At 45.3% G+C, this 71036-nt stretch overlaps 2 protein-coding genes and 1 long non-coding RNA gene across 4 annotated transcripts in view; 2 read left to right on the plus strand and 1 right to left on the minus strand.

Moving 5' to 3' along the window:
* Positions 1-7609, plus strand: part of LOC106631157 (uncharacterized) — a 20519-nt gene extending 12910 nt beyond the window's left edge. The window contains exons 2-4 of the long non-coding RNA XR_001334668.3: positions 1-1440; positions 1939-2031; positions 5144-7609. The exon at positions 1-1440 is cut by the window's left edge and continues 10627 nt beyond it. This is a non-coding gene — a long non-coding RNA (uncharacterized LOC106631157). The remainder of the gene's footprint in view (positions 1441-1938; positions 2032-5143) is intronic.
* A 5534-nt stretch (positions 7610-13143) lies between these two features.
* On the plus strand, positions 13144-41517 carry ASB2 (ankyrin repeat and SOCS box containing 2). Of its 2 annotated transcripts, XM_014279721.3 has the most exons (9): positions 13145-13869; positions 15467-15571; positions 20765-20931; positions 21606-21761; positions 23703-23948; positions 26222-26393; positions 31236-31797; positions 35582-35735; positions 36481-41517. In XM_014279721.3, the coding sequence occupies exons 1-9, from the start codon at positions 13625-13627 to the stop codon at positions 36615-36617; spliced, it is 1944 nt and encodes a 647-aa protein (XP_014135196.2). In that variant the 5' UTR covers positions 13145-13624; the 3' UTR covers positions 36618-41517. The 2 variants fall into 2 exon arrangements, with proteins under 2 accessions (XP_027660784.2, XP_014135196.2); XM_027804983.2 differs by lacking the exon at positions 15467-15571 and having other exon boundaries at positions 13144-13869.
* Positions 41518-42913: 1396 nt separating this feature from the next.
* On the minus strand, positions 42914-43783 carry FAM181A (family with sequence similarity 181 member A). Its single transcript, XM_005438872.1, has one exon. It carries the CDS (start codon positions 43781-43783, stop codon positions 42914-42916), a length of 870 nt encoding a protein of 289 aa, XP_005438929.1.
* Between the last annotated feature and the right edge of the window lie 27253 nt (positions 43784-71036).

Here is a 71036-nt window from a genome sequence, read left to right on the forward strand (position 1 = left end):
ATAAATAATCAGAATAGTATTTGGTTAGGTTGCAAAGTGCCAAGTTTTGAAGATTTAAACCAGTCTTCATGAGCTTGCAGGATGTCTCTGCGTGGAACTATTTATCCTGACAGAAGTTTCTTGCAAATGCTCCTAAACCACCACTGTCGGAGTCAGCCTATGTGGTCTGCTTAAGCTGACCACTGGCCCGATTGATTTTTAGGTACTAAACAACAGAAACTAAGGTTGTTATCAGAGATTAACCAATGATACAAAACTGTGACCACAATGAATGTGACAGACAGGATGTGCAATTGCAGCAGAGAAAGCAAAACCACTTTCATGAAAAATAAAATGTGCCAACCAAGAAATGACTCAATCTTTGCAGCATTTCAATAAAAATATCTTTGACACTCTGCATGCACCCACCTACATTCATATATACTGTGAGTAGCTTAAGAAGTTTAAACTTGTCTCACAATCTCAGGTCAATAGGAAATCACTCATTAAAGGAAAAAATGCTAAACATGATTTCAGCACTTTTGAAGGGTGTTGTGCTGGCATGCCCTCATAGCAAAGTGCTTTGGTATCTGGAGAGCAAGCACAAAGTGGATGCATAGATGTCCCTACACTGACATGGTAATGTGCCTCACTCAGGTCCCAGAAGACTGTCCCACCTAAGGGTGAGATTTTTTTTGCTGAGAGGACCAGGCAGTACCCACTGTAGCCCATGATGTGACAGATCACCCTCCCCCACACCCAGGCTGAGCTTGCATGTGCTCCCATCAGATACTGGGCAACTGTCAGGTATCAGCCCCCTCCACTTGGGCTGGATCATCTTTATCTTAGGGACCCAGGGAGCTGTTTGCATCCCATTTCTAATGCCTTGAAAAAAAACCTTCTCTTTGCATAGCTGCCACAGCAATGTCAGTTCCCCACACTCCCCCAGGGCTTGCTCGGCAGCACTGCATGCTGCCTTGGTGCTCTCAGTGCGCCCTGATACCAAGCTGATTCACACATTGCAGCTGTTGGCCCCTCCATCTGATGGCCAGCAGCATTCACCATTGTCTGTCTCATCCCAGTGACGTTCCCTCTGCCAGGCTGTAGCTCCAGGAACACAGGCGGACAGGGACTCTGCACCAGCTGGGGACCTACAAGGATGTTTCTGCAGCAAAGAGCCACAGAGGCTGCCAGCTCCTGGCAGCAGAGGAGAGCTTGGCATTGATGGCCATCACCCAGCCGTGGCCAGAGTGCCTACAGCCTCACCATCCAAGGCCTGGTGAAAACACTCCACAAGTGGGTCTAGATGAATGCCAAAGGACAGAAGCATTGCAGAAGCTCAAATGGAGAAAACACATCCTGTTTATTATCACAGCTCTCAGTAACATCAAGAGCTGAATTTCAGCTTTTTACTCCAGCCTTCATCTCTGCTGTCGTGCTTGTTCTCATCTTACCGTAAAGGTGTTAAACAGATTTTCCATCTCACTTTGTGGTTTTGACACTTGTGTAACAGTTGTTTTTTTCCTGTACTCAGGTTTTCCCTGGAGCTATGATCTCCAAACACAGCTCAGGAAGCTAACGATGCTTAGTTTGGAGGTGTGGGTCTCCCTGCCTCAGCCACACTGACTGCTTTCATCTAGCCCTGTTGTGGCTGAAGGAGTCATGTATTTAGCAAGCTACTTCTTCAGTGTGAAAGAATCTGTCCTCTTCCAGGCTGAGGGTGGGAGTTTTGACAGCCATTTAACTCTGGTCTTGAGGAATCAGACATCTCTCACTTCGGTGGGAAAAAAATTCTACAATTCTTTTCGCAATTCCACTTTATCTATTCCTGTCCATTTTTAAGATAATCTAGACTGTAATACATGTATTTCTATGGGACAGTAATTACTACTTGATTAGGAAAAAAAAGAGAGAAAAAATGCGGAAAAAGATTATTTTTTTCTGTCTTCTTGCTTTCAGTTGTGTTTCTTCCCTCAGTATACTTGTGACTCTTATTATTGCACTGCCTGCTTACCAGCTCAGTAGATAGAGTCCAGAAGCCTGCTGAATTAGGTAAGTGTACTGTTATTTATAACTGAGTTGAACATTACATATTCGTATGGCATGTTGTGCAACAGATACACACTGGTGTCATGACATTCTGTCCAGACACTTGTCCTAAATTTAGCTCTAAATTTAACCTGAGAGATGTAGGGCAAATAATTAAATGTCAGTCCTGTAAAACAAACCTGTTGCATTGTGATTTGAACTTAAAGGGGGCATAAACCTCTGGTCCTCTCTCATGCATGCTCAAAGCAGTCAGTGCAGAACAACAAAGCTTTCTCAGGGCAGTATGAAGGACAGTTCATTTGATCAGGGGGTCAGATATTGTATTTATTACATATGAATTTGACCACACAGCAAAACCAGCATTGGGTAAACAGAGATAATGGTGCAGTGCCCTTTAGTACAGTCTATTCTGGTTCTTCTGCTGCTCTTGTCAGCACAGCAGCTGACGATGTCTCAGGTCTGACCAGCTCACTAGGGGAGTAGGCCAGTGTAGCATGGCAGGAGTCAATGTGCATGACAGCTCGTCCCCCTGCTTTGAGTTTCTGAGCCCCATGGCAGCAAACCCAGTTCCAGTGGGGGTGGCCAGAGGCTGCCTTTGGCATTCATCCCAAGCCAGGCTGGAGCCCATCTCTCAAAAACCAAAAAACCCCACTTCTCCCTTGGGCTGTCCACAGGAGGGTCCTGTGCTGCTTTGCTGCTCTGGTGGCACCTGATAGCCTTAGTATAACTCCAAGCATAAAGAAAGTTGTAATTCCTTGCACTTCATTGTACTCAAAGTCAATGACATTTCTGCAACCTTCTGAATTTAGGTAGGGGCATCTTTTGTTTTTTTTGAGGTCTGTTTATCTGTGGCAATAATAAAGCAAAGTCAGATTTTTATCTAGAAAGCCTGTTCTCATGTCATTGAGGGAAGGGAAGGAGAGCAATGCAGCAGGTCTGATTGCATACAGCAGGCACCACAGTTACAAACAAATCAGTCTTAAAGGAATTAGGGAGTACCAGAGAACTGCATCAAAAGGGACTCTGTTTATAAACTAGCCTAAGGGATTGAATGGAGAGGAAAACGGCCGCTGTATGTTTCCAAAGACTGCTTTGAAAAAACTCTGGAAAGGTTGTTCTGCATCAAAATTGATGTCACTTTTCCATCACTGCTTTTTCTCAGGACTTTTGCTATTCACAGCAGCCTGTGTCTCTTGCCATTCTCATTCTCCTTCTCCCTTGCAAGAGCCTTGGAGCAATGGGCTTGCAGCAACATCTCTGAATTTTGTGGGTTTTGTAAAGGTCAAGAAAAAGACAAGTCTTTCATTAGAATTCTTACCAACATATATTATAACATAATATAAATGATATTTGCACAGCAAAGAGTAACTAAATGATAATGTTCATGCTTCCCCTGTTCCTCCAAGGAACACGTATTTGTTTATATAGTCTTTGGGTTGTGTTCACTTCGTATTAGCATTTCACATTCCCTCTGACTGATTCCTCTTTCAGTTTGAGTCAGTGGATGTGACCTTATGATGACATTTGCAGAGAGGCAGTGACGGCAGTAGCTATACGCTCTTCCAGAGCTCACTGGCAGGGCAGATCTGGGCTGAGTCATCAGATACCTGAAACAGGGCTTGGGACCCTGGATACTGGGTGTTTCCCTTTGTGCTCATGTTATATTTCCAGAGGAGTGAGGATTGCATTTTGACTGTATCTGAAAGGTAAAAATTTTCAGTGGGGAGCCACTGTGCAGAGGTGGAAGTCATACACTGAGCCGAAGTCCACCCTGACTCGGGGGTGTGGGTCAGCAGCTATTAGGGTGGGTTAAATTCCTCCTGAAAGGGGGATTATGTTCTTAGCAGAGTGATCTCAAAACACCTATATCTTTCCAGCACTGAAGTATTCCGGCAGCAGAGTCAGCAAGAAATAATGTATACTCTAGTCCTTACCCCTGGGCACATGTGACATCCTCCACCTTTTCCCACACAAGTGCCTCTGGCTCCTTGCCTTTCTCAGGGTACTGTGGCCAAAGCAATCATTAGTTCTCGCAAAGGAAATGGAAACCATCTTCCCCTGTGGGAGTTTCTATCGTCTTGTTTTTTGAACATCAGTTATGTAGCAGGAGGCACAGGAGAGTTGCTTTTGGTTCTGGTGTTTGCACTTAGTTTTTGGGAGTGTCTGATGGAAGCGCAGCACGGCAACACTGAACACCAAGCTCTGCTCACTGCAATATGATCACAAAAAGTACAGAGATGTGTGTCCTAGGTCTATTTCAGTGAAATATGCCACACAAAGCATGTTGTTGTCTTTCTGCAGGAAAAAAAAATTGTTCAAACAAGATATAAGTAACAAGAGAACAGTTCCAGGTAATTGGTGCACAAAGCAGTATGCTGTTCTGTAGCAAAGTATTATAAGGACTTTCTGTCCAGGTACTGTTGCTGCCACAACTAACCAGTATTTCCCTCCTTTCAGAACACCCACCCATGAGCCAAGCATTTGGATGCAGTAGAGTTAGTCATTGTTGGTTGTCATAGGCTATGAAAAATAATAGTTTGTGCTAATGTCCATTTTCACTTGCATTTCATCATGTGATGGCACATCTGTGGCAGCTCTGCACAAAATGAGCCTGTAACAAGCTCATCAGTGTCCTGGAATGCACAAATGAACTTTGTTTTTTTTCACCAGCCTCAGTTGCCTGATTCAGTTGTGTAGCTTAGTAGAACTGAAAGGCTTAGTAAGGGCTGAAGGGTTACTTAATGGAAATAGAGACTCTGAACAAATCCAACAATCATGGAAATGTTACATGTGCTTTCCTAGCCTGACTTCTGCTGGCTATTTTGAGGAAACACGAAGATTAAAGTGAATCTTTCTGCTCATTTTGCATGAACAGCGATAATAAAAGCAACATAAACATGTTATTTTCATACAGTCATCCTTCTTTGTCTTCTCTCAGATTCAAATCTCTTTATTGCACCTTGTTTATGAGATCCTAGCTGATTCCCCCATCATCATGAGTTGGCTATTTCCATAATTTTCTATTTAAAGAAAAAGCAAAGAGATCTAATATGCAGCGTCTGAGTTTGGTATCTGTCCCAGAAAATAGTGTAAATTTATCTATTTATTTTTGCAGGTGACATTTGTAATCTCTTGGAATGTCTTGGGGTTAAGCTGAAAATGCTGATCTATAACTGTGCGTGCTCCAGGGGAAATATTAGCAAATCTGATGCAATGCTAATAAAACATAATGATTGTTATTATTATGCTTTGGGTGTGTTGTAATAAAGCCACAACATTGTTTTATTGGGAAAAAAATTCAACCCCCAAATGTATGATTTCATTCCTGTATAGTAACATTTCTGTAATTAATATTTCAAACTTCTATGAGGTCTTCCTCTGAGGATACAAAGTATTTCACAGATACTAATTAAACAAGGTCTTATTCAGCAATCTCTATCCATATAAGTACTCTTGTTGGCTTTCCATCTGCAAGGAATTTTGCACTTTTCTCTGAACTTAATGCATTTGATTATTCCCACTTTACTAATGTAAAAAATGAGACACACAGGAGTTACATGATTTACTCAAGACAAAAGGAAGAACTAGTGATATCTGAAAATAGGTATTCTGAAGCAGAGTCCTGTGCTTTTATTAGAAAATGGTGTGGCAACATTCATAGGATCTCCAAATGTATCAAAGGGGTGCACAGGGCTTTGCAAGGAAACCCAGGAATGTGGGAGGGAAGGGAATTGCAGTGTGCTTGGTGTGAATGGATGGGGAACCACCTGCAATGTTCATAGCTGCTGGGACCTTGAGCCCCAACATCTTTTTTCTAATCAAGTGGTCCATCCTGGGAGACATAGGCACCCTTGCCTTTGCCAAGTGTGACTCTGCATCACAGTATTGGCATTTTTCCTTGAGTTCAGTGGGACATTAAGCAGGCTGTAAGGGTGCCAAGGGTGTGGATCGAATAAGAGACTGCCACAAAGGCAAGCAAAAGGGTTAAATATGTGAGATATTCACTCCTGTGTTTAAGCCAAGGCTGGTTACAATCTTTAAGTAATATAGGGGAAAAAAGTGCTGGGTGTTGTTTAAAAGTTGTGGAGGGTTGGCTGACGTGTTGTCAAGGGCATAAGAGTTTCACACCCTCTTGGTGATGACATCCAAGGCTCCTTTACCTGCCACAGTAACTGCTGAATGTCCTTAACTTTGGACAAAACAATAGCCCTAGCACTAGTTATGAGGGGCAGATGGGTTTGTGGGCAGCAGGGAAGGGGGACGTGTCACGTACTGGCCATCCTGTTGTGCCGAAGTAAGTTGGATGGAGAAGCAAGCATGGAAAGGGAATGACGCTGGTCCTGAAAGACACTACAAGCAAAGCAGGTGAGTTGCAAGGGATCACACATTAGTGGATGATGCGGTCTTGTTAAATTGGTTCCTTTCAAGATTGTTCTTGCTAAGCCCACTTAGATGGGAGTGTTTATGCACTGACAGGGTGGGTACAGCTAGCCTGAGGATCAACAAGGTACTCAAAAGGTAAACCAGACCCATTGCAATCTAGGTTTTATTCTTTTTACATGCAATGTTTTGCCATGGCAAATAGTGAAGCAGGAACTGAAGGAAAAAGCATAGGCATCATTGTGATGGTGTATTATAGCTTCCCTTCATTCGTCATACTAGCTGGACAAGTACACAGAAACCTTCCCAAACTATTATCCCCACGTTCCAGTTAATCCAAGTGTCAGTTCTCCTGTATGTGCCTGACTGTTTTCTTCTAGCTCACCCCTGGATCAGTGCTATCTCTGCCTTGGCCAGCTTGCCCTCTGCCACATGTGGGGAAGGTGGCTACCATTTCACGTTTATGGCCTTGAGGAGTCTGTCGTTCACATTTACATGGTGTAAGAGCAGCTTTTTTTCCACTAGTAAGCTCTTACAAATACTACTTGGAACAAGTTCACAGCTGCTTTTGTCATCTTTTGGAATCCTGAAGTCTCAAACTTGCAGCCTTAAAAACACACGAACCACTCTAAAACACCAGTAACTACCCATGTAATGTTTGGTCACGTTGTTTAACAAGCAGAAGCTAAAAGAAAAGAAAATGGACCTCCCTTCTCCTTGAGTAAATAAAACTCTCCAGGACAACGTATTTTACTTCAAAATTATATGGCAAGGGTTTTTTTTCTTCTTTAGGTTCCAGAAACATGTCCATATATGGTCTACTTGTCAGGGACAATAAATAATGATGTAATAGAAAGGTCAGCTTTGTGTCATTTAGCTACAGGATGCTTGATGAAGTGAAGTTCTTCAGATAATGCAACAAAGAAGAACTTTAGGATGGGTAAAAGTTTCTGCCGTTCATCTTCAAACAGGAAATCTGAGATTCAGAACAACTTATATTTTGGCTTGTATTCGCTGATCATGGGGTGATCCAGAAATAAACTCCGGGCTTCAAAGCGAGAGTGTTTCAAAGCTGTCCTGCAGTTGATCGAAACATCCAGGCAAAGCAGGGAGACGAATACCAGCACGGATTTTCTGAATTAAGACTTAATCAAGGAGATAACCCATTTCAGCAGTATTATTGCCCTTTTATTTCAGAACAAAAAGGTAATGCAAATATGCATGTTTTGAACATATTTAATATTTTCAATCTGTCAGTGTGCTATGTCTGTTAAAGAAAATATTTTTCCTTCAACAATGTCTATGCAAATATTTATTCCTATAGCAGTTTGTAACCTAACACCCTGACACAGTCTTGGGAATTTTTGTGGTTTGCTTTTGGGTTGGTGGTTTTTTTTTCAAATAAGCCATAAAACACTCACTAGTGTTAAGCAGAACTGTAGCTCTGTCATTTCCTTATTTTTCTTTTAATTGCAGGTGATACTTGTATCTTTGTCCCTAGAATAGCTTGCTCAGAAATGGTTGTTGTAGTTACGACATGCTAAGGCACAATGTAGTGTGTAAGGCACAGAGTGAAGACAAAAAATGACATCAGCAAGTTATTTCTTTCATTTATAAATTTCTAGCTGGTATGACATGAAGCTAATATTGCACTGATTGCTGCGTGAATTATTGCTTTCTGAGAAGAAATAAAAGCTTGCAGATGTATGCATTTCCAGTAAAGAATTTGCATAGAACCATGATTTCATGGCATCATAACACATGCCACACTGATAGGTGACCTGTTTTGACAGCTGGGGCTGGACAGGGGGATTTGTTTGCTTGGAGGATTCCTTTGGGAAGCCTGGCTTTGCTCCTTCAGCACAGGGCTAGAACTTGAGCAGTTTGCATAAGCTGTCATTAAAAAGTGTTTGCCTGTTGCTGCAGCTGGACAGCATGAGGTGTCATTCTTCTGATGCCTTAGTGCTGGCAGGTCTGATGGGCACTGAAATCATTACGTTTTTAAAAAATCACTTGCTTCCTAGCAGTAGTTACCCAATGTAATATCCTTGGAGAACTGCAAACGTTTATCTGGAAACTGATCTAAACTACAGCAAAAATGTGAATACTTCAAGTGCTGCAAATTGGTCCAGTTTCCATTGCCAGCAGAGGATCTGGCCTGAAAGGTGCTGCAGTAAGAGCTGAAGCAGAGGCTTCGTTTACTGTGAAGACTTCCAGCCGTGTTTACCTTCCCCCTGTGCGTGCTCCTGCTGCTTTCAGAAGTAAAGGCAAACACATGGAAAGGCAAACACATGGAAAGGCAAACATGTATCTGCAGAAGCTGGGGCTCAGTTGTTCCTTGCAAAAGGCAGAATGAGCAAGCCGCTCCTCTCTTTTGCAGCCTCAAAAGACTTGGTTTTGTTTTTAGAAATGTTTTGTTGCACCCTGAGCCATAAATACTGAGGTCCTGTATTGAGTTACAAACTGACCAGGGTAAACTCACTGCAAAGGCAGGCAAAGTCCCTGGCTCTGCTCCCTTAATGACCTTGTCACTCACCTGCCACCCTCCTCTGACAGCACTAAGTAATTCTGCTAATTCTGCTGCCTGGGATCTATTGAAGGAGGACAGGCAGCCTTGCTAAGCTTTTCTTTGAGGAAGCGCTATCAATGGGCACCAGTTGTTTCAGATGCTAATGGTATTGAATAGCACGGTTCTGCATGTTCAAAGCCAGCTGTAATCCCTGTTGTTTATTTATGTTGCATCAGGGATCAGAGGCCCATTCTCCTAAACACTATATGTTGACAGAGCTTGTAGTCCAAATATAATAGCAACCTAATTGTGTTTGTCTGTGGCTTTTGCCACAGTGTCAGTGGTTACTAGTAGTCACCCTGGTGAATAGCACCTTTGGCATCGGAGCTGTGCCAGGTACAGCTGCTCACTGATGCAGGGCAGAGCATCACAGTCTGGCATTTCAACCCTCACCTCCTGGCCCCTGGGTGCAGCTACATTACCTGACACAGGTCTGATTTCCACATCTAAATCAACAAACTCTCACTGAAATCGAGATGGCAAAATTAAGAATCGGGATCAGGACCTATGTGGAAATGATGCTCAGTTTAGATCCAGTAGATCTTGCCAGACCGAGCTATGAAATGGCAGCACAGGCAGCAGTATCCTAAGGGGTATCTCTGCCAAGAGAGATCACTAGTGAAGCCGTTCAGACCTGAACGGAAAGCAATCTCTAGGGAATGATATGGGCACTACACCCACAGCTTTAAAAACCAGGTTCTGCTTTTACAGTAGATGCAATGCTGTGTGCTGCCTGCATGTGAGGATGGGCTTTTAGGCTGCCAGGGAATTGCAGGGAACAGCCGAACATTAAAACTTCCTCCATAAACCTGAATTTAGGGTGAACAGTAAGCACAGCAATTATAAATCTGATTCCAATACTTTAAACCTACGGTAAACAGGCTTAGAGCAAGCAAATAGATCCAAGCTGCATCTAGAAAGGCCACTGGCCAGATCTTACTTATCCAAACCGGTTCAACCATACCTAGCAACAATGACTGATTTTTTTTTCACACCTTCATTACAGAAGCTGGAAAATATTTAGCTTATAGTGCATTAGTCTAGTGGGCTTTCATAAGGCCGTGGTTGGTAGTTCACCACTGGCCTTAGATGGGGTAACCTTAGCCCTGCTGTGTCAGCGGAGCCAGGGTAGGTCTGTGGGCTGCAGCAGTGCCAGGCGATGCCGCCAAGCTCAGCCACAGTGGGAGAAGGTTAAACTGAATCAGGCTGCATTTCATTAGCCTCCAGCAGAGGACATGCACCCAGCTGGCTCACCGTGGCTTGTTACAGAAACAACTTCATCCAGGGCCTGAGCCCTGTGGTTCTGCAGCTTCCAACAGAAGCATCTCCAGGTGGAAGGGGAGGGTGGTGGCTCGGCTCTGCTCCACCGGGGGCCATCACACAGGGAGCTGTAGGGAGGAGGCACACTTCATGACTCCAGCCAAACTCAGTTACACCACACAGTCAGTCTGAGCAAGGGGAGACAGGCAAGGGGATGCAGTAACAGCTCTGCAATAAAACAGTCTCCGCAAGGGTTCAGGACACAAGGCTGTCCCTGGCTGTAAGAACAGACCCAAAAGCCCAAAAGCTCCTGCAGCCCCAGGACGTGACCCTTTACACCTTCATTGCTGTTCTGCCAGTTAGATGAGCAGAACTGAAAGCTTTCTCTATTTTAAGCCCTACAAAGTTTCTTCTACAGGATGAGTCAGTGATGGGAGCTGCAGCCAGAGCTGTTGTTTCTGTACTCCATGGGACGCCGGTCAAAATATTTAGATTAGTGAGGATCACCAACATGCAGGGGAGGTTATCCCATTTCTCTGTGAGTAGGTGGGACCCAGTTAACCCATAAAAAGAATAAGAGGGTGAAGTATGAATGATCCCGTCTTCCTTTGCCCTCCCTGTGCCTTAACAAGGTGTAAAGCAAAAGAAAGAGGGAGGGGAGGATGCCCAGAAATGGCCTTTATATCTAGATCCATTGGGGATTTAGGGAGGCAGCTAAATCAGTTGGCTTCTCTGTGCCAGAGCATGGAGTCACATTGGCAGTGGTCTCCTGTATACTCCTCAAAGCCCTGGCTGCCCACAAAGGGACCCACTGCCTGGTTGCCTCCCATCGGAATGCCAACAGTGGGGCTGGGGAGGATAACAAGGAGGGATCTGTATCTCAGGCTCCACTGGTTCCGGTTGCCCTCAGAGAGGAGCAGTTAAATTTCCACTCTTGCCTCCTCCAAAGAGTCACTGTGCATCACCTCCATTAGGAGCTTACGATCAGATCCTGCCTTCACTGACTGCTTAGTTGAGGTCTCTGAGTCACCACTGGGGCCGTGCCCCTATATTTAGGCATTGCAGTGCTGGTTGCTGCAGACAAGCCCTCTGACTCCAGCCCGTGGATTTCACACATCTGCAGTGCACCAGTTACGAAGTGAGTACCCAGGCTGACCGACTATGAAAGTGCTGCCCAGCATGCCAGGAGTTGAACAAGCCAAGCAGCAGCAGAAGCTGCTGGGAAAACAAAGCTGTGTCATGGTTCTTGGCCAGCCGCTGGCTGGAGCACAGCCAAGGACAGGTACTGGAGCGGCTGGGGCATGGGGCAGGCAGCGGCTCCGCACCAGAGCTGCCAGCAGTTTGATGCCTGGGCTTGCTTCCCTGGGACAGCAGAGGGTCATAGCAGAGCTGAGGCGCTGCAGCTCTCTCTGGAGAAGGTAACCAACAACAGCTGTGAGAAATCTAGCTGAAAATACAAAAAAGAAAAAACAACAAAACTCGGTTGCACTATTTACAGCAACAGAAGGTTTTATTTTGGCAGTTTGCATTGCTGTAAAATACATCCTTTGTTGTTAAAAGTCATAATGTCAATCTGAAATCTGCTGGGCTTCCCTTTACCCCAACCTCTTCCCACTTCTTCTGGGGTGTGCTTGGAGCCTGAGGTGGCTCTTGATGTCAGAGATACCAAGATTGCTGAAGTGAAAAACTTAAATCCTAGATTTTAAGTTAGTTATGGCTTGGTTTAAGCTCTTGAAATTTCTTGACACTGTATTAGTCTAGTTTTTTAAAAAAGATGATGGCTAAAGAAATAAACATGAGTGTCTTGATATGGATAGATACGGCTCTGTTGCCATTTGGGGAGCTACCATTTCCTCCTGGTCAGGACTGTTTCCTGGCAGGAGGCTTGTGGTGTGCTGGACCCTGCTTCCATCGACTACGTGGGTGTGAGTCCCTGGGAAGCCAGGCTGCCCCAGGCACTCGGAGAGCCGGAGCAGAGCCCCAGCCTGCTGGCGAGAGCAGCTGTGCAGGGAAAAGGGGCTGAAGGCTTCACTCTGTCAGCAGTGCTGGTTTGGTGGGAGGCAGGTCCTGAGAAAGGGGGGCCTGGGTGGCTCTGCCATCCTCATGCCTGTGGCTCTGCTGGGTGGTCCAGCTCACCAGGACCCATGGTTGGGCAGGGCAGGGCTGTGTGGAGCTGGAGACCAGCCCAGCTGTGGTGTTGCTGGGACAGGGACTGACAGCACCCAGGCTGGGGGCTGGCAGCTTTGTCGGCAACCCTACTGGTGGACTCCTGCTGCTGGCTCTCCATCCTCCCCTGTCCTGGCCATGTCCTCCGCTGCCCCTCATCGCCATTATTTTACACAGTTCTTACTCAGTCCTTGGCTGTCATCTTCTTTAAAAAGGCAAGCTTTTCCATCTCCTCTCATGAAATAAGCCCTTGGCCCTTGAACACTGGTGGCCAGAGTGGCATCAAATGAGATCCTGCTAGAGCATTGTACAATTCAACACATTAGTACTTCCCTATCACTGCTGGAAATACCACAGTATTTTGGATTGTCTTTGGTTTTTTTGAGTCCATGCTGCAGTGAGGGTTCACAGTCATTCTGTGACTGCTGAGTGCGCTTTGATGTTTTCCCCCTCTCTCATTTCCAGTTCTCAACCACCAGTTTTTAGAAGAGAGCCTGACTATAAGTCTTAAAGCTTATGACCTTGAACTTTGTTCTGTGAAAAGCAAAAAATCAGAAGTGAAACTGAGCAGTCTCATGTTGCTCTCCTAGCTGAGTGAAACAAAGAAAGTCACTTCAAAGAACAGCTTTGCATGTTGCTCAAGAGATCTTCAGATAAGGTAGAAAAAATTACTCCACAAAGTTCTATACACTTTGTGGCAGAGAACTTACAACCATATAAAAAAAAGAACCAGCAAACATACAAACCTCTTCCCTTAATTTTCTGCAATTAGAGCAAGAAATAAAACAACCCTCCCAAAACCCAACAATAGATGCCCATTGGCATTCTCCTAAACAAATTCATTTCAAAGCTGTAGCTCTTCAATTTTATGGGTATTTCCTTTACTTATTTTTCTTTTGAGTGGTGGTAACCAGAATAAGTAGATAAAAACCTGCCTTGCTTGCAGCAGCTCACTTCCCTTTCTTAAACACCAGCTAAGTCAATTACTTCTCTGTGACAGAAAGGAGTTAGTTCATTACATTTACATGCAGATTTTAGCTGATAATCTTCTCTCCCCGGGAGGAGGTTTTCTGAAGGGTTTTCTGGTCAGTCTAATGAAGAGGCAAAGCCGAACAAAAGCACAAGATAATTGAGTTTGTTTCATTTTCCAAATTTTGATGATCACAATTTCCTTTTACAGGAAAGCCAAAAAAAAAAAAAAAAAAGAAAAAAAATATAAAAATGGCTACAACAGCAGCAAATACTCAAAGACAAACTATAGGCTGCGAGGAATACAGTCTGTACGGTAGCTTGAGTGAAGATGAGCTGATAAAGATGGCCATCCAGCAGAGCTTGGAAGAGGACCCCGTGGGTCAGCCAGCTGCCCAGAGCCACCAGAAGTCAATGGTGGCAGGTCCCAGCGAGGCAGCCGCCCCCAGCCACGCCAGCAGCCACAACCCGCCCTACCGCATCTACCCTTGGCAAAGGTGAGTGAGCCCCTGCCTGAGCTGCCTGGCCCAGACAAACACCCTGCCCGGGAAGAGAAAAACAGCTTCCCCTGTCAAAACACATGCTTTTTAATTAGCTTTACCAAGCGGCTGCTCTGTGAGTCTGTCATTAGTTTGAAAGCCAGTCTGCTATAAATCCAATGAGGTCAACAATTTACGCCCTCACAGCAAAATGAGAATTTGCTTGATGTTATCTGCTGTAAGCAACAGATAAAACAAGAAAAGGGGCACTGCTACATGCTTTCCTGAACAACAGCAGCCCTGCTGAAGCCAGTGGCTCCTTTCCCCACGGGGGCATGCTGTATGCTGAGCCTAGATTTTGCCAGAGACGGAGCACAGCATTTGTTATGGGAAAACAGAGGAGAGAGGCCAAAAATAGGTACATAAAACAGTGTGAGCTGGCTACCTTCTAAATACTGCAGTCTTTAAAGGATGTAGTTATTTCAGATCGGAGACTGGCCTCAGGCACACTGCTCTCAGCCAAGAGCAGCTCCAGACACCAAAGCGTGGCAGCATCCCCCTCCCCTGTGGTGCTGGGCTGTGGGTTACAGACACCTGCTGACAGTTTCAAACCCAGACATTGTTCTCCTTTAATTTTTTAAAACACAGATTTCTCAAATGGGGAGGGAAGAGGTTACAAAGTCACTCCAAAGCCAAGGGAAAATATCCTTTTAAACTCCTTTTTTTTTTTTTTTTTTTAATAATCTGGGAGTAACTGAAATTTTGTTCCTCCTTCATTCTCATAACTCCACCTTCCTCTGACACCTCACTCATTACCACCTGTGATTGTTTGGTTTCCAAGGCTGGGAAACTGGGAACAATTTGATGAGCAGTAAGCGCGTTTCATAGCTGTGGAATCAGGATGCTGTGCCGCAGGGCCATCCTGCTCCCACCAAAGGTCGTGGCTTCTTGGGATCATTACTGTGCACTTGTACTGTCAGCTCTGCCACAAGGACCTGATGCGGGGGAGAACAAGGGCTCCCCTAGCCATTTGGTCTTGTCCTCCTTGGGGGTCCTTTGACACCTGCTGTTTTGGCAAAAGACAGCATCTGCTGTTCCATGCTCTAACCTGTCCTGCTTCTGCCTCAGCTGAGCAGCTTTTGACCTCCCACTGGAGGGAAAAACTTTGCAGCCTGTAGCTCTGGATCTGTAGCATTGCTGTACTCTTCTGCCACCCAGGAGAGCTGAGCTGGAAATGGAGCTGGCACCCGGGTGCCCTGGGCCCTCCTCCACCCCTGCCTCTGCCTGCTTGCGTGGCGCTTTGGAGGTGATGAGTGTCACCTCGCCTCGTCCCTGCTTCCTGAGCGGTGGTGGTAGGGTTAACCTCACTGCTGTCTTATATGGTCATTTGAATCCCCTGACGCTTCCTCAGAGGGCCAAAAATAATCTCGAGCCGAGCGAGCAGCTGAATCCAGCACAGAGCAAGCCGTGGCCATCTGCTTTTATTCAAAGCCCTGACCGGCAGGCTTTCTCGCTCTATCTCTGCGGATGCGTGTCTCTGTTTCTGCCTCAACATGACCTGTTTCTCCTATTCGGAGTATTTCTCTTTATTTCATTCATGTCATCGCCACTCCAGATTGGTGGCCCAGCCAAGAGGCCGTGCTCAGCCGTCCAGCTCGGGGGCAGCCTGGGGGTTCAGGCGAAGGTACGATGGCAGCCTGTTCAGCACATCCCAGCCCGTGTAAGTGCCTTCCTCTCCTGCTTTTCCCTGTGGTCAAAACAAGCCTTGCTATTCACTCTCCCCCTGAGCCAGTTCTTCGGGGTGGCAACAGTATCTGGTGGGGGGAAATGGTGGTGTTCATCTGGAAGAGGTCTTGTTGATACCTGCACCGCACCGTCGCTGCCCTCCCATTCTTCCTTCCGACCTCCCAGCTGCCCCAGACCATGCCCAGGCTCTTGCAGGTGACCCACCTCAGACCTCCCTTGTTCTCTTCACCCCCTTGACCCCTCTCCATTCCTCCAGTGCACATGTCCTGGGTACTCTGGGTCATTCGGTAGCTCTGAGGGGACAAGGATGGCAGGGAAGGGATGCCTGCACTGTGGTTTATTTATATAGGCTGACTCCTGAGTCAACACAGTAGATGAGGCAGGCAGGTGCTGAGAGTAACTGTGTTGGTATTAAGTTCAGCAATGGGGAAGAGTGGGGAAAACAAACAAACATTTTATTGCAGTATGTAAACAGGGTGAGAAAGTCCAGTCCTTCAAAATAAATATTTTATAAACGCTCCCAAGAGGCCATGCCTGTTCTGAGCAATACCAGCACTGTTCTTCCACACTGAGGAGGGCTGCTGAGGAGCCATAGCACATCTTACCTGCCCAACGAGGAAACCAGCTTGACTGACTTTAATCCTTCTGGCCACATTTTGCAGTTGGCAGAGACTGTAAATAAGCTAAGGTGAAAACAGTCATGGATGAGGAAAGCAGACAGGGATAGTGGTGGCCCACACTCTGCCCCAGTGCCTGTATGTAGTGAAAATGTCTGGACCGTATTGAGTTTATTACAGCTCCCGGCAGGCAGAGAGATGCATGCACCTGCCTTTAGCTATGAGATGAAGAGAAGAAAATCAGCGCACTCTCTGTCCTGCAGAAAATTCTTGCCTGTCTTTATCTACCCAGTTCAAATCTAGTCTGTTTTATTCATCTTACAAGTCCCTCCCTGGATGTATGTTGCAGTGACCACCCCCCCCACACACACTTCTCCTTTCATCGCTTACCCAGCTCTACAATCTCCCCCACCTCACCCTGCACCCTAGCTGATCCAGCTCTGTGCCTGGCTCCCCACTGACATTGCCCTCCCTGACATTGTGAAAACCTATTTCTGTTGAAGCATGAAGCCTCCCTCAACCTTGTCACCTGCCAGTGCCCCTTGGCCACACTAAGATCACATCCTCTCATTAAGTGCTCTGCACACCTTACATGCCTCTCTGCTGCTCCGGGTGCAATGACTGGAGGGCAGGCATTTCTTCTGTATTAGGTAGCTCAGTAGGGTTCAGTCCACAAGAAGGCTGGGATAAAGCTGATAACTTAGGGCTCCTCTGCTACCAGGTGAAAGCAAAAATGTGTTTGGGAAGCCACCTGAAAGCATGATGTCATGACTGCTTTATAGCCCTGGTCCCAGAGCCAGGCAGGGATGATAGTTGGCTTCACCTGGGGAGATGCTGTTCCTTCATGCTGCCTGTATCTCACCATGCTGCCTGTATCTCACCATGCTGCCTGTATCTCACCATGCTGCCTGTATCTCACCAGGCTGCCAGGAAAGGGAGGAGCAGGAGCTTCCTGAACCTTTCTGTGCTCCACTGAACTGCTTCTGCAGCACCCAGAATTGACCCCATCATACATCTTATCTGCAATGAGTATTTATTATCTTGGCTGCTGGCCTTTGAAATGCCTTTATTCTTTTGACTTGCCTGTAAGGTTCAGATTTCATCAGATCTTCGGGTTTCCTCTGTAGTTTTAATACTCACTTTTTCTGTATCTGACAAAATCCAAGCTGTAGAATGTGTTGCATTTTTTTAGAACAGCCAATTATGAGCCAGGCAGAAAACAAGGATTACACATTGAAACTCATTAAACTTTCTGTACTGATCTGGAATTTGCTTGGCTAAAGCATCGACAGCCTTGTCCAGCAAACCCCCTCATTTTGCTCAGGAATCATTTAAGGTCAAGGAGCCCAACAGAAGTTTGCTTCCTTCAGCATCTGAGGGCTTAAGCAGAGTAGTAACTGATTCTTCACACATTTTTAACCCTGCCACAGATCCAAGGTACGCTCTGCTTTCACTGAGGCCTCAGCTAAATGTAATTCACTCTGCATTTGCTGTGTGCCAGCCCAATGCACAGCCTTCTGCACTGGCCCACCTGGCATGCAGTAACTCATTAAGTGCTGGTAGCAATCATGTGCCCAAATCCTCAGGCTGCAGTGAACAGCCCTGCAAGTGTAATCTGAACCTTCGCACAGAACAACAGATGGTTTCAGCAGCCTTGTGCCAGAGGCTTTTAAAGATGAAGGTCCCCCACCTCCGCCTCCTCTCCCAGCCAAATGTGCCAATTGTTGCTGTTAGCAGACTTCAACAAAATGCCCAATTTAAAATGCCTGTATAAAAATCTGTTATCTGTACAAAACTAGCAGTGTTAAGCTTAATCCCCAGGGTACTCTAAATAGCGTGGAGATACAACAGTGTCCCTGGGACCTCAGCAGGGCAGCTATCAGAAGGTCACTTGATTTCTCCTGGGTGGGCTGTGGCCAGGAAGGCAGCTGCCTGCTCTAGCTGTTATCTCCTCAAGCAAAAAGCTTGGCTTTGGGTCCCATATCTCCCTCCATTCCAGCATTGCTATTTTTGTGACCCTGCTGTCTTGAGATCACTGCTTCCAGCTATAGAAAAGGAGCAAGGGGTACTAGGTCCTTTTTCACCTGGGAAATGGTGTCCTTCCCATTCCTTGGCACACATGTGTTCACCTGTTCCATTGCAGTCCCTGAGTTTATCCTCACAGAAGCAGCTTGGTGACTTTTCTTTCAGTGCTAGGATTAGTGTTATGGCACAGATTTTGGTACCTCTAGGCAGGCTGAAACTAATGATGTCTACATAAATTTCAGGCTGTCAGTCTGCCCAGCCCCTGCAAGGCAACAAAATCCAGTGCTACTTCTGTAACTTGCACTAAATGCAGAGGCTGTACTAATGATCTGCTTTTTGAGGACTCCTGCGCTGTGAGCTGCCCCTATTTTTCTGTCTCTGATCTCTGTTGTAGAATTTTAGACCTTCTGCCATAATCGGAGTTTCTTCTGGTTGTTCCCATTGTCACTGCTCTGCATGACAGTCACTGCACACTGTATTCCTGCTCTGGTGATGCTAAAAGTCTCTCTGAGACATGCACTTCCCTTCCCTGTCTCTGCTTTCAAGGCTGCAAGATGTCTCTTTAGAGTTAGTTTGAACCACAAACTGTCCTATGTTTCCAACATCCTCTTGTTCTCTGTCTCTGAAATCATTCATTTTTTGCAAGTCCCCATTAGAAGTGGAAAAATGCTTCTTCCTTTGTGGTGTTTGCTGTCCTGGTGCTTAGTCATTTGGTGCCTCAGAATAAGGAAGCAGTGCCTGCCTTCTCCCAGCACAGCTGAGCAGGAGCATGAGCAGGTACTCACGCTGGAAGGCACAGCCAGCCCACCGCCAGGCACAGAGCCACTGCCTGCCAGGGGCAAGGGTCCTGCCTGCATCACCTGCAGGGTACCTGCTCCCTGCCTCTGCTGCGCTGTCAGCAGCCTCAGCCGGGGTGGAAGGAGGGTGGCGGGCCGGGCTGCGGGCACTGCTGACCCATGGTACGGTGACAGGCAGCATTGTGACCCCACTTTGCAGGGAGTCCCACAGCAGCTCTTGCTGTTGCTCGGCAGGACTGGTGTGCCCAGTCAGCCCTGCTCTGCAATAGCTCTTACAGAGCTTGGAGAAATGGGTTGCTGTCTGGACTGTGCAGAACACAAGCTTGGCAAAGAGAAGGCTTGGCAGAGCAAAGCACACTTGTAGGCTGCTCATTGTGTCTCACTTCTGGGTGGCATGGAGCACACTTCATGCTCTTTGTAGATTTTCACAGTACGCCTTGTCTTGAAAGCTTCAGAATTAGGTAGCATCAAAAGACGATTGTCACGTTATTTTTGTTTTCTGTGATAAACAGTGAAATACTACTTTAACACTTTTCAGTGATTCTACACATTTCAATCACTTTCTACTCTGTAGAGGCTTTAAAATACTCCTTACCTCCCTCTCTCCCTAATAATTTTTTATTCCTTTTACTCCTTGTGCCTAGAAGTTTTTTGACCCTGTGGAGTCTGACAGTGGTTTGCTGGGTTCAAATGGACCAGATCACAAATCTTTTTACAGCTTGGCATCAGGTCCCAGCTGTGGTTCCAGAGGCCCCTGACTGCTGGAGTTTCTTGGGGAATCGCTAACTTGTCTAAGAGGTTTGCAGGAATGGACTTGTCAACGGAGCTAACGGGTCTGCTCCCAAGCAGGCTTCTCACGACCAGATTTTTAGAAGTGCCCAGCACCTAATATCTCTTACTGGGACACTGAATACACACTTTTGAAGGTTTATAATTTCTGAGGTGGTTATCATTTCTGAAAATTTGATTACTCAGTGCTGAAATAAAGGCTGGGGACCTGTGGGGCGTGGTTGTGAAGGGCAGTGCAGAATTTCATTTGGGTGGGTGGATTTGGTTTTTTAATCCTCCCTGGCTGAAGAAAGGAAAGCCCAGATCAACACCCTGATGTTCACACAGTCTAACCAGAGCTCTCCCTTCTTCGTAACTGGACTGGCTAATGTCTGAAAACAGCATTGTGTAAGAGAAATTGGAAGTATCTTTAAAATACAAGAATAAGATTTGTTGAGAATTTCTGTTTTAGGGCTAAGCCACCTGCAAATCAAATTTAAAGTTTTCTTCAGGGATGAACAGAAGAAATTATCTTCAAAGCTGATCTTATTCAAGAGATCTCATATGGAAACACATGTCCCACATGGGACAGCAAATGGCAGGGTGATGCAGTTATCACAACCATGGACACTCATGGAAGTGTACAGAGCAAGGGTAAAGCTGGTCTCCCCCAACTCCAGCTATCTAAAATATAAGTGTTTATGTCAGAGATTAGTCACACTTTTCACCTTCCTCACACTCCAAGGAGAGAGCTTGGCACCTCCAGACAGTGATTTTTCTGATCTGTTGTGAGTGGCCAAATCAGAGAAGACAAATTTTACCTCTACAGGTCCTGTAGCAAGACACCTTAGGATGATAAATACTATATAGGCTAGGGATTCACTATATTGGCTAGACGATACGGTGATGTTGCTGCAAAAAGCTTCTCAGTAATGAAGGAGTTTTAATCTTATTTTAAAGAGAACTTGACCCTGTAGTGGCAGCAATCAAGGATGGAGATGAAAAAGCAGTATGCAACATGATGAAATCAGGAAAAGACCTTTCTGAACCTAATAAGGATGGCTGGATACCCCTCCATGAAGCTGCGTACTATGGCCAAGTGGGTTGCCTGAGCCTGTTGCAAAAAGGTCAGTGAAGTTAAAACTAAGTAATCACAAAAGGGAGAAGAAGAATATGAATAAATTAAAAAGCAGAATTAGCAGAAACCCAAGCCTGGTCTGGGACAGTGTGTGAAGCTTTTTTCCAATCTCTCTGAGCGTATGTTAATTTCACCTTCTCTTTGAGAATAGGTTCCCAGACTGAAGCTTCTAAAAGTTAGGATCTTCCAGAGAAAGTGGTATCTGGATAGATCTTGCCAAGTCCTGGACATCTCACAGTAAAGCCTTGTAGCTGAACTCTCAGCTGTTGTGAGCTGCTTGGCTGCCACAGCTGACAGCAATTACCCCACTTCCCACTAGTGGGAGATCCAGCCCAGCACCTCTTTGCTTATCTCTGAAGGTGGTTAACTACTATAGTTTGTTTTCAAACTGTTGCTGAAGAGCAGTTACTCCACAACTTACTGCATCACCAGTGGCCATAGCTGAACATTTTAATCTATGCCGGCCACTGATTTAAAGTGCTTGATCTGAGTTACAGTAACTTTATAGTATATTCTTAAATTGCTTTGCTCATGGAAAAGGAAAAGAAAAGAAATAAACAACAAAAAGTCACGTAAAGCTAGGAGGATCTTGAAAGGTAATGATGCTGCAGATACTTGTGCACTACGTGCTGTGATGGCTTTGGGCTTGCCATTTCTTCACAGCGTACCCTGGCACAATCGACCAGCGCACCCTCAATGAGGAGACAGCTCTCTACCTGGCCACCAGCCGGGGCAACCTGGACTGCCTGCTCACCCTGCTGCAGGCTGGGGCCGAGCCTGACATCTCCAACAAAGCCAGAGAAACGCCACTCTACAAAGGTAAGCGGCTGCCTTTCCAGGGATGCTGAGCTCTTCTGGCACCACCGAGGCAGAGCTGCAGGATGGCTGGTGGTGTGAGGCTGAAACTGTGATTAGCTCTCATTTTCTACTTTCCCTGTCTACTATGTCTGACCTGCCATGCCACAGCCTTTCTTCTCATCCACCTCAGAGGCAGGATTAGAGCTGCCCCTGCAGGATGCCACATGGGCTGAGGGTGGGGTGGGTGATGCTTAGTGGGGCCCTAAGCACAGGGTGTCTGCACAATGTCCCAAACTTATGGAAAGCTGGATTGTACAGGAATATGTATGCTCGTCTAAACAGTAGGTCCTGTTAGGTGTGGGAGTACGATGGCTGTAGACATGCCAGTGATTCCTATATTGTGTGCGCCAGGCCAGGCTGTGTGCTGTGGGAGATGCATAAGGTTGTAAACAATTCATTGAGGTAGGTAAAGTGTTTAGTGTGAACATGCTACTTTGCTGCTGGTCAGAGAGAACACTTTCTTTAGCAGAACAGCTTTACATTATGATATCACAAAGATTCAGAGAAGGAGATGATCTCTCACACTTTCATGTCCATGCCCTTTAACTGACTGCTCCTGTCATGACTATTTTTAGCACTCTAAAACATTAAAAAGCACATATTACTGGTTAAAACAGTAATCTTGCCTCCAAGTTTGGATGCCTAGCATTAGAGCTGTTTAAAATGCATTTGTTTTAAAATTCTGGCCTATAGTCTGCTAAAGGAAAGCTGTTCAACCGTGCATTTAGCACACAGTAGTGGTGGTAGTAGTAGTAGCAGTGCTCATACTACTAATAATAACAGCAAGTGTAATAGGAAAGCACCGTTTAGCCAGAGGAAAACTGTTATTAAGGATGTGCTACTCTTGATGCAAAATCTTCTGGTCTATCCTCCAACAACAACAACAACAAAAAGAAAAAATATCGTAAGAAACTAGTCATCCCCAGTGCGTAAACAAATTAAACTCTGCAGAGCCATGCACAGGTAATTACAGAAGTGTCTAATCACATAGTTGCTTTCAGTACACATGAGTGACACCTGCGTATGGGTGAGGAAGCCATGGCAATATCCCAAGGGAAGAGCCAAACCCAAAAGGTGGGAATTCTGTGAGGAAAAGACACTATTATTTCAAAGAAAAAAACCCAATTGCTATGGAGTGTGCTGGCCTCTCTATACATTGTACAACAAATGCTAACTGGGGTTTGTAAATGTCCCTTATTCTAAGTACCTTTGGTTTGGGGTCCCACCATAAAGGTGTGCAGGAAGCCTCACAATTTGGGATTCAAAAAACAATGGGACAAATTGGTAGAATAAAAATCAACGAAATACTATTAATTATCAAGAAAATATCTTTAGCTCAGGATGGTCCTGAACTATAAATTGTTGCAAGCTGAGAAAGTGCTGCTGACTCACATCATTACTGTTTCCTAAGGATCCTTTCCTGGGTACTGTTGGTTTAAGCTTGTTTTGGGTTTTTTTTTGTCTATATAGAGCTTTATCTGTTGTCCAGTCAGTTTGCACCGAATTTGGAAAGTTTTCAAGTTATGATTTCTGTAACATGTTGTTCTTTATAAATAATCTCCTGCACCTTGTCACCTTGCTGTGTCACTGTGGTGTCCAGTTGGTACAAACGTGCTGGGCTGGATTCCCCTTCATGCCAGGCCTGGCACAAGTCCTGCACAGAACACTTAGCCTCCTCCAGGCCCTGGTTGAAGATTGCCTTCACTGCCACATCATTTACAAGCCCCGGACAGTGTCATTTGGTAACAGCCTTGGCCCTCATATTCACCTAGATGGAACTTTGGTCTTTACTGACTATGGCCTAGTTGTATTATATTGCCTTATGCTACATGGAATGGATACCACAACATCCAGAATCTTCTCAAAAGCCTGTCCTAATCACTTCCCTTTTTTCCAAAACAGCTTGTGAGCGCAAGAATGCAGAGGCTGCAAGGCTCCTGGTGCAGTACAATGCTGACACCAACCATCGTTGCAATCGAGGATGGACTGCTCTCCATGAGGCTGTCTCCCGAAATGACCTGGAGATTATTGATATCCTTGTGAAAGGAGGTGCAAAGATCGAGTCTGCAAATGCCTATGGGATCACTTCTTTGTTTGTGGCAGCTGAGAGTGGGCAGTTGGAAGCTTTGAGATACCTCGCAAAATGTGGTGAGTACAGCTGTGCCATTAAATGCCTTTACTGCTTTCATTCTTCATATTTCAAAGTTGCCATTAATTCTCCCTGGCTCAGTTTTTCTGCTTCTGGAGACAAGACCTAGCCTTCAGAGGTGCTGAAACCCTGTTGTTCCAGGTGGCTGAATTGTGTAGGGTCTTCCAGTGAGCATGGCCCAGACACGTCCGCTTCTTCAGCATCCATTCATGGTCACCTACTTTGGGAAGTAATATCGTGCTCTCTAATTACACTGCCTGATTGAAAACCCATATTGCTGCACACACGTAGCCTAAAATCCAATCAGTCATAAAAGATAACTGTAGGTGGTAATAGATGTCAGAAGCTGAACATTAGCCAACCCCATCTTCTCATGAACATGTGCAGTGATGGGCAAGGTTAGCTGTCCTCCATTAATGAATCCTGCTGAAAATAGATAAATACTATTGTATAGTTAATGGATTTACACCAAGGAGAAGCAGACTTGCTCTCTCTGTGTGTATATGTTCAAACATGTGAACAGAGTGAATTTGATTCTAGTTTACACTAAATCTACCTTTTACTGCTCCACTCATGTAAAACAGCTTTAAAATAAGCACAACGTACTTTACTACTCTTCTGAGGCATATTTTATTTTCACTGTGGGCTAATATCTTCAATGTAGGTAACAGCTGGGCCCTGCACTTGTGAAATAAGAGCTAAACAGCAATGAAGATAAGAAAAACTTCTGAAGCAGTTAGTATGGCTAAAATATGAGTTGGGGAACAAAAAATGTGTTCTGCTGTCCAGCTAGCATTCTCAAGTCAGTTTTATGTGACCAGTTAGTCCACCACACTGCCTACAATTTTAGAAACTAAGCCAGGATGTGATTTGTGTTTCAACTTAGATAGATATTAGGATTTCCGTAAAGTTCAATTTTGAGAAAAATACACAGGAGAAAATCCATTAAAACTGTCCAATTATTTCAAGCCCTGGAAAGCTCCTCTGAGAATCCCAGTAATGATATCACTGCATTGTTTATGATGAGCAATGTTCATCATAAAAAAGGGTTTCTTTTTCATTTCTTTTTCATTAGGATCGTAGTCCTGTGTTATGTTTTGTCACTGCAATTCTCCTGATGTTTCCAGCTACATCTTCAAAGGGCCAAATACAACACAGATGTTTCAGTTTGGGGCGAGAGCACAGGGGAATGTTCTCTTTGGCAAGGAGTTTTCATGATCAAATGGGAGACTGATTGGCTCCTCTATTGGAGTTTAAAAGCAAAACTCCAGTGAAATGTCATTCCCATTTAGGATACACATAGAGCAGCCCTCCTGAGGACAGCACAGTACAGTATACTACAGTCAAAACCCAGGCTTCCAGGCCTTAAATATCTAGCACAGAAAAAGCTAGAATCCAAATTGTTTGTGGCCAAAAAGTATTAGGTCTTGGTTTATTCTTGCAAGTTGTTTATTAAGCCAAATACACGCTAGAGCTCCAGAAAAAAATGCCCCAAATAATCTAGTAGCTCATGAATAATGTTCATCTTTTTTTGGTAAAACCTACCATTCGGAGCCTAACTGGAACCCTTGTGAAGTGATGTGGCCTTAGGTGTTGAGTTTTGAAATGAAATAAATTTTCATTGAATAAGGCATGACCAAAGCTGATTAGAATTGTTACTCAATACCATGCAGATGTCATGTTATAGAGTACTCTTTTGGCCTGGCTATGTACTAAAACTAAAATATAGTGTAAATAGTATAAATGTACTGATAGCGTGAATATATAAAAAGTATAAATAATATATTTAAATATAAATAAATGTATATCATAAATATATAATCATAGAATTATGGAGAGCATCTTTTGATGTTATCTAGCCCAAACTCCAGCTCAGGAATAATCTATATACATTGTATAAACTCATAAATTCAAATGGAATTATTGTATCTAAAGAAAAGGCCATGCTATATAAATAATTTTATAGTTTTAAAGTTTTTTGCCTTTGAGCTGCAGCTGAATGGAGCCTAGAATCATGATTGGGAGCTAATAGTCACCACCCATGTTAAACTCTCCCTCATAAAATTCACATCATATTAAAAACCAGTGGAAAGCTATGATGTAACTGTATACAACTGATATGACTGTATCACCTCTGATATGACCTCATTCACATCCCGGTCCAGCACATTTTGTAGCTTCAGTGTCATGGAGATGTATGTGTCCATTCAAAGCATGTTGCTTCCACCTGATTTTAACCTTTTGGTGCTACAAAGGTTTTCTTCCTTCCTAGGTGCTGATATAAATACTCAAGCCAGTGATAACGCCTCTGCTCTTTATGAAGCCTGTAAAAATGGACACGTACCTATCGTGGAATTTCTTTTGTCCCAGGGAGCAGATGCTAATAAAGCCAATAAGGATGGCCTGTTACCTCTTCACATAGCAGCCAAAAAAGGGATTTGCGAGTAAGTTTTAGTTCATTTCATAGTTTCATCTTTTAGACAAGAATCTGAAGTCCTTATTAAAAGGAGATTGGAATGTTCTAGATCTAATTGTGAACATGGGATGCTGCCACTTGGGAGCTGGTCTTTCTGCTTGCACAGCTCAGGCTGGAAATGAAGAACGTGTTTGCAGGTTGGGATGGTCTAGGATGGGGTGAGCAGGAATGTGGGTGCAAGATTCCTTTAGCTTTGCCAAGATGTCACCTATTACAACTAAAAAGACTCATGTATCTTGGAGCAGATTAAATTGAGCTCCAGAAAATATGCTTGAGACAGAATAAAAAAAATCTGTGTGTGTGCATGTGTGTAGGGGTAGGAGTTAGTCCTCATTTTTTCCTACATGAGCCCATTGTGATTCTCCTGTACAAGCAGAACATGCTGCATTCACCTCTGGTATGTCCAGGTTTTATTAACAATAATTCAGATGCTGACAGCAGGAAGTGGTTAAGTGAATCTCTAGGGCATTGGAAAGATTGTTGCTAGAATATGGTGTCCAGTTCTGGTATCCTCCCCTTCAGAACCCTTTCAGGAAATTGGAAAGGCTTCAGAAAAGAAGTACAAGAATTACTCATGATCTGGAAAATATACTCTATTAGTGAGTGATTAAATGACTCTTAAATATAACAGACAAACGCATAAAAAGATCTAGCGGGATCTTTTTTTTTTCTGAAGTAAAATGTGTTTGGGATAGAGCTGAGCACACTTTGAACAGTGAGAAAAGTAACTAATGGAAAAATAACCAGGAATTGAGTAGACTTACTAGTCCTCTGAAGCAGAATTGTTTATAGGAGAAACTCTACAGCCTGTGATAAAGGATATCAATTTAGAAAATGCTGTCTAGGGATCGGATTGTTGCACTGTCATGGAAATATTGTTGACCTAGCTCTTTCAAGACCTGAGACATTGGAGTATGCTTCTGAGGATGAACTCCTTAGCATTCTGATCCTAGGGCAAGTTATAGCTCCTGCCTTTAACCCCTCACTGCTGGAAGGGTGAGTGACCCACAGCCATTTTGCAAAATACAGTCACATTTCACAGTGACAGACCCTTTTGGTGACTGTAGCAAATTCTTCTGTCACAGCTTCTATCAAAATCCTTTCAGCAATAGTCAAAGGAAAGAGTATATCCAACTGCAAAGACTGCTTCTGGATAGTAAAGCTAACTTTGCAGACAACTGTAGGAGCAGATTCTTATATATTTCACAGTGCCTGGGGAATGAAAAATTTTGACTGCACTACGCCTTCCCATAGCATCTTTTATCCTAGTGTTTAGGTCTTCTTGGGAATCCCTATTAAGCTTCTCAAATCACTTTGATAGGCCTGAAGATAATAATTTTCTGCAGTTGGAGTAGGCCTGCTTTGTGTGCAAGCTGTGTATTCTAGAGGGCAGCCCAGTGTGTGTTTATACGCATACAGCGTGTACATGAATACCCTACATAGACTAATGCAGGCATGATTCAAAATTTTCTCTGGGGTTTGAGCTGCAAAGACATTTTCTTGAAAAAAAACCCACATTTTAGATGAGAAATGTGCCAGAGACAGAACACAGCTTTAGTTGCTCACTTTCAAAAAAAGTTCATCTGAAAATACAGTAAGTCGATCTGAGTCCAATTTGTATATAGAGTCTGCACCAGCTCTCTGAATCTTCTACTCCCCTCAATAGTTCCTCACCCTGACCTGAAAAGAAATTTACATGGAAACTCTACAAGCTGAGTCCATCCCCATGTTATGAAGGAAAGTGCCTGGTTCAGATCTCACATCTGTTTATTCCCAACACCCAGCAGCATAAATGAGACCAGAATTTAGCCCAAACTCCGAGTTCCTTCACTTGTAAAAGACTGAGCACAAATATTTGTGCACAACTGCTGCAAACTAAGTGCAAAAGAAAGAAAAAAGAAAAAAATTTCTGCTCTTATAAATATTTATCTAAATGACAAAGCTTTAGCCCAATTGGCTGATCATTCTTAATTCCTTTGGTATTCAGTAAAATAACACCCTTCACGGTGACCTCTCTTTGTATTCCTGCAGATTTAATACGTAATTCTGCAGGAATTCCACGCTTCAACTTTTTGCCAGAGCACGAAGGCTCCCTACCATCAAAAAGCCAAGAATGCAGTCCCAAGGCTCAACTGTCAACTCTTGTTGCTTGGTGTTTGTTTATTTTAAGTGACACCTTGTCAATACTGACCTGAAATTCATAAGGGTCATCTCATCGGCTGTAGGACAATCACAAGCAGTTATTTAACTCCTCCCCCCTCGGAACTGAGATGCTGAGAAGGGAAGACTTTGTGAAGTGTGGGCAAATTTATCAAGTAAATGAAAGCCATTAAATTTTTGGCACATTCATGCTAAGGATGCTCTGCCTCATATATATATATATGCCTTTCCATATAGTTTCTAACAAATAGAAATTACAAAAACAGGTGCCAGGGATAAGGGGAAACTTGGCACTATTTCAAAACTGTACATGAGGCTCAGCCTTGTGATGGACGTAGGATGTAGCCTGGCGTGTCTGGCCTTGGCTGCCTTCTCCCTCTAGACAGACAGGAAAGACTGCAGAAGTGGAGGCACCATATTACTGAACTGACCCGCTTTGGAGGATGAGGAAGAGAGACGATTCAAGCCTCGAAATGAAACTGATACAAATGTGATGCTTCTTGTTTTTCCTCCCAAAATAAATGTGGGGTACAGGGAGTGTACTGAGGCCTGGGACACTGCAGCATTTGGATGCAGAGTCTCAGCATGGCACCCCTATGTTGAGTTTCAGGCCTCCCTTGCAGACAGAAATGACGCAGTGCCTCTTTAACTCAGATGTGAAGAGCTGGCTGAAGCACATATGCTGGAGAGAAAGAACAAAACAGACCCTTAAATCTTCAAAACAGTTGATCATGGGATGACTAATGCTGGTACTTGGCATGGTCCTCGCAGTGCTCTGTGCCCTTTTTGTTATTACGGCTCTTACAGAACATTTGCTAATGGTGGGAAGTTGCCAGCTCACCAGCGCCCAAACCTCCTGCTCCCTGGTGAGCATCAGAGTGCTGGAAAATGAGTGAGGCTGCTTAGAAAAAAAAAAAAGAAAAAAAAGGTGTTTGATTTCCCAAGATATTTACATATTTTAAAAGACTTTTTGTTTAAAAATGATATGTAGAAGTAACTTAGAGACATCAACAGTCCAACACTTAAATAGGAACATAATCCTGTAAAGTGTTATGCATCTTCAACTCTTATTTCAGCTCCTGGGAGCACTGGAGGCTCTGTCTTTCACAGGATCATTCAGTGTATCACAAAGAAAGGTCTTCCTGAGACTAGCGTTTACATTTGGCTTAGTTCATTATGTAAATATACGTTTGAGGGCTGAGTGTTGGGACCAGGCATTGCAGTCAAGCTGAAGATGTGCAGCATTTTAAAGGAGACATGCTACATGGTAGGAAACTGAGATTTGCATGTTTGAAGAACTGTTGACCGCTGGATAAAGTCTGCATGGAAGGAAGAAGAGGAGGAGAAGGTGTGCTTAGCATGCTGGCTCCTACAGGTTTCATTTTAGATATCCCTCTCTCTCCACAGACAACATACAGGGAACATGAGCATCTCCTGAGACAGTAGGCAGACTCAGGCTGGATGGTCCCTAGTCTTTCTGGAAGTAGCTTAAGGTGACTGGTCTGTATTTACAGAATCAACCTAGTGCCTTGGCTAAACCATCCAGTTTTACATGCAGGAAATGAGGGTTTAACCCAAAGGACTGGTCATGCAGCTCCATTGGCACCTATGGAGAATAAAAATGATCACAGATTTGCAACTGTGGGGCTCCTGCACATCATGTGTTTGAACTTCATGTTACAGAACGAGAGCAGCTTGATTTATGTTGCTGTGTCTGAGGCCACATCACACTTTCCAATAGCAACCCCTGATTACTGGGGTTTAGGACTTGGCTGTACATTTTTTCTCCCTGGGCTAAAGCATGGAAACCAGCCTGGAAAATATTTTTATTTCTTTTTCTGTCCTTTCCTAATTATCTTTTTGGCTCCCCATGATCTGGGATGGATGTTGATAGTCCCATGAATTTGCCACAGCCAAAAGCCACACAGTGAGAGCCTCCAGGATGGAGATCAAGCTAGGGTAATAACTGAATCGTAAAATTGGGCAGGGAGGCTTGGGAACCAAATATGTAGTTTGTTCTAGCTCAGTCCTGCAGAGGAATGTTTGATTTCACCCCATTCTGTCTCAAGCCTCTTGCTGTGGCTGTGACCCATGAGGCCTGCCAACATCTTGTGTTAGTGCCCTTCTCTGCTGAGCAATAAAACATAAAACAATGCCGATGAAGGTGGGGAGATACAGCCTCTCTGCTGGCACCTCAGGCCATGCACCTGTTCCTCCAGTCCTACCCACAGCATGCCGATGAAGGTGCAGAACATCTGGGAGATCCTGGCTGGGCGTCTGCCTTTTGGGCTGGGGCACCTAAGACAAGTTACAACAGGGTAGGTGAGCGCCAGCACATCATCTCTTCCATTGTAACTCCCCCTGTAGCTGCCACTATCTCATAGAAACTGGGTGATAATTTCAAAAAACACCTGTTCCTCCAGGAAAGAAGGAGTCACGCAAGTGACAGTTTCGGCAAGGTAGGAGCACAGGGAGTTGCTGACAGGTTTCAAGTTCACACTTTAGTTTCTCTCAGAGAGAGTTGTTCCTGTGCCTGAGTTGGCAGGCTCTCTCCGGTGGTTACAACCATACAGCTATGATTTGCTGTATGGTTGTAGATCCCCTAGGTCCCCTAGAGCTCACTGCTGTTCATTGACTCTCCACCTGACAGGATTGTCTCCATGCTGATCCCTGTGACCAGCCGCACCCGTGTCAAGCGTAGTGGCATCAGCCCCCTGCACTTAGCAGCTGAACGCAACAATGATGACATCTTGGAAGAGCTGATCGATGCTGGCTATGATGTCAACACCACCCTCTCCAATGAACGGTCCTGCCTTTACGAGGACAGACGCACCACCCCTCTTTATTTTGCTGTTTTTAATAACAACATCTATGCCACAGAGCTCCTGCTGCAAGCTGGAGCCAACCCCAATGTTGACCTCATTAACCCATTACTCATCTCCATTCGCCATGGCTGCCTGAAGACCATGAAACTGCTCCTTGACCATGGAGCGAACATTGATGCCTATATATCAAGCCATCCCACCACATTTCCAGCTACCATCATGTTTTCGATGAAGTACCTTTCCGTGCTGAAGTATCTCCTGGATCTGGGCTGTGATGCAGGTTCCTGCTTTGAGTGTCAGTATGGAAACGGCCCACACCCTGCATTAAATTACAGACGGGACAGACTTAACGATCCTCAGCTGTCCAAGGAGCCAACCATAGTACAGGTAAGCACTGCCTGTCTACCCACAGTACTTCTGAGGACATCTCCTACTCACGTATCCTGCAAATTTTAATGCATTTTTTCTCCCAGATTTCCTGTGATAGAAGATGCCTTCCCTCCTACTTTATTAACAGAAAAAAAGGTTCAGTGAAAGTCCTTGAATGTTCCAAGTCCATGTTCAATGACAGCAGGGTGGTAGGCAACAGCCGCTGTGGCCCTGGCTTGAATCTGTAGTGAATTATGGCCATCTTGACAGCTTTGCTGTCAGATCTACAATATTCTTTTCCTTTGGACCTGAGGTGCCAGGAATAAAGCATGTTTTCTTGATAGGCAGTGTCATATGGGCAGTAACATATGGACAGTAGCATATGGGCAGTAGAAACCTGCTTGTTCTATTTGCCCTATAAGATTTGTTTTGTCTGATACAGAATTTAAGCTCCTAGTTAAATTAGAATTGTCTAGTGCTTCTCTTTATGAGGGTAAACTAATGAATGTAAATAGTTGCAATTCCCCAGTTTACTGAACAAACAGCCATGGTGAGAGAGCGTAAATCATTACATTAGCTATATGACTGTGCATTATATTTGAAGTTTTCAAAAGACGTTAGGAGATGTAGATCCATGATTTCATATGTTCAAAGCCCCTTACAGATTTTAGATATCCACACTTTACACGTGTATCTTTGCAGTCCTTTCCGAATCTCAGCTAGGCTCAGCTTCTGTTGGGCTGGAATTGAACTATCAATTCCTTAAAGAACTTTGCAGAATCTCAGATTACACCTGGGTTTTTTTCTGATCTCTGTGTGCTGACTCCAATCAAAATTTTCTACCCTTCAACATGCAACACAACAAAGAAATCTCAGCATGGCAGTCTTTCTATTTTGCAAAGAAGCAGGGAAGAAATAAATCACCTTCTATCTAGTTTAAGTGTAATTTTGAGGGATTCAGAAGAAAGTGTCATTTAGCCCAAAGAGGTTGTCACTAATAAATGCTCCTTGGTAATGGAAAGAACAAAGGAAGACATTAATAGATCATAGGAGATCTTGACCTTTTTATTAGTCCTGTCTTCCAAAAGACTTTACTCTCTAGTAATGTGTCTGGGAAAAAATGAATAAAAAGAAATCTTAGAAAGAGGATTGTAAGAATCCATCAAAATAATCTCTTATACCAAACAGAGCTGACTTCTCCTTGAGAGCGTTTGTCACAACAAAATTCCTTCAGGATACTACACTTTTGTCAAAGAAGAAATAATAAAATACATCATCTCCAGTTCTTGAACTGTGATATAGTAGCATGTAGAGTGAACAGAGAGCTGGAATTCCAAGGCAAGGAGAGACAGTTTGTCTGTAGCCCTCTGTTGTATCCTAGCCACTCAAAACCCGTTCTGTTTTTACTTATTTAAGGACATTATTTCACTCTGGATCTCACCTACAACTACTTTTAGTGCCTAACAATATATTAGGTCATCACCTTAATGGTCAGACCATGTGAAGCAGAGGTAGCAGAAGCTGTATCAAATCATGTTAGTGCCTAGAACCAGTGAGAGGCAAATGCATACCGAAAAGAAGCAATCCCTTCCCGCCAATACTTTTTTAAATTTGCTTCCTTTACTGCTAGGAATTTGGCTAATGAAAGTAAGGCTTGTGTGGTATAGCTTCATAATATAGTTGTGATATGTTTTGTATTCTGAAATACAGAATGTATCTTATGAAACTATAGCTTTTTCCACACAAAATGCGTACATTTTTTATTTTATTGTATATGATTATGGAAAGATAATAAATCTGAAAGCTTAGTCTTTACACAGTAAAGACCATGAGCTACTGGAAGTGGATTTGAAAAATGAATATCTATAAATCATTACTGTTGCTACTAAATTAATGTGTGCTGGAGAGAGCAAACACAGGGAAATGGTTGCTGTCTCACTGCACCACGTTTCCAGAATTGCAATGTCAGACCCGTGAACACGGAGGGTGAGGTGTCCTACTGCCGCGAGAGGGCATTCGGGGGCCTGCCAAGAGGCATGCTCGGAGTCGCTTTGTCCCTGAGTCAGTCCCTTTGCCTGTAGCTGCAGGTTTGCATAATTTTGCTTCATTTTGTTGTGCCTTTTTTCCTGCAACATGTTTTGGAATATTTTTATTTCAGAGAATGTTTTTGCAGACTGAGCTTGTGAATAGGCAAGAGAGAAAAAGGCAGGCCAGGTCTCTGGCAGAGACAAGAAGAGGAAAGCAGTGAGATTCAGTGTTTTATTGCCCTACACATGTGTCCTCATTTAACTCGATAATGTGGAGTTACTGTTTGGAAGTGGTAGTGCAGATCCCCAGCTTGCACATCCTATAAGTAACTGCATGGCAATGGCATATGCACTGGAGAATGCAGCCAGATATTCTAAACCGAACTTCCTGTAAGTGGTCCAGGTAGGAAGCTGTAGGTTGTCCACTGGGATCCTCCCAACATTACTGTATCTAAATTTCCTGGGAAACACTACAGGGTGGTGCTCAGTGGAAAAAAGAAAAAAAGTCAGAAGAGTAATAAACACCTCTGTGAATGCTGTCACCTTGAATAAAATGGCCTTATAATTTTCTGCAGCTTTATTCTTTCCAGGGTGAGGTAATATAACTTTAATTCTGAGTAAGGGTATCCACACAAAAGTTTAATGCATTTTGATTTAGGGCTCATGCATGTGTAATAAAATTTGATTTTTGATTTTTTTATTAGATAGTTACAGGAGCTTAAACTGAAAGAGATTTAAGCTGGTGCGTTGTCTTTCCTGTTTGTGGTGGGCTTGGAGGGTGCTTGCAGACAGTCTCAGTGACTAAAGTGATCGACGGTGTTTAAGCCACCATCATCCAATTGGGTTTGGCCATGTGCCTGAGTTCTTACCCACACAGCATGATGCAATTCATGTTAAATTTTCTGACTGCTCACATGCACATACATCCATAGATATCTTCGTCATATGCAGCACCTTAACAGAGATAGATGAAGCTGTCTGGTGTATTATACTTAGTTAAAGTGGAAAAAGAAGTCGCTACTTTATTGATATGAGACTGCTTAAAGTCAGGTCCTTAAATCTGTTCTTCAATATCACCATAAGCAGCCCTCCATGCAACAGCTCTAAGTACTCTGCAGCTCCCATGGGGGGCAACAGAAAATTTGCTTAATCCAGGACTGTGTAAGGAAGACATCACTGTATTAGGCCCAGGATAGTTCTCCCATGAGTGAGTAAAACTGCCTGGGATTCATCTGGGCAGAGATTTACCCAGACTTGTTTCTAGTGAGGTGTTTCGTCCCCAAAAACTGCAGATGCTAGTAGGTTCACAAGAAGCAGGAGGTGCTGTGCTTGGCCCGATCTCCCTCTTTCCCTAAGCCTCCTTTCTGCACAGTTGCCACACAGAGCCCCTCCCAAGAAGGGGAAGGGACCCAGCATGCTGGGCCACAGTGCCCTAGGCTTCATGGACCTTTCAGCAGCTCCCTCACTGGCTTGGGGCAAAACTCCTCTGCCCTCCCATTTCTGCGGAAGTAGGACCCTGTACACAATTCAGCATCTTTTCCATGCTCTAGAGCTCGGACTTCAACAGAGGTTTGTGTCCTCCTGCTGTCACAAAGAGGGGATTCCATCTTCAGTTGCAAAAAAAAAGTGCTTAGTTGAAGTTTCTGAAGGGAATCTGGTAATTGCCCTCACAGCTGGTATAAGGTTGGCACCACCAAAGCCCTGTTGCTATTGATGTAGATTCCATGGTCGCATTCACATCCCACTGACTTTAGTCAATCTCTTTTTCCTTGAAGTTTTGTGAAATGGTGTCTACTCCAGAGATAAGTCGCTGGGCTGGTCCAATCATCGATGTTCTGCTGGATTATGTGGGTAATGTGCAGCTCTGTTCCCGGCTCAAGGAGCATATTGACAGCTATGAGGACTGGGCTGTCATTAAAGAAAAAGCAGGTATGGTCACCCAGGAGAGAATCGGACACAAATAGTCCCGCTGCTGGAATCAAAGCCTCAGTTACCATCTCTTCTTAGTATTCACCACTTGAACTTGATAGGATTTCCCTACTGAGACTGAATTACATTTTGGACCAGGCATGAGGCAGTAGAAATTGCTGAGTGTTGCTGGGTCTGTGATGTACACCAGCTGCGGATCTGACCCACTGGGAAGGAGCATTGCCAGTGCAGGAAGGCCCATTTGGCCGCACCTGGGGTGCAGTCACATCAGGGCAGGTGGGCAGCATGACCATCTCCACAGCAGCCCAGCAGTCACCAGTGGACTTTAAAACTTCTACTAACATTCTGCTCTCCCAAATATCCTTTCCCTCAGGATCAAGTCTTTCATAGACATTATCAGTATTAGTTTCCTGGCACCAAGATAATTTTGGTACATATTACATTTATTTTCAGTGGGAAGGCTGAGTACTGTGAAGCAGCTCGTTTAAATCTTCCTAGAAAGCCCATAGCTAAGGCTGAGATGGGATACAGCACCCCATCCTCCTGCCCTGCTTCCTTCCCTATGTCATAACTCAGAATAGATGAGCTGCCACTAATGCCAGATGAATCATCCCTCTATTACGGAAAAGCCCCCTTTTTTCATTCATCCTCCCATTTTCCTCTTGACACTGACCTGGCCAAGCTGAGCTGTCCCTCTCAAGTTTAAACCTGTTCTGCTCATGTTTCTGACCTGCCTGTTTTTCAGAACCCCCACGACCTCTTTCCCATCTTTGCCGCATCAAGGTACGAAGCCTGGTTGGAAGAAACCGCATTAAACTTCTTGACACCTTGCCTCTCCCAGACAGACTGATTCGATACTTACAGCACAATTACACACAGTGACCCCAGGCACACCAGACATGCAGCAGCTTCCCGGCATGGCACTCAGCATCATCAGCATGGTGAGGGTGCACGTTGTGCATGGTGGGGAAGAATTGCTGCTGGTTTGGTCAAGCGCCCTCCAATGACTAATCTAAGAGAAATATGCTTCTGAAGCATGAGTGAGAAGAAAATGGAGGAGACAGAGAGCTAAACATGGGACTGTTGTTAGGTTTTCCAAGAGAAAACACCTATGATTCACCTCAGAGCTTGGTCTGCAAAGAACAAAAAATGAAAGCCAGCACTGAAAAATTAGTAGTGCTGAAGCAAGTATCAGTGAGGAATTAAAAGGTATCCTGGGGCTGTGGTGGAGCTTAGTATCCTTGCTGCGATCACAATTCAGAAATTATCGAGAAACAACTTATTTGGGAAAACAATCACATTTCCTTCACTGAATGAGATTTTTATTTTAGTTTCTTTTGTACTGTTTGGATTTCTGCTAAGTGTGCTGGTTGCTAATTCTCTGATGCATTAACACCATCTTGCTAACACTTCTACTTCCATTTTTTGAACCTTTATTATTGAGTAGAATACTTGATTCTGAACATTCAAATCTCAGATCTTTTTAATAGACTAAAATTCAGAAGTTCTGATTCCTTTAGAAGTGAAGGAAAGGTTTATTTAAGGATGTATCAATTGTATCTGCGCATAGTGAATACAGTTCATTTTGTATTACATTGGCAATAAGGAATAGGTGAAATTCTGCTTGGGAAGATTTATTTTTTCTTTTTCTGGTGTAAATTAGAAGTAGCTGCACTGTAAAGAGTAGCTTTACTCAGTCATGGAGCTAGTGTCAGAACAGAACAAAGCCCTAGAGGTGCAGGAACAGAAGGGAGAGGCAACACTGCTAAACCAATTTTCTTTGTTCCTCCCATGAAGATCTTGTCCCTACAAAACCCAGCCTCTCTTACCTCCTTGGACCTCCGTGGCTATAATACCATCACTGGATGAAAGAGAGATTATTTCAAAATTGTGGAAGTCAGACTTTGAGATTTATGAAAATGGATACGCAGAATTAGGCTTCCAAATCCTTATTCAGGTGCCTAAACAATGCCAGCTTGCTTGAGCCAGGTGTAGTTCCACTTGAGCCAATAGGACCACATTTGGTGTCAGATATTACTGAGGCAGAATAAAAGGCTTAGGATTTAGCCCTGAATTTCCTGATTTTGGAAGTTTGAAGTATCTATTAGCTCCCTTTGACATTGATGAAAGTTATTATCTCAGCTTCTTTGAAAATTAGGTCACCTATTTACAGCTCAGATTCACAACTGATTTATGGCAGCTTAACAAGTTACCATCTATCAGCTGAACCGCTATAATTGTCCGTGAAATTCTTTTATTGAAGTTTTTAACAAGTCACATTCCCTCACAGCTGGGGAGGCCGAGGAGCCCATGAATGGTTATTGGCAGCGACTACAGCTCAGTTGATAGGTGTGACTTGCTGAACTGATTTGATGAGTGCCTCGTTCCTGACTCGGCACCTAAGTAAGGATGGAAGAGCCTAAATTTGGAACTACGTCTTTGCAAATCTTATGCTAGAAGCACAATCCTTCTTACCTTAGGTGATAGAGTTGTTGTGCACTATGGTTTATTTGGATTCCCCACCAGAGAGCTGACAGATCTGATTTTGTTTGTTGGCCTGCATACCATCCATGGAATCAGATAGAAGTGTAAGTAGGGAAAATGCATTGCACCGGATTTTATTTGTACCGCGTTTTATACCTTAATACAGGACTAAAAGTGTGTTGCACACATACAAGTCTGTCTGGGCACACAAGTTCAGATTCTGTAATGGTTTTGTGTGAAATGTGTTCAGCACTTGTGGAACAGGACGTGAGCAGAAGAATTGGTTATAGCTATGGGCACTCTGTCCATAGCTGTCCCCTTCCCAAACACAGAAATGTTGAAAAACTAAGAGTTTCAATTCACACTGAACAAGGATCTTCTTGCAAAGCTTTGGAAACTGCTGAAATTTTGTCCAGTGACTTCCATTACTACCAGTTTAGCATCTACCCCCTTGTCTCCTGCAACATCAACAGGGAATTGCTTCAGGCTGGAAAAATACTAGGTGGAGAGAAAGGGATGGGGAACAGGAAATCTTCAGACCAGTTTTGCCAGTGAAGGCCCTGTGTTAATAAGCAAGAGCTTGAGAGAGAGAAAATCACCTGTGGAGTCTGTGCATCTCTCACTTTACGGGGCTGAGCAGTGAAGGTCTGGGTCTTACTCATATTGATATAAATCTGAAGAAAATTCCTTGAAATTAAGTGAGTGTAACAGAGCAGAGCTGTAGAGGTTGATGGATACGGACACACGGCTTGGTGGAGACCATGTACGTAAGTGCTTGTTTGGTATGCAGTGACAGTGTCCTGCAGACAGCTGACTGATTGAAGAATTCAGTCACCAGCTGCATTTATAACCACAGGGTTGGGATTTCATAAGCTATCCCAAAGTGGGAATTTCCCCTGAGCCATCAGAGTTACGTATACAAAAGCCTCTTGAGTTGCAATTTCTTTTTTTGTCCTTTGAGAAGTTGAAACTGGGTTTGAGTGGAGCAGATACAGAAAGTCCATTTCTTCTTTCAGCCAAGAGACCTTTATGCCTCTATAGGAAGACCCGTGTCCTGTTTGCTCTCCACCATTTGTCCTGAGCAGGAGAGTCCCTGAGCTGCAGAGCACTGGTCTGATGGGAATGTACCGCACCTGCAGGAAGGATAAGTGCACATTCTGCACCGAAACTGAGAGGAAAGTCGATTAGAGGGGGAATCTGGTAATTACAGTGTTATTAATTCCTTTCTGCTTGACCCTTAGAGCAAATCTTCACATGTTCAGTTTACATTTATTTGCACTGAAATGGAGCTCACTACCTCTCCACTCCAGTCATTGACACAATATTTTGTGCACAATACTGAATCTGTACAAATTCAATGTGCATTTAATGCATCTGTCTAGAAGTTACTGTGAAAAGACAAATACCCTAAAACCCAAACAAACCAGGCTTTGTAAGCAGATCAGTAGTTCTAGTGCAAGGTAAAGTGGCTTGTTTTTACTGAGTGTGATAGATAGACTCCTTCAGAAATGATGACTTTATGTGAAATGTTCTAGGAATATTTCATGACCAGGTTACTGTACTTTTTTTTTACTGCAACATGTGCAATTCACTTGATGTTCTTGTGCACTTTTTTTGATTTTTTATTTCATTTTGTATGAAAGCTTTTTCATTTACCTCTCCCTTCCCCTTATTTATAAAAGCTGTTGTGGTTTTAACAGTTTAAATTTGCATTGTTGTAGTAAATAGCAGCTCTTGAATGTTATGTTTCCATCTTTCAAACTATGAATAAACAAGTAGATTCTGAAGGGCTATCAGCTGTCCTGAATAGCAACACCAAACAACCGAACACAAAAATAGCCAGGAAAGGTCTGAATCATTCCAAGCTTGAACAATTAATAATTTTGACGTTAATCTCAGGGGTGGGAGAAGAGTAAGTATTGCTAGAGAGGAGAAAGAGTTGCTATTCTTTGTAACTTTGGAAAGTCTCACACATCCCCATTCAGTGGTTTTGAATATACTTAACAATTGTTTTCTGGTCATTTGTGTTTTACTTCACTGCTGCTCCAGTTCAGAACCTCAGCAAGAGCCACTGCCTGCCCTGGGCTGGGGAGGGAAGTTCCATGTAACAAAGGATTTTAAGGATTTTAAAAAGTAACATCAGTTTAAATCTGAGGGCAAATGCATAAGTATCTGTGTGCCAGAGGTAATTTGAAATGGTCTGGTTCAATCCTTCATCATAACTTAAAAACATGCTATTCTACTACAAGGAAATTGTACAGCAATATACATTTAAATATGAAGCAGTTAAAAAGAAGAAAAAGAAAACAAAGAATTTAATATCGAAAAAAGTAGAAACTTGATTTTAACTCTCTTCTTTCTCTGGATTTCTTCAGAAACAGAATTTCTACAGAGGCTGTCCACTTTGCCAAGTATTTTAATTTCGATAGAAATTCATATTCTGGTGTGATACACAGCATTTTCAAATTTCCTTTCTGAACTCATGCAGGAACACTTGCCCATGGCAATCATGGCAATACCTGGGCTTCGTTCCACAACCTGCTCTGGTCACCCAGATGGAAATCCAGACCTATGCCAAGGACGCTGCTCTGCATTGACAGCACTGAGACAGAGTTCAGCATCTGGTTTCAACTGGATTACAACAGTGACACAGAGCTATTGGTGTGAGAAAACATCCCTATTTCTATGTAAAAAATTCCTTGCCTACAGCTTTGCAAATTAAGAGCCATAGCTCTCCTCCCAGTAACTTACACAGGGGTACTGCCTCTGGTTTCTGTTCATCAGCTTGTGGAGGGGGACAGAGTCCTCCTATGGACTTCCCCCCAACCCCCCTCAAAAAAAAAAAAAAAAAAAAAAAAGACAAAACCGGAAAGACATCTTAGTACATTCATATCTTCATTTCTGGATCAAGAGCTAACGTGATGTCTTTAACCCTTAGATCAGCTTTTTATCAGCTTGCATGTAGTTGGCAGGTACGTGCTACCAAAGCCAATTCCTGCTGTCTCTCCTATAGGCATAGTCCATACAGGCTTGATACACGTTTTAAGTGCTGGTAGCAGGGAGAAAACAATGAAAGCAATCTCCATTTCTAATTTTGATCTGCTGGACTAACACATTACAGCTGTTGTTTCCATAAAAAGTAAACATTGGCGGGATATATTGTGAGGTTTGGGGAAAGAATGAGCTACCTGTAGCCTGAGAGTAGTTTATATCCTAATGAAAGTTGCAACTTGGTTATATAAGACCAAACCCCATCAAAAGATGCAAAATGATACTCTACAACTGCTTAAGATGGTAATTCTTTCATGACTGCAATGCGCTCGAAAGAAGTGTTGCCTGTTTTTCCCCTTGTGGAGATACCAAGAGTCATAGGGAGCTACACTAACCAGAGACCAAGCTGATCAAGGCCACTTTTTATTGAATCCTTGGAGAACTTCTTGTTAGCTTCAGCAAGAGCAGCTTCAGGCCCTGGGAGATCACCGGCATCCGTTCTCTGGCCCCTTCCCCCCCATTAATACACTTCTCTTGACCTCAGTGATTTACTCTAGTATAACTGAATAGATATACATGCCTGCAATATTAAACCTTTCAGATCTCATGTTCTGTGCCTTAGCACCACTGCCTCCATGGGCATAAGAAAAATCTAACTCAGAAAAATCCCGTTAACTTTTCTAACACTAATTTGTTAAAATAATTGGGAAAACACCAGGCAAATAATTTGCAGACAGGTCTTGTGATCGTATCTTAAAATCAGGCAAAATAAAAGATGCATGTGAGCCAGAAATCAAGGCAGGCTATTCCATGCAGTTTTTTCGTCTATCATATTTTATGGTTTTGTATTCAACAAATACAATTTCTCATTTGTTCCTTTGAATGCAAACAGTTCCTAATGTGGAAATTCGTGCTGCTTCCATTTGCACCAGCTTAGTGCTAGGTAATTTTCCAGAGAAATAATTTGCAGTTTACATCACTCTGAATAGGCAGAGGTTTCAGCCCTCATATCTGCCCACCAGTTGCAAATCAAACTTGTGTCTACCCAGTGGGGCAAAAATAAACAGACTGCATTTGCAGAATCACCAAAATAAAATTACCTCTTTTCTTCCCTTAATTTTTTCTTTTAATTCTCTCACTATTTACATACAAGAAGAGCTTAAATCAATTCACAAAGTGTGATTCCTACATTAAATACTGTCCTTCCAGTCTCTTGCATGCAAAAGGAAGTGACCTGAATATCTTGACTTCTCTGGAATTACTTTAAAGTACAAAAACTCTTTGAATGGGTTTAATTCATTTCATTTTGCTGCTGCTGCCGCAGGGCAACCCCGGAAAGATGTTCCCACATGGAGGAGGTCTCCTAGGTGTTACAAGTGTGGCTATGAATGGCCCGCAGCCCCGCTCGCCACAGCTCAGACAATGCCTGTCGATGAAAGAGCCCTGGTTTGCCTCATGCTCCATGCCACCAGCTTCGTAAGGCTTATTCCCAATTTACACGTGTACCAAGGGGAGAGTCGAGCCCAATAGCTTCCCAACAGTTACTAATTCGCTCCAGCCCGCCCACGAGGAAGAGGGTGCGATTGCTGACCTCCTTCCCACTGCTGCTCCACGCTGTCAGCAGCTCACGCCTGGTGCCCAACCGGGCATTTCAATGCACTCTCAGGAGCTGTTGTGTTCAGCGTGACTCTGACACCCCCTGGCTAAAGATAGCCAAAAACATTGAAGATTGGCGGGGGGACGGCGGGCTTGGTGGGGATGGGTTTCAAAACCACAGGCCTATAGAGTTTCTGCCCTGTGCCCTCGGCCTCCTTGCAGAAGGGCGGCACCTCCGCTGGCAGCGCAGCCACACTCTTCCTCCACAGCCCCAGCCCTGGAAAGGGCGATGGGGGCAGCGTGCTGGGGGGCTGGTACACCCCCAGCCCAGGGCAGGGGAAGGGGCAGCAGGTCCAGGCACCCACCCGACCCGAGAGGACCCCGGCAGGGTCCTTCTCCCCAGCATGCGGAGCAGGCTCAGGGGGGCTCTCTGGGCCAGCAGCATCCGGGCTCCGTTTGCTTTTCTTCCCCTCATAGGGAGGAGGGTCTCTGGGGGCTGGGACCCCCTCGGGGCCAGCAGGAAAGGCCCTGGCTGGCAGGCTCTGGGCTGGCCGTGGCTCTTCCCAGAAGGAAGCGGGGAGCTGTCGCTTCCTCATGGGCACCTGGTCCGGCCTGGTGGCCTCAGGGTTTTGCTCCTGCAAGACCCGTTCCCCGGCGAGGTTCTCCTCAGCCTCAGCAGTCTGTGGCACCTTCTCGGTGGCAGCTCCGCCAGGGGGGCTGGGGTCAGGTGCCTCAGGCTGGGGGCCCCGGCCCCGGTCCTCTGCCCCCCTGCGCCAGCTGCACTCGGGGGGCTTGCTGGGGTGGCACCGTGGGATTCGGGAGTACTTCTGAGAAAACCGCTTGAGCTGCTTCTGCAAGTATTTTCTGTGGTCCACCGACCGGCGACAAGGAGCCGATTTATCCAGAGCCGCTTTGATGTCGCTGGAGGCCAGGTTGACAAAGTTCAGTAGGGTTTTTACCTCGCTGTCCGATGCCATCTCACTGGATGCACCACACGGAATTTCCCATTAAAAGTTTATAACCCGCCTTCAGTCAAACGCTGACAAACCTGCGAAACACGACAGGCAGACTTAAGAGCGGGAAGACTTGGTTCAAATAGCACCCAGCAAATGGAGGGAGGCTGGGGGGACATGTCAAACTTCTCAGCCACGCAGACAAGTTGTCCATCAGCCCTCCTCCATGCCGGCAAACTCCCGCCACGTGCCCGCAGCCCACGGCCCCGCGCCGCTGCCCCAGTGCACACCGGCATGGGGAGCGGCTCACCAATGCCAGCCCGGCGTCTAATCTTGTTAGATAGTGCTTACGTGGAAAGAAGCAGGGGCTGCCACTCCTGCCTCCCTGTAAGCAAGCGCGGACACTCACCCGGCGTGCGGCGGCTTTTCTCGCCGGTGCTGGCAGCTGCAGCGTCGCCGCGAAGAAGAGCCCCTTCCCCGCTAATCTCGTTAGGCAGGTTACACACCGCCAACCTCGGCGGAGGCGGCCAGGGCCTGCCAGTGTTTGGACGCAGTTTAGCAAGCACTTGAGCAAGCTGAATGAATATCGACTCCGGCGAGTTCGGGGCTCTCCCAGGCCAATCAGAAGCCACTTTGCCAAATACAAAGCATCCCAATCAGGCATCAGCCTCCCCTCCTCGCATTCTTTGCCATCACAAATTGTCACCATGGGGACAGCCACAGAAAGACAGCTAATAAATACAATCATTTCCCCACGATTTCTACCATTCTCCCTATCCTCTTCACCCCTACCGTGGCCTTTCTTTTTAAAATGACACAATCCAAAGTGCAAGTGCTGAGGATGAGTTAGGGAAGTTTAGACACCCTTTTCTCTGCACTCCCCAAAGCTATCTGGGGGCTGATACTAACCATGCTTCATTGGCACAGGACAATGTAATACGGGGGACAAGGCTAGCCTACTTTTAACCATTCCTCATCAGAGCCTTTTTTTTTTTTTTTTTTTTTTTTTTTTTTAAGGGGAGGATGATGTCAGAAAAAGGTAGGAAAGGAACAAATCTCTAAAGAGATGTGCAGATATCCATGGAAAGGGAGCTTGAGCGCTCAAGAATCTTGTCTTTATGTTTGCCCCCTCAATTGAGTTACACAAAAGCTGAATTACCCATTCAAACTACCCGGACAAAAGGATGGAGTTGGATAGTACTCTTGCATCTGTAGTCAAACAGTTAGAGACTTAAATCGAGTCGTCATGATGGAGAAAGAGTTAGACAAAGCCCATAGAATTGCCATCAGCAAACATTTTCCTGTGTCATATTAGTGGGTCTCCATGACTCCCCCTGGCCTGGGGACAATAGCACAAGTTTGCACACTCGACTACTGTCACCCTGCCAACGCTGGCAAGGAGCAGAAACAGGACAATCCTTTAAGGGGAAAGCATGCCCGCTGCAGGGAAGGTAAGAAGAGAGGGAAGAAAAGGCGTGTGAAATGCTAATTGAGCTGCTTCCTTTACTGATCCAGAGTTATGTGAGCCCTCCGCCTTCTCGCAGGCTTGTCCCTAAGGGGTGGCAATAACTTAATAGCGCAGTAAAAACAAGAGCTGGAGGAAGAGGAGAGCAGAAGGACTGCCCTCGTTGTGCATCGGCCACACCGACGACACAGAGCTGGCAGCAGCCTGTGTGCCAGCCCAGGACCCACTGCCTCCCACAGCTGGAGCAGTGCTGCTCCTGCTTTCCAGACTTCAGCACCCTGGGTCTGGGAAGAGTGGAGGGAGGCCCAGGACCTGTGCATCCACCTTCAGGAAGATGCTGCTAGCTCTGGATGGAATACAGCGTGCCCCAGGGGAAGCAGGGACAGAAGTCCAAGCCATTTTGCAAGCAAAATCTATCTTACTGATGTGAGGCACCAAAGGCCTGAGCACTGCGGGTTGAAATCAGCTACATTTTATGGTTATTTTACTGTATTTCTATTACTCCAGTTTTCCTTGGAGGAGGACAAGATCCAGACTGTGCCATTACACCAAGCTCGGGGCAGAGGTCTCAGGGACTACTCTTCAGTGTCCCTAAACTGATGCACCCAGTGTGGCCATCCCTATTCACATCATTTCTCCCCGTTTGGCCTGAGTGACACATGCTGGTGCTCAGACGCTCGTATTTCAGGTCTAGGGAGACTCCAGGGCCAGGACATCCTGCAGCAGAATGCGCAGCAGAGCCTTTGGCACCATGGTGGGCTGTAACACAGTTGCTGATTTGTCACTGCAGGTGTGCCTCTCTCTTCCCAGTTTCTTTTTCAGAAGCAGTTCACTCCCTGGGAGAGCTGGGGCAGGTAGCTCTGCCCGCACCCTCTGTCACCTACCTCATGCCAGCATGCAAATCTCTGTGCAATCTTATCCTTTCAGATCATTTGCAAGGGGCAGTTTCCAGTCACCTGCTTGAGCATCTATTGTGGCATGTGCTAGCCAGGGCCTGGCCGCTCTGTGACCTGTCACAGATCCTTTTGTGCAGCTCAGGCTACAGGGAGAGGTTTTGCCTAGCTCATTGGAAGAGATGCACACCAAGGGATCACATGTCTGCAGGAACAACCTGCCTCCTGTGCTTGAGCTTTTGAACCCAACCTGGACACCATGTTGCACAGTGCAATCTCCCAATAAAGCTAGTTGGTTGCCCAAAGGGGTGAGCAGGAGAGACAGGGTGACATGGGACAGGTGCCTGGGAGCAAAGGATTGTCTCAGGATGTTAATGAACTGTGTCCTCAGCGGCCTGGGAAACTCATGCCTTGTATTATGAGACTTTATATTCAATCATAGGGGCTCAGGACTTCTGGGCTGTGCTCTGAGACTGAGGGCTAGTGGGTGAGTTAGATTGAAGAGGGTGGATATGGCTTGCCTGCTTATCAGAGGATAAGGGACACACAGCACCCCTCTAACACACCCATTGCAGAAACCACCTCCAAGCCCCCAGACTCCAGTCGTGCCCGTCCCCTCCTGGAAGTATGCTTGCCCAGGATGTGGCTCCCTGGGCACCACGTGGCAGCGGCAGAGGGGGTCCCCATGCCTCCCTGCACCCCCTGCTCCGGCATCCTGTTCCCCTGCAGCTGGGTAACGGTGGGGAGCCTAAGGGGAATGAACTGGCAAGCAGGATTTAAAAACCAGAGCAATCCACCCTTTCAAGGTCAGACTCAGGTTGAGCTGCACAGGGTTTTCTCTAAGAGGCCACCGGAGCCCTTTTGTTCCTCGCTGCTCTTGCCATGTTCATCCCAATGTACATGTGAAAGGAACAATTAACAATAGGGCACTCCTCTCCAAGGATCCAATGCACTTTGAAGTGTCCACCAACCAAAGGCTCAAGAATGATACATCATTTTCCACTGTGAACGTGTCAAACTAGTACAGCAATTGAAAAAATGTCTCCACATGCCTTCCCAGCATGCAGACAGGGACCAGCTGGAGAGCCACTTCATATCCGACATGTCACCCCCTGACAGCTGTCTTCTTGGGAACTTTTGGTATGCAAAGCTTCTAACTCCTTTTTTTAAGTAAAGCACAAGAATAAATTCATATCACTTCAAAGTTGCAGCCAGGCTTCTCCTACACACGCAGTATTTCCTTCAAGACTGAATAAAGAGAAAGAAAAGATTTTCTTACACAATAATACCTGCAAAGTGTTTTTAAAGTGTCACTCATTGTAAGCGATGTCAAGCTTTAGCCACTTCTACATCAAAATCTCCCACAGCTTATTTCCAGGCTGAGAGGCCCTTTCAGCAAACATATTTCAGCATCAGGCCAGCCTGGACCGTGCAAGCAGACCCAGTAACAGCAACGCACACCATTAGCTGGGTTGGGAATCCCTCCACTGGAAGTGCTTTGAGCAGTTCAAATAGCATGAACACCCAAATCACTGCTGTTATTTTAATGCCCTGTAAAGCAAAGAGCAGTTCAGTGAACAGCTGAGTGCTACAGAGATGATATAGAAGTCACTGTTTTGACACTAAATTTACTCAAAATTATTTTTCCTCCCCTAAAACAGAGCTTTTTCTCTCTCCTAGCCTGAGAAACAGATGTTGTCATAGGGTTCAGCCCACTGTCAGGATAAAAACTGCATAAGGCATAGTACACTTTCTGGACAGGCCTGGACTGAAATCAGCTCTTGGTGGTTTCTTGCCCTCCAGGTGTGGGATGGCTGTTTGAGGTATGTGTCTGTATGGCAAGCACTGTTATCTGCATCTCTTCCCTATGGGTGTTAAAACTAGGTAATCTCCATTCATTTAAAAAAAAAAACCACAAAACCTTTCAGATTTTTACTTGCAAAATAAGACTTCTTAACAATGGTCAAAAGTTTTTCTTTTAAAATTCTCTACAGATTTTGCTTGTTTGTGTTGAGAGAAGAGGCGAGGCTAGGCAAGGTGAGGAGACGAGGAGAGGAGAGGAGAGGAGAGGAGAGGAGAGGAAAAAAGCAAATTTCCATTGTTTTGTGGAAAAATTCAGCTATTTTTCCCCATTTGGGTCACAATCCTAAGACTCCTTGTTGAGCTTAATGAATGTGCACTTTGAAGCAAAGAGAAAATGGAGCTCTAACTGTTTTAAAACATAAGAAAATAAGCTAGAAAATTCCCAGATGGGCCACCTGTGAATCATCCATTTACTCTGTCCATTAAGGGCAGATAAAAGCAAAGATATTTCAGTTGCATGCTATCTTTTCATTCACCTGCTGTTTCCTAAGCCTGTGCTCTGCCTTCACACCCAGAAAAAGAGAGAGCAAGAGTTTTGAGGAGAGCCAGGAGCCTGAGGGGAAGTGATGATGGCTCATGGTGAAACCAGAAGTATTGGCTTGGAGAGAAGCGTTGGGATGGAGGAAGACCACTAAAGCTTTTCCTCAGGGGTCCTGATTTTGGATTTGTTGTTGACAGTGACTGAAGTGGAAGGATGTAAATGATGTGCTTATAGCATAAAAATCAAAGATGTTATTTAACATCATACTGCAAGAATTGTGTGACCTTAAGAGTGAATGCGATGGGAGAAGAAAGGATTTTAGTAACTGAGTCATATGCCTCAGGCACTGACAGTAGGAAACTGTCTGAAAATTTCTGCCATGAGGAAAGATGTCACTCTCTGGAAATGAGAAGGCAAAACAGGTCCTAGGATAAAACTTAATAGCCCCCCGTCCTGTCTGACCTTCAAACATGGGGCACTGCTGGTGTTCAGGCATCCAGACAGGTTGCCTTCTGGATTCAGCCTGATCCCAGCCTGTGATGTGAGCCTGCCCATCCCAGGACCTGCAGGTTCATTTGAAAGAGAAAGAAACCCCTATGTTACCTCCATAAATATTTCTGAGGATGAAACTGATCTGTGAGAAAAGTGTGGGCAAAGCTAGCAGCCTGGTCCTTAGTCCAAGGACGCAAAGGTCATCTGGGACAGGCAAATGGTGACAATGGTTGCAGGTCTGTCATCCCTTCCACCATTCCCCGAGTGATGTCTGACAATGTGTGCACAGTGGCACAGCCAAAGCCCTTGGCACCCCTTCCCACACTCCAGCACACAGGAGCTGCAGGCAGCGGCAGGGGCATCTAACCCTGGCACTGATCCTCACACAGCCTGGTCCTGCCCTGGAGCTGAGTCCTCTAAGCTCAGGGAGGGAAGAAGGAGGGAGAATATGGGATTTTTTCATGGATTCATGCTGTGCAGTCATCCCCTTTGCTCTCCCTCCTCATCTCCTTGTTGAAGCCAACACCTCTTTGCCAGGAGAAGAGCAACCTGGCACTCCCCCCAGATGAAGCTTTGACTCTTCCCACCCCTCTCTTTTCATTCCCCTCTTGACAGTCTGCTTTGACCTGAGTGACATCCTCTCTTTGCTTTCAGTCCCAGATTTTCTGCACTTGGGGACAGACTTTGAGCAGGCACTAAGTGTTGAGGCTGCGCAGAGGCAGCGAGGGGGGCCACGGCTGCCCCACAGCCTGCCATTCAGGCAGATGGTGGAGGGGCTGATATGAATAGCTCCTGTCAGTCTCATAGAGCGAACTTTACAATTGTGCTACGTGTTGGACTGCACGTGACTAATGCCATTCTTCTGCAGGCTGCAGGCAGGACACAGCTGCTTCTTTAAGGAAAATTTTGTTTTTCTGGTCACAATAAAACACCCATGGCAATATTGTATCCATTTATCCAATATTACACTCCATAATCAGGCATGATCAAAGCCCATCCTGCCTTTCACCACGTCCCTTTCTGGTAAATCAGATAACGTTCAAAAATGAGCCTGGCCTTGGTTTGGTCCTGCTGGAGGTTTAAATCCTGCCTCCCCACACAGCAGGTATGCACTGAGAAGCAGCAGCAGGGCCAAATATAGGTTTCTTTAAATAATTCTGGAGTAATTAAGTATTTCAAGATCAGTGATGAATTCAGTGACAAACCCTACATGGACCTTCTGCTGAGAAATAGTGCTGCAAAAAGGATTAAAAATATACAGACACGGTTATAAGCATGTGAAAAGGTGAAGCCCTTCTCTTAAAAGCTGCCAAAAGAGAAATGCACAGTGAGCTCTGGACAGGGGCTGAGTCTGGATCTTGAGCCTATGGTACAGAAGAGCCATGCCAGACCAGAAGGGTAGTGCTCCTCCGGCCCATGATTAGGTCAGACTTGCAGCCCTGTTCCCTGCTCCACTCTCTTGGACAAGGCTTCTCCACACTGGTGTGGTTCACTGCAGTGAAACCAATGCCAGACCCTCCAGCTCAGGTGAAGCCAGAGACACAGCCCTGTCACTCTTGCACCTACATTTCCTTACCAGGGGACATGCCCCTGACCCACAGCCCGGCTGGGGTTTCACCTGCAGCTGGGCAGCCCTTGGTTGTGGGGCAATGTTGAGGGCGGCCCCAGGCAATGCAGCGGTCTGCCCAGGAGGCTGCAGGTGGGCAGCTGTCCAGCAAGGCACCAGAGTGTGGTTAGACCCCTAACATTTCCTTGCGCCTGCCTCTCTCGTTGCACTTCCAGACACAGCCTCTGCCCACCAGCGCTGCTGAAATGCCCTGCGGAGTGTGGAGCAGGCCAAGAGCTTTGGTTTGGCTGGTTGTGGTGAGCATCACCCGCAGACCTGTGGGTGCATCAGCTCAGTACAGGCCGAGCTTTGCTTAAAGTGCCTTTGCCATCCCCTCTGAGGCTGAGCCAGGTGTTGTCTGAGCAAGAAGGGTATCTTTGATCTCCTTTCCCTCCTCGCATTAATGGGCCACAGAGGCTGTAATATACTGTGTTTCTGTGGCATTGCAGTCCCAGCTCAGACTGCATGATTGCCCTTGGACCCACATTTGTTTGAGGTACTTCATACATAACATCGATATAGAGAATAAAAACTAACTCTAGCTACTATTTTAGTTTCTCTCTGTTGAGAAACAATGTTAGAATTTTGGTCATTATTGTCAAACCAAAATGGTGACAAGAAATAGCTGATGAACTACACCCTTCTTCTTGGATCAGGTCTTCAAACTCTCCTGGTAGTTTGCAATATGGGAGCTACCAGGGAGCTCTTCCAGCCCCAAGTGTCCCTTCCAGAGGGATGCTAGGATGAAGACTCAGTGGTCCAGCCTATATCTGGGCTGAATTAGCCATGCAAAAGCCCTAGGAAAAACTCTAGAGAGACCTCTTAATCTTCTCTGTGCTGTGGGTTGTCTTGGCTCTTAGCACTATCCATAGTTCAGGGAATCTGGCCACCTTTGGCAGCTGTTCCCCCAGGAAGTAGCACCAGCCTGAGTTCAGTGTCATCCCTCCATCTGGATTTTGGAAAAGACTTTCTCTAAAGTTGTCCTTATGTTATAAAGGAGTGTGGAGGGGTGGCAAGGGCTGCAGCTGCTGATCAGGCTCACCCCAGGAACCACTAGAAGGGTCCCTGGAAGGTGAGTCCTGGGAAACATGAACAGCATGCTGCACTTGCCAAGCGACCTGGGAACAAGGAGCCTTGCCGGGCCTGCTTTTCTGCAAGGTGGGTAGATGGAGAAGGTTCCCCAGAAGAGGCAATGGTTATCATATGGACCGGAGAAAGAGTCGTTTCTCTGCAGCGTGGTCTGCTGCCATCTTCAGTGCCCTTACAGTGCCCAAACACGCACCTTTGTGCCGAGCACCTCGGGGCTAAGACGCTGTGCCAGGGTCTGCCCCTCAGCATGACACGTTTGATGCACAGGCTGCGGCAGCACAGGTACGTGGCCAGCAGCTGGGGAAAACGCCTGTCCGTGCAGCCTCCGCTCCAGGGAACGGCCGTGCGCTCTCTCAGGGGTGCCCTGATGTGCAGCCCAGGACGGAAGAGCGCTCGTGTCCAGATGAACCGGCTCCGGGTGAGGCAGGATCGTGGCGTTTCGGGAAGAGAAGGTGGGCACGGGCTCCCGAGCCGCTGGCACAGCGGGATGCGCACGCCGCGGTGCCACGGCGGGAGCGGGCGGGAGGCTGCGGGAGCGGGCGGCCCCAGCCCGGGCTGTGGCGCGCCGCCGCCGCTAGAGGGCGCTGCGGGAGCCCGGCGGCGCGGGGCTGCCCGCGGGGTCGCGCCTTGCCGGGCTGGGGCCGGGGCGGCAGCGGGCGGGGCACGGTGGCGCTGCGGCCGGGAAGGCCAGCGCCGGGGGTTAATTGTTATTTATAACTGACCCGGTGCGGGAAAGGTCCCTTACGCTCTTTTCACCTTCTACACCGCGGTAGCGGTAGGTGTACGGAGCGTCCCTGCACGGTGCTGCTGCTCACGGGCTGCGCGGGAGGAGAAGGCGCCGCAGGCAGCCCTGAGCCTCGGTGTGCGGGGGGCCCTGCACCGCGGAAAGCTTCACAGATGCCTGGGCAAAACCCTGAGCAGCCTCAAAGCTCCCTCTGGTCAATGGTGCCTGAGTGTGCTCAGCACCTTCCAGGTGCTCAAGGCCAGCTGTTTGGGACCAGTCCTGCATTCATAAAGCATTAGGGAGAGTTTCAGAGGAAAAGGCGGTACATCTTGCAGTGAAGAAATGAAACGAATCACAAAGCCAATATTAAGCGAAGCATCAGTGATCAGAATGAGTCTCTGCTGGAGCTCAGGTGTTCTGGGCTCAGTACTCCCACTGAAGCCAAATTTGAGGTGGGTGTGAATTCCCACATGTGCCAAACCAAGTTCCCTTATGAGGTTTCCATTAAAAACACAAGAGCTGGATATTTGGAGCAGATTAGCACTCACCTTGTTTGGGATATCGCAGTGTTTATTTCCACTGGGATGCTATACATGGGTGTTGATGGGAGGCAGCGGGGTTTGGTATGTGCTGGTGCAGAACGTAAAGGACTTAGGACAGGAGGCAAATATGCTAAAGTGGAAAAAAAAATAGATTGCTTATTGGCCCTAACACAGTTTCTTCAACGATCTTTTGCAAAGAGAATGCTAATAAAGAAAGAAAATGGATATTTTGTTTTTTTATGACAAATAGCAATAAGAATATATAATCCAATTTGGGTGGTCGCACCAATTTTTGCAAGACTGATGCCAAGTCTATCATTTGTCATCTTTTCTTTCCGCCCCCAGTGGATCTGGTAGATCAGGAAGTCTGTCACTGTTGCGCGAGTTCGATCTGTGCATGAATCTGCCAGGCATGTGCAGAGCTCCACATGAAAGGCAGTGGTATTGGGGAGCCTGGTCTGATCCATCATGGGGACCACAGAAATCAATCCAGATAGATGATGCTTTAAAGTAGCACCTTACTCACAAAATTCTATGATCAGTGTCTCATGGTGAATAAGAGGTATTTGTAGCTATTTCGAACAGTAGCTTAAATATCTATCACTTGCAGTGTGATTTGCACTTCAGCAATAAAATCTTATAGGCTTTTATATCTGGGGAACTTTTATATCTGAGGAGGCTTTTATACCTAAAATACTTTGTCAGAATTTGTATTATTTTCTTCATGAAGTATATTGTGGAGCCAGGCTGCAAGGACAGCAGAGTGGTACAAGGAATACTTTGGCTCAACCTTGACGATCCTTAACTTAGTGATTGCTGTTTGTTCTAGCACAGAGGAATGACACAAAGTAAACCAGAAAAGAACAGTGGCTTACTGGCTTGTCAGCCTGACTGAAGCAAAGATCTGCATCTGCTTATCAGAGAAAGATCTGTAGATCATTATGCTGCCTGCACTGAAAGTAAATGGGAGAAGGAAGGTTAAAAATGCAGCTTGCTGCCCTTCTAGGAGTCTCCTTCCCACCTACAAGAAAAGGTGCAACCATACCGGTCTGTTGCTATAGATCCCAGTTCAGGGGAACTCATGAGCACAAGCTTATGTGCAACACTACAGATGTCAACACAGACTTACTCAGATGGACCCTACTAAATTAACATTTGATTAGCAGCAGCCAGTTCCCCCTACCCCTCTTTTTTGGACAATAGTTCTCAGAAAGACATCATTCCACTGTGTTACATGCTCAACAATGCTAAAACCCAGCACTCTGGGTTTACAATGTGATATATTTAAAACAGTTCTCCAGTTGTAACTGATAGAACTTAAATTTTGGATGCTGAAGAAGTCCCCAGGCTGGCGATGGTGGATAAATCACACTCAAAGAGCTTAACCTGGGTGTACAGGGCCCTTCTTTTAGGGCTTAGTTTTGCTGGAAGATGCAAAAGGTCGACATTTTCTGATAAACAAGTCATTACACCTGCATTATTCCCAAAGTTGGAGCTTTGATGGTGAGGTGGAACATCTTTGATCACAGAAGCACAGACAGCCTCTGGGAAGTAGATCTTCTTAGACAAATTGACCTGGATCAAACCATGAGGACAAGACGGCATTCAACTAAGTGCTAAAAGAGCTCAAATATGAAATTGCTGAGTTGCAAATGCAGAGCTTACAGCAGCCTCCACCCCAAGGAACAAAGGCGGGTAATATGACTAACAGAATAGATGAAGAAAGATTTCTTGTGGACTGGAGGCAGATTTACCAGAGGAGTACCCCAAGGGCTTATGCTTGGTACTGTTCACATCTCTGTATGTGGCATGTCAAAGCCAGTGAATACTGGCAAAGTTTGCAGATGATACAAAATTATTCATAATAATCAAAGCTAAAGCTGACTGTTGCAGAAGGAGCTTATAATATCAACTGACAGTGAAGTGCCAGATGAAATTCAATATTGACAAGTGCAAAGTAAGGCACTTAGGGAAAAAATAACTCTACTTATACATCTACAGTGATGGGCTCTATCTAGCAACACTCAAGAAAAATCTTGGGTAACTGAAACTAAGGTATGACGTTTGTTTCTGAAAATCACACTTATTGCCCTGCAACACTCAAAAGGCAAATGGGATAGCAGGAGTTGCTGAATGAGACAACACAATAAAATACAACAGAAAACAGTATTACAGCACCAAGCTAATAACTTTTTGGAAAATACAGAACATGTAGCAAAGATGATCAGAGTTTTGGAACAGTTTCTTTTTAAGGAAAGGCTAAATTAGACCTTTTCAGCTTGGAAAGGAAAGTACCTGAGGGGACTTGATATAAATGTATGAAAACATGAATGACATGGAGAAGGTAAAGAAAACACAAGGTTAATTTGTGTTTTTCCAATGCAAGAATTAGGGGTAACAATTGAATTAGTAGAGCTAAACCATAAGGAAGGAATTTTCTGCATAATGCATTAAACCATGGAACTTGTTGCCAAGTATAGATGAGTTCTAAAAAGACTCAGAGAAAGTCATATAGGACCACTATTCAGCTGTAAAATCCACCTTCAACTTGGAGCTCAGGGACTCCTGAAACTGTTGATTGTCAAAAGCCAGAAGAGGGTATCAGGTGCAGATCACTGTGCACTTCTCCTGTCCTTGTGTCCTTCCTTAAATAGCCACATAAACTGCTATCTGACGTGGGATACTGGACTACAGAGACTTTTCATCTCATTCACTAGAGCATTTTTTATCTGAAGGAATGGGAAAATACATCTTGGGTATGATTGTGCAGTCAAGACAAGGAAAGGGTGTACTAGAACCATGTGAAAAACAAAGTCCCATTTCCTTCCACCTACTATTTACAAGTTTGTTTGGGGCTATTCTGCATTCATAGCAATTTTGTTTTGATGCTTATAAAAGGAAGTCTGCAACTCGGAAAGATTTACTTATGATGCTTTTTTAGAAGAAATATGAGGTTGCTCTAAGGGGAGCTAACATAATTCCAAGTGTCATCTATCATGAAAAAATATGGGGTTTTTTGGAGAAGATTTTGTTTCGGTTGTTTTATTATGGTGTCAGTCACAGCATCTTTTCTTACACCAGAATATACAGTACTGAGCCCATCAAAACAAAAGCCCTCATCCAGTTCTGAAAACAGCCACAGACGTGCTTATCTGTGAAGCCTCTCTCCAGCATGGCTGGAAGTCAGGATGGCCATACATTTCTGTACACACGAATGTGCATGTACTTGTAGATTTGAGGCCCAGGAGAAAATCCAAGTCAGAGAGAAATATAGAGGAAAATTACATTCTTTCTTGTTGCTGGTTTGCAGACCCCATCAAGGGTTCAGATACACTGGTATCACAGTGTCTGCATCCAGGGCTGACTATGGGTCTAAGGCATAAACAAAGTAGGCTGTTGTTGAGGGCAATACACAGCTGGCAGCAGCCAGCTGTGGGCCTGGTGGTAGGAGCAGCCAAGCTCCATGTTCATGGGGCAGCACAAATTCAATTTTGCTCAAGTTGCTGCTGAGATTCAAGCTGCTCTGCCTGGTTTGCAAACACAGGGGAGCCATGCTCCCACTGGAGCTGAAAAACACTGAGATGGGGCTATTCCTGCTGTCCCATTTTATTCACACAGATCTCATGACCGCGTTTGAGGACATGTTTGATACATAGCCAAAAGCCAAAGATTTTGAGATTTCCCAGGAGTGAGACAAATACCCATCCTCAGATACATGAGCCTTCAGATACTGCAATGAAGTGTTTGGTAGGAAAACTTTGGTTGCTTTTTGCTCCAAACAGCTCAGCTTTGATAAATGCAGCAGGATTGATCTGCGCTGTGTGTCCCTTTACTGAGTTATGAAGTATAATCCTCCCTGGAACAGAACATTTACATTCCACTGACCTAGTTGAAAAAATGCATTAATTTTAATTTATGTAAAATTCTCCCAATAGAAGAGTGAGAGGAGAGAGGCAATGTCTTATTTGCAGTCCTTGCCTGCTTGGAGCTAGAAGTGAAGTCCAACTTTTTAATCAGGATTTTTGAAAATGCTGAAGCATTTCAATGGGTGACTTGTTCATGTAAATCCAGATGCACCTTTATTACCTTACCTCCCATTTTAGCTCACGGGATCACAAATAAAAAATGTGCCATCAACCTGTCTCCTCCACTGAGGGGTGCCTCTCCTCCTCTGGGGACCCTGGGGCGGTGGGGCACTGGGGGCAGTTTAAGACAAGAGAGAGAGCAAAGGCTTCACCCAGACACCTCATTTCAACTCCTGCTGTTGCACACCTCTGTGGAGGCCGATCCCATAGCTAGGGAATTGGGGAACTTTGTTGTTGAGGGAGGAGGTTAATGGTGCACCTTCCTGCATCAGTGGACCTGAAGAGCCCAGAGAGCTGGTTAGCCCTCAGCCCAGCCCCAGTGCTGCTGTGCCTACAAAGGAAAAATGGCCAGTAACGCCTGTGAGACTTGGCTGTGTAGCCCAAAGTTTGGCTGTAGCATCACTTCATCTGCCTCAGTGAGTCAAACACCACAGGTACATTTACAAAAGGGACGGAGCAGAGGGTGGTTTTGTATTGCTTCAGCATGAAAAAACAGATGGAAAGATGTCTCATGTTACTATTCTCTCTAGTAAGAATTACTTGCAGGGCCTCACTGTTGTTCCTACTCCAGCCAGCCAGCCCTGTTCCCACATGGGAGGTTGTCAGAGCAAGGAGGTAGCAGAAGCCATAGTTATTTGCTCAGCAGGCTCTTTGGCTGCTACCAACGTCACTGTAGTCACTGTAGCCAGTGCGAAATAAAGCCAATTCAGGAGCTTTTAGTACCAAAATGGCCTAGGATCAGGGGAGCACAATGACGTCCAAGTCATCTTTTTCTTAACTCCTGCATAAAGAGTAAATTCGAGGCAGGTGAGTGTGGGGTCCTTTCTCTACCCCTGGAGGCTCGGGCCCAGCCTGCCTTACTTGTGCTGGCAAAAAAAAAAGTAAAAAGAGGAAAGAGGAAAAAAAAAAAGTAAAAATAGAGGTATCTGCGTACAACAACCATGTAATTCCTACATCTCTGTATCATGTAGTACCCCTGCTGTTTACAGTCCTACATGTCTCTCTGGTTCAAAATCATCTCTGTTATAACTCCAGGAATGAGAAAAACTTCCCTTGCAGGGGCAAGTAAGCATCTGTGTCTAATGAAGATATTGCAGGGATGAATTTGATTGCTGATGTGTAAGGGCAAGAGCCACTGTGCTTTCAGGAGGCCGCTGCTCACCTGACACGATATTTTTTCTTGGTTGCTGGTATCTTTAGCTTACAGTAAAGCTCATTTCAGATGGAAAGTACTGTAGATGTTTTCCTCATTACCAATGGAAATGCAATGGTGTGTTCTCAGTAAGGCTCTAAATGTGCTTATCTCCAGCTGTTTAAAGACATGTTTGCATTGCTGAAGAAGGGCAATCCCTATGCTAGACTGCAGCTGCTCAGAGAGATATAGTATCGTAAAATGCAGACAGTGATTTGTGACAATGGAGAAATTTTTATTTTTCCCAGCCAAAAAAGCAGTCATTTTGCACTCTACCTTATGCAACATTAAAAAGCTATTATGAAAAGTAACCTTTCCCTATTTTCTAATAAATGAATACCAGGAACATCAGGGGTACAGTATCAGGCAGGTATAAATAATTAAGGGCAAGGAAAGCAGGAGGAATATTGTCCACAAAAAGAAGAACCCCGTCAACTCCTAGAACATTTCCAAAGATTTATTTGGTAATGAAACCAGCAATATTCATTTCAAACATTAGAACCCAATTGTCAGCTTTTCAGGCCTAGAGAACTTACAAGCTGTCAGATCTCCTTCCAAACACACTCATCCCCTCACAGACCTGTCTTTTTCTGCAGCTGGACTTTGGCAGAGTCTTAAAACAAATGTTTCAAGGGAGAGGAATGATTATGCAATGACTTTCACTAAAGAGAGAGAAAAGAGAAATAAGTAATATCAATGAAATAATGTGCATTACTCTGTACTGTTTAAGACTTGAGAACTCTGGCAGAACAGAGGGAATTTTATCAGCCATTCTTCCAGGTATGGAAGTGTTGAGAAGAGACAAGAGTTATTCCCTAGCATGAGTAGCCAAGGCTTGGTAAAAGCAGTCTGCCGGTTAAGATATTCTTTCAGCAGAATCTACATTTTCCATGGGATTTCTCATGTTCTTCACGAATTTGATTTACTCAAGAGTTTGTAAGGATTTGCTATTATTAACCTAGTTTGTTTTCAGAATCAACAACATGTTAAAGACAATGATTCTGCAATGTCGCTCTAAGGGCAAAGCTGACGAGGTTTTCTGACAAAGAAGATTGTTCCAAGATTTTGAACACACCTGGTATTTTGTGCAATCTAGCAGCCATTGCATCCAGATACTTGCAAAGAAAAGCAGCACAGATATGTGAGTGTCCCACCTCTGTCACCACACAGGATTGCTTCAGCTAGGGGTGGCCCACCATGCCAATACCTTGGAGTAGACCCTCTGTGCAGGGTCTCCACCAGTGCAAGCAACTCAGTGGACCAAACTGGAGATGCTGCTAAATGTGTTTCGAGGGAAGAAGCAATAGATATATCAAGAGTCTGGCAAGGCTTAGTCTATCAGCTGAATTGGCCTGGTGTGATCCCAGAACATCTGGGAACAAAACTGCCTCTGAATAATTTTTGTTGTTTAACTTTTGTGTGCCACCTTTAGGACAGGCTCGGTTGAATACTACCAAGGATTTCTGGCATGGTAGCCTTGGTGGCTTGGTGCAGATACATTAGCCTCTTCCTTCTCTTCTTGCTACTACTTTAGTTCATATTTATGCAGACATACTGGTCAGAAAATCCTTGAAACTAAGATAAAGCTCTTTTTCTTTCTAAGAAGTAGTCATTAATTATCCAGTTATGATTCCCTGGACCATTTAGGTAACTCAGGTTCCAACTAACTGATAATTCATTTTACATCAGTTCAGCTGTGTCACATTGTGTCATTTTTGTTTCTTGATTGGGTGAATGAAACCTTTAAAATGGGATGTAGCAAGTAATGAATACCCTGTTCATACAGTAGAGTAGTTCTTGTTTTTGTGTGTGACTGACTACACAAACAAGATTACATCCAGGCCAGTGCAGCCAGCCACCACGGGGTGAATGCAGCACGCCAGCTGCACAGGGAATAAGTGGAGTTTGAAAACATCATTGTAGACCTGGTCCAAATGCTCTGAATGGAACATCCCCCTTCTACAAAGCTTTTGTAGGAAAAAAATTAACTGGCCCTACCAAATGATCAGCTCTATTATCTGTTAGGGTTTTTTATTCAACGGTGACTTTCTAAAACCTTTAAACACTTGCTGTCACTACTGAACTGAGTTGAATTTTGTTATGTGAATGCTGTTCCCAGGAATAACTGTTGCCAAAAAATTAATTAAAATAAAGGAAAACACAGTAAAACAATTTTAAATTGAACAATTGAAAATTGAACAAATTCAGAAGGATTTTTTTTTCTAAAATTGCTTTTTGTATTTTAATGCACAATCATGCCCACCAACTCAGCATTATTTTTGCAACTCAGGTGCACAGAAGCCTTAACATACCAGGATCTCATTGTCCGTTGCTTTAGACTTCTGTACAGGCTGAGCTTCAGTCATGAAAATATATTTCTCCAACAATTATGAAGTAGGAGGGTGGAATTTTCCAGAAATATCTCAAAAAGTAACTAGTGTGTGGATCAGGAACATGGACGAAACCAGCAGTGCTTGGGGGTTTCCACAAATATTTACAAACACTGCTTGCAGAGTGCAGGCAGCCCTAATCACCAGTACAAAAGCCATATCAGCCTGGTGTTTAGCAACTGTGGTGAGCATTAAGAGCCTGAATGCTTGTTGGCTCTGGAGAGATTGCTTGGTAGTGGGAATATTGATTTGCAGGCAGAAGATTTAGATAATCCATTTTCAGGAAGGCTTGTAGAAAAAATAAGTTCTGATTGCTGTGTATTTGACATGAAAGCAGGCTGCACCTTGTTTAGTTGCATCTGCAGTTTAGACATCAGAAGCTGAAGAGCTTTTCCTTAAAAACTGCCATTTGCCAGACTTCACACTGTTCTGCTTCAGGCACATGGAGGCAAGGCAAAAGGGTATAGAAATCAATTTTATCAGTGCAACTGATACGGTTGGAAAAAGCAGGTAAGCTTTTGAACACACAGATGATTCTTTAGGTCTGGAACAGGCATCAACCTTCAAGTGAAGTTTAACTTAGTTATGGTAATCGATTAAACAACAGTGCAAAGGCTGGTTGGTATGCATGGAGCAGGTGAACGGAGCAAGAGGAGGTATGATGAAGTCCTGTGGCCCAGGAAGAAATAGCTGATCCCAGAGGAGCTTTGTGAGAGGAAGACAGGAGATAATTCTATACCACAAAACTGATGTCTTTGCTGAGTTGGTAATACCTAAGCAGCAGCAGAACTGTGATTTATTTTTTTTTAGGTAGGTGAGCTAACCTGTTGAGCATGCATTATCTGCTGTTGACAAGGAAAATGGAACAGATCCTTCACAGTGTTATATCAAGCATATTATATTAAGTGCATCTGGTCAATGAAACACATCCAGGCTGTCTGACATGTCTCTCAAATGCTGAGATGTTTATTGAGAACAAGATTGTGGGGCAGAATGAAGACCAGTGGGAATATATGTGGCTAATATTGATTCGATTAGGAGCTTGCTGTAAAGCTAAACACAACAAGCTTCCAGGGAGTTCAGCTGCCTGTCTCTGTGTCCCAGGCCCTTCAGTGTTTCTGTCTATTAACAAGTGTCTTGTAACTTGGGGTGAGCTGCTAAAAAGGCTGCTCTGGGTTAGGGCTCCAGGTCCATCCTCCTAATCCTCCTCTGCTCTCCTGTGCCAGTATTGCTTTCTCCATGGGTCCTTCTTCTCTTTGTATTTTCTTCTGTCATAGACTGATATTATTTCTATCATGGTCTTGCTAGCAGCTCCTGTTTAGCAGTAGAATAAAGTAGGATCTCTCACCCATGTTTATCTTGCTAATGGGAATTATCTGAATAGAAAATGAGCACAAGCAACACTCATTTACCATGAAAAAAAGCAAGCTGGAAAGCATCAGAGAGATGCAATGAATGAACTCCTCTTGCTAATGGCTGACTGGCCTTGTTATTAATACAGATATAATAATGTTAAGCTTCTCTATTAAGTCAGCAGACCGGGACTACTGGTTACACTTCATTTCTAAGAAACAGGGTCATTTTTCAATTACATTATAATTCATGGTGTCTTTAAGGGCCTGGAAAATGCAAGAAGTTCAAGAACATCTCACTAAGGATGCTGCAAAGTTTCACTAAAACAAAAAACTCCGTACAGAAAAACCACATTTGTTGGATTGTGATTCACTTTCTCCCTATTCCAAGATGAAGGAAAGAAAGTGATTACACCTATGCAGATGGGGAACCAAAGTTCATAACAGATAAAGCTGAAGGTAAGTGAAGATCATCTTGACGACATGACTAAAGTCTGCTTAAGACCCTCTGCCAGAGCCCTCCAAAACTAAGCTACCTGGGTGTGCTCAGCAGTCGCATACTGGTGTGCAGCTGCAGTTTTGGAGTGCCTGGTGAGGTGAAGTGAAAGGTGTTAGAACATCTTTATCTCTTCCTCTTGCCCCTGTGCTGGTGGTGCAAGCACTGGGTTCACTTTCAGTCCCCGCCTATTGCTGGGCATAGACTGGCTGGAGTTCTTCCTGGGGCTGATGGCCATGCAGGGAGAGCAGGGCAGCAGCACCCTCATGTCTCTCAGGTTTCTGGGTGTGCTGGGAAATAGCGTTACCCCAAGGATGCTCTTGGACAATGATGAAAGAAAAATTCAGGCCGTGCTGTTTGCATCTGAATCACTATACATACACACCGCACATACCTGAGCACCCAGCCTTGCCCGGGTCTCAGCAGCACTATTGCTTCCCCTGCTGCGCACACAGCTGCAGGGGGCTGGCTGTCACATATAGCCTGTCCCACAAGGCCCGCTCAGGAAGGACGCAGAGTATTCTTCCCTCTCAGTGTCCTGGTTTCCATCTGTTCGTTTTAGTGATGTTTTGACATCTAGGAACTGGGAGTCCCAGAGGATGCTGTATTATCTCGGTTGGAAATCTTGTGTGAAGGAGAGGGTTAATCATTGCCCAGGAAGGTGAAGCATGACAGCAGAGGGAACGGTTGGCTCCAACTTAAGCGACAAAGACAAATGTAATGGTGGTTGGCAGGAGAAGAGCATTTCCCTTGCCAGCACCCTCCCTTTGCCATTGCCTGGGGCACCAGACCACACACAAGGCCTTGCTGGGCCTCCTCAGACCTCTTGGATACATGTATTCCTGGGGTGTCAAGGGATGCCCTCCTCTCACTGTTGCTGGCAGAGGAACCTGGCCCAGATCGTTGGAGCTACTGCCTTACTCTCATTTAATTTCAGTAGCAGTAGCTTCCCACATGCTTTTCGCTTTTTCTCACAGCTGAAACCCAGGCCACACTAAAATGCTGCAAACTCCTTAGGTGCCTTTGAGGTCTCAGCATCCAGGGCAACCCCCAGAAAAGACTTCTGCCTCTCCTGACCCTTGTGATACCAGTTCATCTCTCCCTCACGCCACAAAAGCTGCTGCCCTTTGGCTTTGCCCTTTGCCCATCCAGCTGCCCTTTGGCTGCTTTGCGGACCTTCATTTGGCAGAGCTAAAACACTTGTAAAGGTGCCCTGGTCATGGGTTGCCATATTCTCAAACAGGAGATCCCTGTTGCTGTCTGGGGTTCGTGGGTTATCTGGTTCAAGCTCGCCTAAGGTAAAACACAAATAAAGTCATTGTTCACAGCCTCAAAGTACACAACAAATTCATTATTTTTGCAAAAGATGTAGAATAAGATAAAGTTAATTACCTACCTGGTTTAGTTATGCTAATATTAACTCAAGAAGGTGTCTTTCTAGCTGTCTAGCTCTCAGCTGGACACAGGCTGCAGTGGCTCCAGCACTACACCCCAGACCTGGCCGCCGCAGACCCTGCCCAGCTCCCAGCCCATGCCCCGGCAGCCTGCTAGCCTTTGGGAGGGAAAAAGTGTTTGGGGCAGAGAAACTGCTCACACTTCACACATCAGGAGCAGCTGTGTGAGATCAGTTCATCCTCATGAAATTCAGATCCCTGTAATGCTGCCAAGGTCAGGGAGACCTGCCTGGCTGCCTTGGGTTGAGCAAGGGACAGTCAGGCAGAGGAAAGCTGCCTCTGGGTACAGCTAAGGGCTGCATCTATTCTTCACAAGATACAAAGCAATACTAACAATAAAACTATTAGTATGTGAGCAAACAGTGTGTGCTTGCTCTTGCTGAGGAAGATCCACCTGTTTTTCTGCTCGTGAGGTCTCCTGCACGTGGCTGCACATCTCCTGCTCCTCCAAGACTCCCAGTAGTCCCTTGGAGGTAAGAAGTGGCTTTTGCCTCCCAGCCAGGAAACAACAAAGATCTGTTCCCTAGTTCCCATGGGGATAAGCACTCTTCCAAGGGCCTATTAGAGGTGCTGAGAAACAGGGAATAAGTTCACTTGGAAACAGGGAATGACCCCATAGTGATAGGGGAAGAGTGAGCTCCAGTGGTTAAGCTGAGCTGCCCTGTGGAAGGTCCCAGCACTCAGCATCCAAGGAGCAGAAAACAACCATGTTTTCTCTAATTCCTTTTTTATAAGTCTCCTGAGTCCCACCCCAGTTGCACAAGTAGGCTTTATCCTTATGTTTACCTCTATCTTTCTTTCCAAGGCAGCCAAGTCCTTTCTAAAGCTGAAGCTGTCGTTACTCCCCCGCAATGCAGGAGGAAGAGACTGAACTTTGAGAAACCATTGGACCAGCCACAAGTTTAAACTTGAAGTTGATCCAGCTGCACAGCATGTCCATCAAGTACTTATTCTTTGCAAACATGCATCGCAAGTAGAAAAATTAAATATCTGCTCTACACTACTTGGGAGACCCAAGTGGTGGGTCTTCGTCAACCACTGGCTGCTGATCAAAGGCAGTTCAATTTCTTTCGCACTCTTTCTCACTCATTTTGTATTGCTCCAGCGAGACAGTTCAGCTCCTGCCAGCACAGCAGTAGTGTTTTACTGCTCACATTGTGGGTAGGGACAGGGCCTGAGATATGTCCCTTATTCCCCCATCGCTTGGTCTTTCATCACCAGTGACTTGCACTGCACTGCAGACACAAGCACACCTTTTCCTGGTGTCCACCTCAGCGAGACTTACGGTAAGAGACCCAGGCGGTGGCGGCTGTTGGTCAGCCAGTGATCCGCTTTCATTTGGGTGTGTGTGGGTGTCTACGATAACACTGAGCATCTCTGACACACTCGGAGAAGAGCATTGGCTGCAGAGGACAGCCAGCGACATTTTATCTCCCTGATTAGGAAGAAGCAGCCTTTTGAATTTGAGAGTGACTGATGTTCATGACCTTTTCCTTTTAGAAGTGAAGGACTGTCTTTAAAACATGCTCCGCCTGTGTCTGGGGATGCGCAGCGAGCTGAGCTGCTCTTGAAAACAGGACTTGAAAGGACTTCGCTTCCCAGGGTCTTGGTCTGGGACCAAGAACTTACCCTGTGAAGGGAGGGGAGATGGGGTTTTACTTGGTCAGGGTCAGAAATAACACGTGAGGGTTCACTGGTAGGCAGTTGCACTTTCTATCTTGCTCGGCTATGCCTGGCACCAGGCACTCTGCAACACAGGCTAGTGACAGCAGGAGGGATGGCTGGCTGGAGGAGATCTGCTAGAGCCCGAGTGCAGGCTCCACCACAGGACTGCAGGGCAGGACCTGTCCCGGTGCCAGGTGACAATAGTGCATAGCTTGTTGTCCTCCCAGCGTGCCTTGTGCTGGCATTTTGTGGTGGGAAATGTTTCACCCACCAGGAGGCTTTGAGAGCTAATGCTGCCACCAGCTTGTCCCACTAACGGACTTGAAACCCTCGTAGCTGCCACAAGCGCCTGGAAAGCTGAAGCCACATTTTGAAGATCCACCGAACTGTTGCAGTCTACAGCCTGTGCTCTGCTTGAGGAGGAACCCATGCGCTCGGTGCACGGGATGAAAACGATTCCTTAGCACAGATGAAAAATTACATGAAGATACAAGTTATCTCCACGCACACACTTATAAAAACAACATGCACAACTGAGCAAGGGGGTGGAGATCTTTATTTCCTATATACCTGTACAGAAAAAAATATCTGAAAAATTATAGTCTGATTCTGGTTCCTTGTAGGAAATAACAATGGCAGTATTATTGCCTGCAGCCTTATCAAAATTACAGCAAGATACAATTTTCTATTAAATGGTTTAAAAAAACTCAGCCAAACAAAAAATAAAACCAAGGAGTCAGTGAAGATGATTGTAGAAATCTTATGACCACAGTGAACCTTCCAAACTTTAAAATTATGGTGCTAGAGAAAGGTTGTTGCCTTCTATGCAACACAAAAAAAAAAAAAAAAAAAAAAAAAAAGTCTGCTCATTGCTACAGCATTATTCTAATCATTAGCACTAGTGATGCCTAAACCAAGGCAGTTTGTTTCCTGTCTACATAGTGGAGGGGAAGTCCTGAGAACTGCAGACCCACAGCTGAGAGTTAAATTAGGCTGAAGATATTTTTATAGCTTTTGGCTTCTTTCAGTGTACCTCCTTTGGATGGATGCTCTTTTCAAGCTGGAGCTCTGCAGCTGTAAGCAGGGACTGGGAAAAACCCAAGGAAACTTTCTCAAATACATGCATTAGCAACAGTCCTGAGGCTCATCTGAGGCTGTTGTACCTACTTAGGCAGTGTTTGAAGAGCTTTCAGATCATAATGAATTCATGCACCCTACTTCATTTAAATACACAGAGACGCCATTTTTCAGTGCAGAATCCCGAGAGCTCCCATTTCATTTTGCACATCAAAATGAAAGTATTCAGGATCAGTCTGACCCCATTCACACCGCCATTATGAGAGAATAAAACCTCCAGCTTCGATGAATTCATGTAGGGGTGACGCCTCAGGATGGACTGTTTGGTGCTGTTGAGCAGCCTCCAAGGGATTAATCCAGGGATCCTGGGACCCAGTCAGGTTGGGGGTGGGGAGCACAGCAGAGGTGCTTTACGTGGCTCTCCCTGCGAGCCCCCCGGCCCAGTCTGTGCCCAGCTCCCCAAGGGACCCAGCCCTACAGCAGGGCAGGGGGCTTTCTGGGCTGCGTCTTTCACTCCATTCATCCATCCACCAACCTTCTGTAGACAGTGGAAGGGATGACAGACTGTTTAGTGCAGATAGATAATGCTTTTCAGAAGGTGGAAGGCTGGGAGAGGACTTTTGCAAGCATGGAGGAGGGTGTGTGTACTGATAGATCAGTTGGTGAGATTCACAGCATCTGGCTCTTTCTTCCAACCGGCTTCCCATCTGGCTACTTTTTAATGTAAGTCTTTCAGCTCCACCACCACCTTGTCCTAGTGGTGGACCTTAACAAGCCCCCATACAGCTTTTGGACACACACTGCTCTATGCTAACGTGGCAAAAAACCTGTCCCTGTGTGTGCAGAGGAGCCTTACAAGAAGGCAAAAAGTTACACACTAGACACACTTTCTGTGCTTACTTATACCTAGACCCAAGCTTTTTATCTCCCTTTAGTGAATAGAGGGGCATCCCCACAAGCATGGGGTGATGTGTGCTCCCCGCTTGCAACACAGGGCTCTCTGCAATATAAAACTTATCTCCTCCATGGCAGCCTATAAAGCTGCATGGAGTGTCCCGTAATGCTAGTGGCAGGGGCCTGGTTTGGTGTAAGAAGTTCTGACTGCTAGTTATATGACCCCAAAGATGTCCCATTCTCCCTTTACATCTGAACCTGGCCCAATCCAGACCTCTCCCCAGCAGGGAAAGTAGTAAAAATATGAAAGAAACCCAGGGAGAAGAGATGCCTGGTCCAGAGGAGTTGCAGATGGCCATGGTGTACGGTAGAGAGCTGTCTGCAGATGTACAATGAGCCCTGGACTGGCCTAACACTGCTCCCATCACTGGCAGGGAGTGGTGGGGGCTGATGGCATCTAGTCCACCCTCAGTCCCAGGTGCCAAGCTCCCTGCCTCCAAAACACTTGATTCTTTAATTACTCCTCACCAGACCTTACTGCTATGGCAACTGCGGACACTTCAGACCCACCTGAGTGACTCTAGTCATAAATATTGTTGTTACTAACTGGTATTGTGCCCCTGGTGAGATGTAGTAGTACCTTGGAGTCAGGTAACTTTGAGACGGAGGTGTGCATTAGTATTACAATGAGATTATTTCATCTGAGGAAAGTCATTTCACCACAACAGTTGACTCAGCCATGGACATCTTGTGGATTCTTCGTGCAACAGCTGGTATGCAGCTTGTCAGCTGTGTGGTGCCATCAAGCTCCCGTTCTTGCAGGGAGCAAAACAGAGCATGGCTGTGGTGCCCCCACTCTGCTCCAGCCTCCATCACTCCTATCAGCCTATGCTGAGCTGGCAGGGCGTGTTGCTTAAGGAACCATGGTGATGCAGATTCCGTGCATGCCAACCATGCTGAAAGCGATAGCTGTGTTTTACCCTAAAAAAGCTCTGTAGTACTACACTTCTATTAGGACCGAATATTGTCTAATTTCCCCACCCCACCCCAAGGTGATTTTCCCAAAGTGGTGATCATGGATGGTGAACTGGCTGGAAAAGATGGATCTAGAACAGCATCAGCAGGGCCCATGCACGATGCTACCAGGAAGACCACTTCTGATCACATACAACCTGCAACTGTTTTACAAAAGTAAGCACAATGGATGGAGCCTAAATGCATGAATCCAGAATTTGCCTCCCCATGTAATTTTATTAGCTGTAAATCATGAGTCACAATCAGGTGTGCCAAGTATTGAGTTCTGTGCAAGCCCACAGAGAGTGGCCACACCTGGAAGACCCAGGCTTTGGAGCTTTTTGAGCACAGTCTCTAAGTCACGTCCATAGCTTGGTCTTTTACACTCAGCAATCTGCTTGAAAAGGTTGTCTCAAGCACAGCAGATCTCCCTCCCTACATGTGCCCTATTGCTCTGCTTTTGAGCTAGTGGCATCCAAGCCTTCCCAGTGTCTTTCAGCACCCTTTTTCCTATCGCCAGGATGAAGGATGGGAAGAAGGGAGTGCTATTTTTCTAGACATTTAGCAAAGCATGTGCATCTTTCAGACTTAGGCAGACTAAAGTCACCATGCACTTCAGGTGCCACTGTCCGTCTCACAGGTGGACAGATCCAGACAAAGCCTTGTGTATGCAGCTGAGGCTGACATCTGCCCTGTGATGCGACGGGGAACAAGGCCAGGAGATGTGCAGCAGCTGCACTACGAGCTGGCAAAGCAGCAGCAGTGGCAAGCTTGCCCCAGCAAACTGGTTAAAAACACCTTGGGTACCCCTACATTACAGGGCAGGCGTGCCAGCATCCTTCAGCCTCTTTTCAAAGTGTAGTGGCCTCAGCTTGCCCCTTGGTCCATGCTCTGGTTGCCTCCTATCTAAAGGAGAAAGTCCTTTCACAACCTCCTGCTCCCCTCTCTGCCATTGCCCCTTGCCTGTAGTTAAATAATAATGGACTAATGGAACATGGCATGATGGTAAGTGCTTGAAAGATTTACCTTTGTTTCTTCATTTAAGACATTTTAGTGCAAGCCAGCAGTTTCCAGCCATCATGGTAATTTATTTAAATTCTTTTTGTGGAAAAACAAGACGTTCCACAATACCTCTAAGACAGCTCCTGGAGCGTGGCTGTTGCTGGCTAACACTGCCTATGGGAGCCAAGGTACTCATTTGCACCTTGTACTTCACATCTCCGCAGGGGGGTGATTACCCCTGATAACAATACCCCTTGCCAGGGATTTTAAGCATTTCTGCTCCAACAAGTATGAAGCTGCATGGAATAATTTCAAAAGAACAGTGCACAGGAACAACATAGGAAAGAATTATTTCAACAGTGTTCAACGTTGCAAAATGAGATGACAAGAAAAGAAACACCCCCCAGAAAGAGATTTCCCCATAGTGAAACCAAAATGTATTTAGGAACTTTAGAACAAAAACTGGGGGGAGAGGGTGGCTGGTTACTCTGTGGGAGCAGTCAGACACCAGACAGTGACACATTAAAGCTTTCAGAAGCATTGACTGAAAGCAGCTGCAGAAAGTACATTTCTGTTCCATAAAATAGTGGTAAGCCACTCTACAAAAACAAACAACCAATTTAAAGCATCACCCATTGCTTCTAGAACTGCCTGGTTTATCTATCTGCAGAGAAATATTGCCAGTTAAACAAGACGGCAGTGTACTAAAGGCTGACTTATCCCATTTTTGAAGCCCTTCGGTGAGAAATGCCACCCATTCCTCCCTGGACTGCATGCTATGACAGTTTGCAGCCTGGGAGTCCACCACCTTCAGCTTTACTGCAGATCACTTCCCGATACCAATGACATGACACATGCAGCCATATGACTTCCTCATCTGCATGCACCGGGCTGAGGGGACTTTGAGACACATCCTGCTGCCAGTCATGAGTTGCCCAGCTGGAGCCAAAGCAGTATTCAGTGATTCCTGCCTTGCAAAGACTAGGCGCAGGAGCACAGAGCAACGGGCTGGCTTGCCTGGACCTCGTGCAAGGAGGAAGGCTGAGTGGCGTGAGGGACAGAGCCCAGGGTCAGGATGCTCAGCTCACACCCGGGGCACTAGGGAGCTCTCCCATGCACCCGCAGATGGGTGTGCGAGCAAGCATGCTTCCAGTTTAGTGGTGGTGGCACCTCAAACACCGCGTCAGAGAGCCTTGGATGGAGCTTGCTCAGCTCTCCTCTATGCATATGTGTTTTCCGTCCTCATTTCATACCATCAGTGAGTAAATTAAGACCTTCAGCAGGTGCCTGTGACTTTGTTAGGGCCTTGAGCCTGTGCTGTTACAGTAGAAAAGGGACAGGCAAGAGACACTCGGCCCACATAGGGCACTGTGCATCCCCCTGAGGCCCTTCCCAGAGCATCAGTTGCCCGACTGCTGGCACAGAACAAGTGGAGCACAGAACAAGAAGGGAGCATTCAGCCTTGCTTTGCGTCTGCACTTGGAGGCAGCTGGCAGAGCAG

Source organism: Falco cherrug, chromosome 7 (genome assembly GCF_023634085.1).
Source record: "Falco cherrug isolate bFalChe1 chromosome 7, bFalChe1.pri, whole genome shotgun sequence".
Classification (NCBI taxonomy): Eukaryota; Metazoa; Chordata; class Aves; order Falconiformes; family Falconidae; genus Falco; species Falco cherrug.

Excerpts from the sequence above, each read along its gene's own strand:
- ASB2 (XM_014279721.3), top strand. The coding sequence starts at position 13,625 with ATGGCTACAACAGCAGCAAATACTCAAAGACAAACTATAGGCTGCGAG. Across the intron at positions 20,932-21,605 it reads CCTGAGCCTGTTGCAAAAAG|CGTACCCTGGCACAATCGAC; the intron begins GTCAGTGAAGTT and ends ATTTCTTCACAG. Across the intron at positions 23,949-26,221 it reads GAGATACCTCGCAAAATGTG|GTGCTGATATAAATACTCAA; the intron begins GTGAGTACAGCT and ends CTTCCTTCCTAG.
- FAM181A (XM_005438872.1), bottom strand. The coding sequence starts at position 43,783 with ATGGCATCGGACAGCGAGGTAAAAACCCTACTGAACTTTGTCAACCTG.